The sequence below is a fragment of the Solanum verrucosum genome, unplaced genomic scaffold, assembly GCF_900185275.1.
Source record: "Solanum verrucosum unplaced genomic scaffold, falcon-dt-bn FXZP01000280.1, whole genome shotgun sequence".
NCBI lineage: Eukaryota > Viridiplantae > Streptophyta > Magnoliopsida > Solanales > Solanaceae > Solanum > Solanum verrucosum.
Window position 1 is genome coordinate 2,281,217 of NW_026019982.1, and position 72,089 is coordinate 2,353,305.

The following is a 72,089-nucleotide window of genomic DNA, read 5'->3' on the forward strand; positions in this document are numbered from 1 at the left end:
TGGAAGAAATCAGAGAGTTGATCCTCAGACACAATATTCAGATCAATCACTGTTATAGGGAAGCCAACAGAGTGGCTGACAAACTTGTTTCTTATAGTCATCTAACCAACACTACCATAGTTATTACCGACACATCCAGTCTGCCAGCACATGTTAAAGGACTCCTCAATTTAGATAAATGGCAATTTCCATCCTTTAGGATTAAAAAAAGGAAGCCTTCCTTGATTTACTATGACCCTCCTTGAGAAGTCTTTTGCTAGTTGTCACCTTTGTGCAACTTTTTTTACCCAGTGCTACTGTAATCTTCAAGAAGGCAAGGTCTTGACCTCCTTCTCAAATTGTAATTGTTTCTCAGTGACAATGATAGATATAAAATTTCAATAAAAAAAAAAAAAAAACTTTACTTAAAATGGTTGGCCAATTAAAAAAGGGAAAAAGAACAAATATACTCTCGAACTATTGTAAATGGTATGCAGATACACTCCGTCATATTTTTAGGACATTGATGCCTCTGTCGTCCAAAAACTAGAGCATATATACCCTTTATACTAACGGACATACACATATCATAATCTTATCCACCGATCCGACATTTATTAAATACCAGATCGACAGATAAAATTGTGTCACGTGTCCCTAGTCCCTATTTAGTCTTCCATTAGAGTGAAGAGCATATATACTCTGATTTTTGGACGGCAGGGACACCAATGTCCCAAAAATATAACAGAGGGTATCTGCATACCATTTACGATAGTTCGAAGGTATATTGTCCTTTATCCCATTAAAAAAACACGATTAAAATCTCATTAAGATTAGGACATCTGAATCTGAAATTCACCTCGTTATTAACTTAACTCCAATAATAAAGTCCGAAACTACCTAACTTGGTGAGTTAAAAAAGTGTTCAAATAGTGAGCAAACAAAAGTAAGCATATTTCCCACACCTTTTCTTACTCCTTTTATGTCGCGCCCACAACCTTAAACTGCTTCTTTAAACAAAAAAAAACTTCTCTGCGAAATCCTCTGTAAGTAAACAATGAAGAAAAAATTCTGTCTTTGTTATTGTCCTTCTGTTGTTGAAACAGAGGATTCTACTGATCTTCTTCTTTCAACAAACAACAATAGTACTGTTTCTTCGTCTATGAATATCTTCGTAAAAGATTCAGACGAAAAAATAACGAATCCATCGTTTAATAAAAGTATCCACAAACTTCCTACCCGGAAAATCTTTTCATACAAGAATTTCCCTCGACTTTGTAAAGCCATATTGTTTCAAGATCCTCTGGTTAGTATTATCTCTTTATATTTTTCGAACTTTACTGTCTCATTTTATGTGAAGGTGTTACTGTTTGGAGCGTTTAATAACTTTTTTTTACTATAATTTTTCTTTAATATTGAATTTTTTTTGGTTGTGTTGGGTTGTAGTAATTTTCTTCTACTTTTTTTAAAATCAGAGTTGATTTCTCGAATAATGCTCAACTTATAGTTATTATTTTGAAAAATTACTATCTTTTGAATCGAAAAGAGATGTGATTTTCTAAGATAATAACTATTAATTGTGTGACTTCTGAAAAATCAATCCATCGAATTTATGTATTTTGACCCTTGTACTCTGAATCTTTTGGATAAATTGGGAGTTGGGACACAGACGGAGTATAGAATACTCATAATTTATAGTACTTGTTAATTCCTAATAGATTTTGGTCCATTAACACTATATTAAAAATAATCTTTAACCAGAAATAATTAACAGTAATAGTTATATATTTTTTAGTGATAGTTAGCATTTTTTACAAATGTCCCTATTAGTAATGTCGATAAAAAATTTAACATTTTTACTATTGTGTATATTTATTGTCGCTAAAAATTATTTTTATTTTAGGGTAAGATCATTTCAATTTTCAAGTCTTGAATATAATATTTTGAAAAGCCCACAATTCTTCACTCCCTTGTTATACTTTCTGATTTATGACAAAAAAAAAAATTGTGGCTATTTTTGATGTACAGAGAAATATTCAGCAACTTGAGATTGAATTGAAAAGTAAAGTGAATTGGAATAAAGATGAAAAGTGCTTCAAGAAATTGGAAAATCATGAATCAAGAAAACCAGAAATGGAAGTTGAAGAAGTTAATAAAATCTCACAAGAAAAAGACAGTTCAGGTTCACATGAATCTCAAAAGTTGTCATCATCAAATTGGACAAATCCAAAAACTTCTAGTACTACTTCAACATCATCATGTGACAAGAAGAAAAAGGACTATTGTTCCTTGTTGTATTTAATTGTCATTGCTCTATTCATGACAATTTTTCTAGGTAAATCTTGGGCCATAGTGTTAACATTATCATGGCTTTATTCTATCCCTTATTATCAGACTCGACAACAATAATATATTCAGTGAAATTCTGTAAAGTGGGGTCTAAAGCTTTGATATCGAAGTCGATTAATCGAAAGTGAGAAATTTCAATTGTTGACATGAAAAAGGAAGTTAAGTGTTTTTACTTGAACAATACTTAAAGACTTGTAGCTTTTGTGATTCTTTTGGAATGGTATATCACTTTAGTACGTGCAATAAATTATTGTAGAAGCGATTAATTTAATTTAATTGGTGTACTATACATACAAGTACATTAACTATGTAGATTGTAGAGAGAAAAAATTGCTCACACTCGTTATTTTACACCAAATTATATTTAGGATCCATTTGGATAGATTTGAAATAAGGTTAACTTGAAATTGATATTTAGTTTGAATATGCATTTTGAATTTTTTAAATTATAGTATATATTTTCCTTAGATACTGCAAAAGACAACTCACATGTTTTATTTTTTTCAATAGTAATGCCAATTTTTTTTATAAAAAAATCATAAAATTAGGACAAGAGAGTACGGAACTATATATGAGGATAATTTAAAACTTGATTCTTTATGTTATGAATATGCCAACATTTAGCTATTCGAGTATTTTGTTCATCTTGATTTCACCCATCTCAATATTTTATTACTTGATTAAATTTGTCTTATTTGATTAGAAATTACTATTCAAATAATTTTTCGTCCGTATAGATTGGAACGATTTTAAAATTTATAGATCTTCCAAGTTCTTGAAATATATGTTGTAACACACTCTCTTTTTTTTTCCTACCTAGTGTCCGAAACCCACATTAGAGTTCCGATTAAATTCGGATCACGCACTGCAGGGCCCATTCGGGGGTAGTGCTCCCAACATGATTTTCTCCATACCCAAGGCTCGAATCCGATACTTCTGGTTAAGGGTGAAGCACTCCCACCAGTGCACCACAACCCATGTTGGTGTAACACACTCTTTTCGATCCTTTATGAGTTAGGTAACATATATTTTGCACATTTCTTAAGAAACTATAAATAGAAGAGTAATTTTATTATATCACCCTTTGAATATAATAAATATAATATCTTGAAAAATGTAATAGAGAAATGACTATAATTAATAATAAGGGTAAATTAGGAACTGTGTAAAATTATCCAGTGATTTCATAAAGTGGACAAGTATTGTTGGACATCTCAAAATAATATAGTGGACAACAATTGTTGGACGGCGGGAAGGGAGTACACACTCTTTTTCGTTCATTTTTACTCATTCATAATAAACTTTGCACACATGCACGTCTTAAAGAATAATAAATGAATTACATATTTATATTAATTGATGTATAATCTTTAATGGACTTGAGAAATGATTTCGAATGAATAGTTAATAACTTAATATTAAGAATAAAACCAGAAAGAAGGAAAAAAAAAAATCGATACCACCAACTTTGATATGATGGAGATTTGGACTTATTAACAGCAATTACTCATATGAACGTCAATTGCCTTTTAGATGAAAGGCAATGCTTAGGTTAAGTAATTAAAAGAATTACTAATATTTACGATTAATACTACAAGTCTACAATCCCAAAATAGAGGTGCTACAGACTATTTCTTTTTAACAATAAAAAATGATAAAATTAATTATTAAATGAATCCAAACTTCTTTTCTTTCTTTTTCTAATTGGTAAGATTTCTTTATATTGCTATTTTGTTAAAAATCTTTTCAATTTTGGGTAAATAATACTTGTGGGTACTCCCTCCTTCTTATGTTATGTACAACTTATTTGTTGCCATTTGTTAGGACACGAAATATAAGAACTATTTCAATTACGTGATACATATAATAAAAATTAGAATGATCACATTTTAAAAAAGTGTATTCAAGATTAAAATAGTCTAATCACATTGTTTGAAGACCATCGCTATAACAAAAATATTTTTTTGCGATAATAAATATGCATATTAATAAAGAGTGTTAAAATATTTACAAACATTACTTAATTATTATTAGATCTAATATTATTATAGGCTTTAAAAATATTTACAAAGAATATTAATTATCACTACAAATACATACTTAACAACAGTTAAATTGTTGTCATTAATTAATTACTACTACAGATATTTTTGATGCAGTGCATTTTGATCATTGGATCTAGTAAACTAAATGCTAAATAAGCCAGCCAAATTGCCACATGACAAACAAAAAATATTTCTTGATTTCAACTACTACTGCCCCTAACTTTATAATATAAATTGAGTCTCTTCATTTGATTTTAAAGTTGAGAAACAAATAAATGAAGAACAAACTTTTCCTTTGCTTTAAACCCATTGACGTGCATCACAAACAAGATCCAACTGTAAGTCCCTTTCTTTTTACTATGTCATACAAATTTTATAGTTGAAACAATAAAATTTACCGTTAATCTTATTAAAAAAAGATAAACGACATATTATCAAAAAAAAAAAAAATTAGCTATAGACTGATTCAGAATTTAAATTTTATGCGTTGAATGACCTTTGACTATGGTACCTTCACTTTAATTTTGCAGTTGATCAAAACAAAAAATAAGAGGAGAAACAAAAAAGACAAGTTATTAAGAAAAGCAAGCTATGAATTTTCTTATTCAACTTCATCATGTTGTTGTTCTATAGAAGATGAATTATCAAGATCAAACTCATATGATCATAAAAAAGATGCAAAAAATGTTACAGCAGAATGTGACAAAGTCATGGATTTTTCATTTTGTTGTGTATGTTTGGTTATTTTTATTTTATTTGTGCTTATATATATTGGTAAGGTCTATGCAATTATTGTAACATCTTTAGGGGTTTTGATTTTCACCTTAGTTGGAAAATCCTATGTAGTTGCCCCAACTGAAATATGAAAAAACAGACTTCTATTTACTATGGTAAATTACTCTCTCTCCTTTCGGTTTTATTTGTTCAATATTTTAAAAATAGATTTTCATTTTTATTTGTCATTTTTAACGTATTAAAAAAGATAATTATTTTTTTCATGTTATACATGTAGTATTAATTACATATTTTTCAAATTATTTTTCAACACTTAATATTATTAAACATCAATTAATAAAAATAGTGTAATAAAATAATTATGTACATCACTATTTTCTTAACAGATATGTCAAATTCAAATATAAATATAACATGTAAAAATGAACGGAGTAACATTTAACTTCTGAGTTTTTTTTTTTTTAAAGAAAAACATAATATATTTTTCAGTTTAACTACATACTATATAGATTTTTTATTTTCTAAAATTAACTAGCTGAATCATTAATAAAGAATGATATGAATGTGCACTTTGATCATTATGACATGATAATAACATAAATGTGTCCAATATTAACGCATAGTGTAAGTTAATCATTTTTAAAAGTTCAATAGCATATTTGTATTATTTATTATTTTCAGGAAAAACTTATTTGTATCGGGTGTTTACATTAAATTAATGCAATTTCCATTATTACGTGATTTAATGAAGTAAAATACATGTTAATTAACTAAAATTAAGTAAAATAAACTGTAAATTAAAACACATGATGTGTGTGTATTGAATTAGTGTAAACATCCGATGCGGATAAATTTTACCCATTATTTTGCATAAAAGCAAAAAAGTTGAGCTTATCATAACTCATAAAAAATGAAGGGAGGAGCTTATAAAATAGTTATTGCCTCGTGAAACAATTGATAGTCATTATCCCTTCAATTTTTTTATTTTTATTTTTGGAGTTGGATGGAAATAATTAAATGCATACTCATCCTTTTCATGATCTAACTTTGTGCCACGAGCATCACTCAAAGTATCCAAACTTTTCTCCATGGAATATTTATATAAAAAAAATGTATCAAACTTTGCTTAATACTGAAGTTTACGTTTTATAAAGAAAAAAAAAGTATAGGATGAGATTTCACTTAGTTTCTTTCACCTTTAATTTATTTTATCGCCAACTTCGTTTTCGTTGGCTTTTTGTAAAATCAAATCATTAAAGGGATATCTAATACATATTGACATACCCTATAAAAAAATAGATACTTTTTCATCATAATTAATAAAAACTGTGTTATAAATATAATTGTTTAATCAAATCAATTTATTAAGAAAACACAATAGATATAAATTTCATTGAAATACTGAAAGACTTCTTAATTTTTCATGTAAAAATATAATTATTTTTTTGTTTTATTGATTCAATCGATATATCAATGAAAATAACCATCGGACATTTTTCAGCGAAAAAAATTAATAAAAATAATGTTTCTTTTAGTATAATGTATATGAATAAAACATAATTTCAATTTGAGGGAGAGAAAAATGGTGTGGAGATCAGAGGGGTGCTTCTGCTTTTGCTATAAAAGTTTTAGTAGCAAAAGTGTGCTAAGGTCCTTTACAATATCTTAGTTTTCAACAAAGATTTAACTCCCACTTGAGTATTTAGTTGATTGCTATAAAGTGTTTTTTTTTTGTTGTGTTATATGATATTTTATCTACAATTATATAAATATATAGATTCTGGTGTTGCTTAAACCTAACTTCATTCATATGTAAATATAATAATATAATACACATACATAAAAAATGATTTTTAAAGGTAATTAATTAAGGATAATAGTTTAATTATCGTTAAATATGTATTTTCAGCAACAATTAACACTCTTTATAAATATCTCTAAAGCCTATAACCAGCATTGAATCTAATAAAAATTAACTAATATTAGTAAAGATTTTACTAGCATTCTTTTATTAATATGTGTATACATTGCTGCTAAAAGCTGTTTTTCTGCCGTGATATTTTTCTTTCTACTTTATCGGAAGAATATCCTCTCCTCTTTTGGTACCGTCTTAGATTAGGTGCTTGCGAAGAAAGAGGAAAAATAAACTTTGATCACACAATGACACGTATATAGTAGGAAAATTTTATAACCAAAAATATAATAATTAAATATTAATAAAGCGGGTTGAAAAGCATATACATGATATATAGCCCCTTAACTAGTTGTCTAATAAAAAATATAATGATTAAATATTAATAAAGTGGATTGAGAAGCATATACATGATATATAGCCCCCCTTAACTAGTTGTCTAGTATACATATATACCAAAAATATATTTTGGGTTAAACATTGATCACCATTTACGATTTGAATAAAAGAAAATGATTTAGCTTTTTATGTGTAAGAACTAAAAAACTCATAATAATGATACATCTAGAGTAAAATTTGTGAGCGTAATTTTAGAAGGCAAAAGTTTAGAGCGACATAAATTGTGTAGTATTTAAGTTGTAAAGTTTATTATATTAGAGAACTTTTGTCTTGATAAAAGTTTAGAGAAAAAGACATAATTTTGTGACTTTTGAAACAGAATTATATCTTGTATAACTTGTGTCTTGCCAGTTTTGGATTGTGAATTGTCTTGCAATTTTTTTAATCTTGCAAGGCATAATTTAGCAGTTGTAAGATTCTTACGGCAGAATATTTTGAAACCAAACTTATTTCTCATAATGCATAAATTGTGCCTTATAAACTTTTGCCTTGCAAACTTTGATTTGTCTTCTTTGATATCAAAGATTCTTTTTACTATTTTTATTTTTATTTAAAATGCTACTCTAAAAGATTAAAATCAAAGATCACCCCAAAATAGGAATATCCGTGCAATGACTCATAAATTGAACTATAGAATATAAATTGGGCTCAAAAGTTATATATTATGAACAAGTTGGGCATCTTGTTGGAGCCTTGGAGATCTTTGACTTCGACCCAGATGGTCCATTTAGACTTAAAGTTTTTATTAAAAGGGCCTCTAAGTTATTATGGGTCATGAATTTGTGAAAGTATGGAAGAAAAGGGCTATCACCTAGATGTACGATGAAACTAAATGGTAGAGGTGTACATTCAATTTTTCGATTTGATCTTATAATTTTCAATTTTTGGTTCTGAAAAGGTACAATACAATCCAAACTAGAGCAAATTTGGTTTGGTTTGCTTATGATTTTTTCAATTTTGATTATTCAGTTGTGTCACGTAGGATAATTAATATAAGCAAATAGTTAGATTTGAATGGAAATGAGAAAATATAATGTCAAATGTCTTAAATATATTTTTCTATTATAAGTCATAGATAAAACATTAAAATACATGCCCTGCTATAAAGATTGAGAATGATGCATTTTATATCTATAAATTAATACAAAGAAGCGAGTAAGTAAGAAAATGGTAAAACACTCAAAACTTTAAAGTCCCTTAAATGACGACTATATGTTAAGTAAATAAAATATTAAATAATTCGGTTTTTGCTGGGTTTTTTTTCTTTTCTAAATCCGCAAAAACAAAATTTTCAATTTTCAATCCGAAACTAAACCAAAGAACCCCTCACTTCCAACTCGAAATTGTGAATTTGACTCACACGGAGGGGTGAAAAAAAAAAACAAAGAACCAAGTTCCTTAAAATATTGGTGACTATTTCTTGTTGCTAATATTGCTTCCAATAATTCTCACATGCTTCGGGTTTGACTTTTTTTTTTAGCGTCTGCTAGGGGATGTTCAACTGGAGATTCTTAGGGTTAGAAAATATTCTCTAATTTTTCATGTTTGATTTGTCAAAAATTTTGAAAAACATTTTTCTCTGACTTATGAAGGGAGGGTTTGGCTGATTACCAGCATCTTAATTTCAATCCAAACTTTCTGGCCACAAATTTTTGTGTTACAAAAAAAGACTATTCAACTAGTAATTGTAGAGCAAATGGACAAAATGACAAAGCACAAGTCTACACATTGGCATTGGTCCAAGAAAGGAACCAGAAAATATTTCAAGGAAAAGGGAGGAGCTGAAGTTCTGGTAAAAATAACAGTCCAAGTCATCCAACAAGCAAAACGAGTTCTTATTCATGGATAACTAAGCTTTGACAAGGGAGAGGGGGGCCCTTCTCATATCCGCCCTTACAGGAGCCTAAAGGAGAAAAGTATTTGCCCAATAGGAGAAGACTGCAGCTAAAGGATGTCCGTCTATAGATGGCTAGCTTGTAGATGCAAATATTGGACCTAGGTTTGTAGATGGATCTAGTCTTGTCGAATAGGTCCGATTTCAAGGTTCAAACACAAAAGCCCACTAGCCATACTGAACTGGTTAGTGATGGAAGCAATTCCTACGAACTGAATTCAAAATTGTTCATGGTAGAGGCAATTGTATCACAAATTTAGCTGGGGAGTTCAGAAAGATGAACTATTATCCCTAGGACACTCGAGCAAAGCCATTCCATCATTTGATTTTCTCCATTTCTTTTCTCTCTTCAAAAGAGGCCATAGCTATACGGACATCGCAACTGTCATTTCCAATGTTAATAGTTGATATTTATTGACAATAATCACCACAAAATTACCAAAAGTATGAAATAATATAGACTTAGTGAACCCGGCAAACTCAACAGATAATGCTAGGGCTAAACATTAAATGATTTTACAGAGCTAAGCATAGATAATTCAAATTAGTTACTAATGATATATATTACAAGTAGAAGTTGAAAGCCATCTTCAAGACCTGGAATTCGTAGACTCTGTGATGCTTTTAGATTGAGATGTTGTACTTGAAGTCTTGCTCTGAGCTTGTGAACTAGTCTGGCTCGAGGATGACTCGGTGAAGAAAACGATGTGCTCCTCATTATCTGCATAAACTTGAAGAGAGCGTGGGAGAGGAGGCAAATTCACATCCAAAACTCCTTCAAGAATCTGAACAACCTGACCCATTGAGGGTCTTTGGAATTCATCATCTTGGATGCACCAATATGCAACTTTACATATTTTTGACACCTCCTCAGCATCAGCAGCTCTGTCCAGCCTATTGTCCAATAGGCTAAGGATATCGCCTTCATCAACTACTACACGTGCAGCCCAACTAGGAAAGAATTTCACTTTCCCATCGTGAGAGTATTCGGAGTTTCGCCTCCCTGATACAATTTCCAAAAGCATCATGCCGTAGCTATAAACATCGGCTTTGGCTGTAATGGCCACCCCTGATATCCATTCTGGTGCAAGATAACCTCTTGTTCCTCTCATAGTAGTAAGGACTCTGCTAAAATCGCGCCCAACAAGCTTTGCCAGGCCAAAATCTGCTACTTTGGGGCATAATTGTGCATCAAGAAGGATGTTTTCAGGCTTTATATCACAATGTATGATGCAGTCCCTGCACTTCTCATGGAGATAAGTCAAGCCTCTAGCTGTCCCTAGTGCCACCTGGTACCTCGTTTTCCAATCCATAACATCTGACTGCTTTTCGGTAAAAATATGTGAATCCAAGGATCCATTTTCCATGTAATCATAAACCAGCAGTTTCTTGTTACCTTCAGAGCAAAATCCACGAAGGCGTACAAGATTAACATGTTGGATTGTCCCGATTGTGCTGACTTCTGATCGAAATTGCTTCTCTCCCTGGCTGATGCTATCGAGCCTTTTAACAGCAATAACAGATGAATCAGATAGTTTCCCTTTGAAAACAGAACCAAAGCCTCCACCCCCTAACTTCTCTGAGAAATTTTTAGTCGCATGTTGCAAGTCTTTGTAATCAAATGCAACCAATGAACCCTCCACTATTTTCCCACTTCCAATATGCCTACGCCTTCTCCAGAATACAACAAAAAGAATGCCCAGAAGGATCAGTACGGCAGCAGCAGACCCCACAGAAACACCAATTGGAACTCCCTTTTTACTCTTTGATTTTGGGATGTCAGATGCAGCTACCCTGACATAGATCAACTCGCCCCTGCCATCATTTTGTGGGAGTTGCTGCATATTCAAGAGTTCACCATTCCATATTGAGCATGAACTTCCATAAGCATAAGCAGTGCAATTGCAATTATTCAAACAGGTAGATCTGCATTCTTTAGCACTTCCAGCAAAAATATTTTGAGCATTTTCAGGTACTTTCATCTGGGGATGCATCCAAAAGTCATCTTTCTCCCCATTACCATTGCCACATTGCGACTTCGTTTGCCTCTCACATCCTCCAGAAAAATCATTTTGATTCCAATCAGTCTCTGAACTATGCTTGAAACCATCCAAACAATTACAGAAGGGATTGTTTTCCTGACAGGTAGCAAATGGCCCGCAAAATGCATAAACTTCACATTGTTGTCTTGGTTGAGACCAGAACAGATTCCACTTATTTGTATTATCCAACCATGTGAGTTGCTTAATCTGTCCAGAGCCATCCATAATGAATCTTGAGATAATAGAATCATTATAAAGGGAATATGTAAAATAGCTTTCATTCTGATTGTCCACATAGCTAAAATTGTAAATATAGTTAACACTCATCTCAGGCACATCTCTGAAAATTATATTATTCCATGGTCCAGTATCCCAATATTGCTCACTTCTATTGAACCTTATAATATACTGCTTCTCAATTGGGTCTAGTTCAAGCGAATACAGCCCAGGTGCAGGATCATCTGCACTCTTCCATGAAGTAAGAAGCTGCGTTGTATTGGTAACTTTGTTGTAAGAAAGTTTAGAATCAGGCAACCAAGTATTGCTAGGGTTATTAAAACTTTGCCAAAGTGGTGGTGTTGAATTAGACCCATCTGTCAAGATCAAATTACCATCATCTTGGAGGACTGCTACAACAGAACTCGAGTTGCTGGAACTGATATTTGTGGACCAAATTAGAGTTTGAGATTCATCCACCAGTACTAAATTACCATCTAAGATCTTTAACTCTGCAGAATTCTTATCAAGAACTGGTTTTTCCCTGTTTGCAACCCAAACAGCAGTTTGTTCAACCACTTTATCATACCACATGCCTATGTAGTGGTTGGAAGAATTACCTGGTTGGAAGAAACCAAGCTTAAATTTTCCACCTGAAGAGATAATTGTTTGGTCTCCAGAAAGGGATTGATTTGCAGAAATGGTGTCAGCAGCTTCAATGGAGAGATGGGTTTTGAGAGAGAAACATAGGTACATCAAAGAAAAGAGGAGAAAATAATTGTTTTTGATCTCCATAGCTGCTCAGAGTTTGTTCAGAGGACAGAGAGATTTATATCACTTTTTGGGAGAAGCCATTCATGGGATTATCTTGAAGAATGGGTCAGTTTGAAAATGGACAAATAAACTTTCATATGACTGCTGGTGTCACGTCAACAGGACAATCTTAAATTGACTTTTCACCCATAATCCCTCTGTCCAAAATACAAAATTATTAAATAAAGAAGTGATTAGAGAAACAATAATTGAATTAAAAAATACTAGAAAACAGTTGTTTTAAAAAAGAACATGGACTTACTTTTTTGATCAATAAATGAGGAAAATGAACTTTTAACTAGCAATAGTACCATGTTTACATAAAGACTCTAAACAAATTTTGTTATATGGTTTAATATTCAAAACTGACCAGATTTACGTAGACAAATTCCAACAAGCAAAATATTTGTTTCAAGCTGTTCATATCTTCTATGTGGGAACAGTAGATTAGCGAGAATTCTTGGTGCATCATAATTTGGTAGGCATAAGTTCGACTGCGAGGGGCAGAAGTTAAAAATAAATTCATTTGAAGAGTAAACTATCTGATTAAATTTCATAATTTACCAAACATATAGTCTATACCAGACATGAAATATTCTGTTGTCGATGGTGACGAATTGATAGCATTATAGACAAATATTTAAATTTGTCATACATCATAAAACTTCATTTATGACATAGCTGAACAGAACAAATATTTCATATAGAGAATGTGTCAACCATTAAAATATGAATATGTTATTGATGCACAATAGCATGAGGTATGACAGTTTTTTCAACCATCAGCAAGTCCTTGAATTTCATTCCAGAACAAATATATTTTCTTTGGTTTTTAGTTTGAATTCTGAACCATGAATAATCCAGGGGCATGATAGTAATTCTATGAACTAATGGAAAACACAGCTGGAAGAGAGTTCCCCAACTTGCTATACACGAGGAAGAAAAGTCAAGGCTAAAGATTTTTCACTCACCCATTGTAGCACCTAATATATCAATGGAGATTATTAAAAGTTGCAATTGTAGAAATATTTTCATATTTGGTTAGCTTAATGTTTTGAAAAATATTTTCTAGAAAGTAACTTTTAAAAAAAATATGAAAAATGACTTTCAATATTAAGGAAGAATAAATCTCACAAATACTCTAGCATTTCAAAATACCAAAAAGTGAGGCCTAATGGTCAATCAAGTGGATTGACATGAGAACTCAAGTTCAATTCCCGACAAAACACTAAGTGATTTCTTCTTATCTATTCAAATCTTAGTAGATAAAATTACCTTATATCTATGACATTTCAAGTTTATTGTCTTCTCTCCACCCGTCCAATGTCCCTGACCCCTTGACCAACTTACCCCCACCACCCTTGAACCCTAACTCCCTGTCTCATCTACTCCTATAGTCTTTTGCTAGATTACATATTTATTTATCAAATACTAAAAAATTAGTAAAAGAAACCCACATGTTTTTTCGAGAAAACATTACCAAACACACCCCTAGATTAGCTAAATCCGATAATTCCATTAGCATTAATCATGATTTGATAAGTCACTATCAAATTGAATAAGTCTCAGCTACCCACATTAACTCTTAGTGGAGAAAAATAAATGCTTAGCCAACCGCCACTAAACCAGTAGGTTTCTCTTACCAAATATACACCAATCTTTTTCTTCTAAGATAACGAGCAATAAATCGAATACTTAATATATATTGACATGATTGATTTATATTAATAATAATAATTTGTGCAAGAAAGCTACTGATTGGCAATATACTACTACAATTCATTGGCCAACCATTCACGTCCTTTTTCACATTTCGTGTGAATTGGGCGCAGATAGAAGTGGACTAATAGGAAATACTCTATAATATATTTTATCCACCGTTAGTTAAGATTCAACCATTTAGGTGAGAATCATTTTACCATTTACTTTTGATGACTTTGTACATAGAATAACTATAGCCAACTTAAAAAGTACTCCATTTGATTAAAAATAAGTATCATCTTAAAAATTCAAGACAAAAAATTGTGTATGGTTTTTCAACTATACTCTTACTCTCTATTTAATTCTCAAGAAACATTTATTAAATAAGGATAGTTTAGTAAACTACACATTGTATTTATTAATTTCCTAAGATGAACGAAAGGAGTACATAATTTCAATTTTCCCCACACAGTCCTAAAATATATATTTTTCAGATGAAAGATGGTCAACTTGATCACCCTTCCATCTATGTAGCTATACCACTGCAGCAAGTCCCCAAAGAAGTTGTGGAGTACTATTTGATAGGTTTATATTTATTCTGCACTTACTAATTGATCAAGTAATCTACAATTTGTGTTCCATAGGAAATAAGGTAGCACAGAAATGTGCAAATGGATCAGATGGTATTTTAAGTTAGATTTATAAATTTATCATTTTAATCTTAAAACTAATGAAGCGATTTCCTACAAGGAACAGCTGTTTAAGAGAGATAATAAGGTTAAAGCTAGGATGCTAATCCACTTATGGGGTTACGAGAGGGTGGTGTGTACAGAGTCCTATTCCTACCTTGTGAAGGTAGAAAAATATTTCTGATAAACCCTTGGACTCAAAAAAGAAACTGAGCAACAAATAAAATATTTTATTTAATACTGCTGAATGATAGTCTTATTAATCAGAAAGCAACAGATGTTGACTACCATAACCTTTTTTTTCAACAACTACGCTGTAAATTCCTCGCCAGTCATGTCAATTCAGTAAGGATGAAAACAAACGCACCTTTGAAGTTGGAACCTTAAAATACTCTGATTATGAAGGACTATAAGCCACAATCTCCCTGCATAACCTACAAGTTGGAATATTATAACTTTGAATCCATCCACACGCCAAAGACTCAGTCAGACATCAAATAGCTGCATCATTTTCTTTTTCCCTTTTCTTTCTTTCTCATCCAAATTTGATATTTGCAGGTTGCAAAGTACAAAAAGAACATTTATGTGTCTTAAGGCTATGTAACCTTTTTTATCATGAAGAAACATTTGTCACCAACCATGTCTTAAAAGTAAATTATGCATGTTATTATATTGTCAAACAAAGTTTAGCTTACAGAGAGATCTTGAACTAGATAGTTAAGTACATAAAATGTATGCATTTTCCTCAGCTAAAATGTGTACACTTCAATCCAACTTAATTTAAGTATTTAACTCAACTAAAGAAAGAACTGCAACTGAACTCCCTTCAAACCAACACGATTAAATGCCTGCTACAAAAGTTCACAAAGACGAAACAGGTATAAAATGTTTTGTTATGTGAGAATTCTATACCAGACTTTCCAGTGGAGCCTCCTGTCTGGAACCATACTTGGTGGCCACTGGATACACCATTAACTGGGATGATTGGCTAGCATTTCCTGGAGATTGGAACTTCACTGCAAGAGAGTCAGAAACATCCAGCATCAAACAATTCACACACACACAAAAGAAAAGAGAGAGAAAGATGCTGCTTTTTATCATCCAGCAAATATATAGAAGTTTTTCTAGCAATCTAGCTTACATATCATATATATGACTACGGACTCAATTGTGGATCATATTGATCTCTCTAGAAAAGAGGACCATTGCCAATGTCACCAGTCAAGAACCAATGGAGCTATTTCCTCAACAGAGAAACATCGGCAAACATTTAATCTTTTTATTCCTTCACTGCAGAAGAAGGAACTGCTGAATATATGCACAAACTATCAAAAAGAAACAGAAACTCACATTCAGGTGTGTGAATTATCTTTCAGCAATCTATCAAAAGAATTATCTGAAGAAGTAAATCACAAGATATTTGAAGTAGCAACACCTTTGGTGGATGCAAACGCTCTTCCACGGAAATTCTGGACAACAATAGCATATTACGCAAGCTGATCTTGTATACCAAACTAAATCTTTGTAACAAATATAACAGGTCAAAGAGTATATTTTTCTATTAGATCTTCTAAGGAGGTTGCATTTGTACAAAATGGAGTATAATTCCTGTTAGAGTGTATTAAAATATTGAGATATTCACTTGTCCACAATCCGTGAAAAAAGTTTAACAAAGTAATATGAACCATGTGGAAACCAAGTAGGAAACCGAACTCTTGACCTCTTCAAATTTGATAGATGATCTCGAGACATACAAGTTAAAATCTAAACTAGATTTCCTTTGCTGCTTCTACTGACAGCAAGTTCAACATCGTTACACACAATGGAATGACTTCAGAACCTGTGTATTTAAAAATTGCTAGGGAAGGACATCTAGTAGTTTAACCAGGATCGGTATCCACAATCTTTACTCCTTGTCTCTCTCTTCTCAACAACCTCACCCTACTAACATGAATAGCTGCTCTAGAAATTTGTCTCTTTCTCTTTTTCCTCCCTAATTGCATCGTACTGGTGCATCCAAAGGAAGACTTCATGTCAATGACTCCAACTTTTTCAGATCTTTTAATTCTGAGCCTCTGGCATAAGAGCTCTGATGCTTGTTGGATTCGACAAATGCTTCCAAAGTGGTAAAAGGGGTCAACATTACAAGCAGATGAAGATACGATGCCTTTGATATTAATTGGTTTGACAAACTCAACAAATTTTTGTAACTCGGGAAAGCATGAGTGATCAGAATATGGAACTGTATATATGTAATGATCATGTCTCCCTGAACTTAATGAACCTTCATTTGTCTTGCTTGAGGTACTAGAGGTTGTAACACCTGTGTGCCACCTGTTATGAAGGAGCAACGGAGGAGATTCCAAGGAAAGTTTTTCCATTCCTCTGAAAGCTTTTGGGGCCCAAGGGAGACCAGATGGCATGATCCCTATGGTCGGACGCATTGTATTTAGTCCCTCCAGAGTCTCAATGTTAAAACTATAACGAGGAACAGCACGAATCCTTGTTACTGAAGTTTTTGTCGTAAAGATGTCATGGAACCCAAGAAGATGCATAGTTTGTAAGCGTTCTGGCCACACCCAAATCTGCAGGACAGTTGAAGAGCAGTTGAAGCACAAATACTTGACAATGGGTCAGCAGTGTCCAAGAGCACATAATAGAAGGAATACCATTTTTAGTTTCAAACACAAGTATACGAATAATTTTCAGAAGGAAACAATCTGAAAATTTACTTACTAGGTGTAACTTGAAATTGAAATTTTTAGAGCAAGAAGCAAATATTTAACAACAGAGAGAGAGATGATATCTACTGGTATCCTACGTTAGTATTACTACCTCCAAACAATAGAACATAGAAACTTATTGCCAGGATAACCGCATTTCTACTGACCATTAAGATAAACTTGTAAGTTCTGGTAACCTTTGGATCTCATAATATTGACTCACCAAAGAAATTGTAGTGTTGATTATGTTGTAAAGGTATATCGTAAAGGTAGGAAAGTACCTTTGTTTTCAGGACACGTGATATGTACAGCAGAAGATTTTCTTTCCCTAGTGTGTCAACAGCAATGACAACATCATGATTAGGATGAGAGGATATGATGCTTAAAACCTGGAATCATTTATCAGAAATTAAGCCAATTTGTCAATATTATATACTGTAACTTCATCAAACATGTTTCATACGGAAAAGAAGCAAAATCATTAAACAGCTTCTACAAGTTGGAACTTCACAGCTTGAGATTGAAAAGGGAACTAAAATTTATAACATGGCATAAGACACAGGATGGTTGATGATTTTTACAAAATACCAGCAATAAAAGCATATGTTGTACAGTACAATAAGTGAACTACTGGATAAATCCATAGAAAAAAGCCACACATCTAAGCAAAAGACTTTTTAAAATTGTACTGATCAGAATAAACTTTTGATGTAAGAAGATTATGCTAAAGTAAAGTTCAACAGAGCTTCAGGGATACAAGGAAATGATATTCGTAAACAAACCATATTCATTGAATTAAACACTCAATCAACTGGTCGCAGTACACCAACAATGTCTTTACACAAAAAAAATTGCTGCCAAAAAAGATAGAAATATGAAAAGGGCATTCACCTGTCTAGCAGCAACTTCGCGTGAAGGAAAACAATATGTTGGGTTACAATAAGTATTATCCAAGTAAAGCATGTCGAGCTGTACATCCTTCATAGCTTTAAGCAGCATGGTCCTTCCAGTTTGCGCTCTCTCACTTGTGCTCTCCCAACGGAAATCCCCAGTATAGAGTGTGCAGCCAAATTCACCACGAAACAGATACATTACTGCTCCTGTATCAGTGCTTATACTTTAGAAGAAATGGGACAACCTCTAGCAATTTAAGCATGATAAGATGTAAGGTTCTGTGATGACAGGAATGAGATTCCAAGAAAGTATAAAGGCCAAACTTCTGAAGACCTAAACACTACAAATACAGTTTTAAAATACTACAGAGAGATACAAAAATCATGTCACCTCTTCTTTAACTTTACAACAGCATATAAACCACCCCCAACACACAACAGCACCACCAAAACCCCTCTTTTGCCCCATAACAATAAGGAGAAAAATGAACAACAAAAAGGTTCTGAATATTAATACTCCAAGAAATATATACTCACCATTAGAAAAGGAATCACTACCACTTCATTATACCCATAGTTTCAAACGAAAATGGGTCAATTTATATACTTCAATCATTAATATAACAGTACTAAAGACTAATTGTCAGGTCAGCAAAAAGAATCGCCTTTTAGAACTAATTTTGTCTGCGAATACCTATTCAAGTGTAAATTGCAACTACCCATTAATCTTATTCCAACAGTAAACTGCAGAGATTGAATTACATGAAAACTTGCATCACATGAGAAATTAATCAAACACTTAGTGTGCAAAAACAAAACAAAATTGCGCCTATTACAGCTATATACCAGGGCAATGATGTGCATCAATAGCCATGAAAGAGACAGCAGTAGAAGAACCCGAGGAAGGAGATAGTAGAGAAACAGAGTGCCATTGACCAATTTCAACAATGTGAAGAAGAGAAAGGTCGAATCCTGGGAATTTAATGGGAAAGAGCTTAGCAGTAATGCGGGAGCAGTAAAGGGGTCCCCTCGACCATTTCGAAGTGAGTCCACTCAAATGATCGGCATGAAGGTGAGTTAGAAAGTAGACTTGGCTTCCAGCAGTCCAACGATCCACTGATACCATTCCACTCTCCATAGATCCCTCCCTGCTTCAATGAATATCAACTATTCTGCATAATTGCGAGTTACGGGCAAAGAATTTCTTGATTTTGAGCGTGTACGCTTACACGGGGATAATCCAGATGGGAGATTGGGGGTAATTTGAAGAGAATTTTGGTTGGCGGGGAATTGTGATTTGAAACTTCAATGGTGGCGTTATTTTTTGTTTGTGGGGAAAATTCGGGAATGAGGATTGAACCCAACTTTATATGAACCAAGATCTATGTAGTGCAACGGCCTAACTAGTCAATCTTAAGTAAAAATTAGGCAAATCACATAGTATAAGAAAGAAATTACTTCTTATCCATACTTTTTCATTAATTACCAAAAATTCCTTTTTTAGTGTCTTTCGGATACATAATATAGCAGCGCGGATACTTTAATTAATAAAGGGCGGATACTTAAATTATTAAGTTGTTGGCACGGATACTTTAATTAATAACGGGCGGATGCATAATATAGCAACGCAGATACTTTAATTAATAACGGGCGGATACTTAAACTAATAAAGTATCCGGTTAAGTTGAATTGGGGGAAAATAAGGGATTTTTGTATTTTAGTAAAAGAGTAGGAAATATTGAGAATAGGTAAAGTAATGTTGTGTACTTAAGTAATTTTATATTAGATTTTAAGTGAAATATACATATATGTATTTTTGGCTATTAGTACATTGAAATAGGAAGAGAGGTAAGTGAAATAGGAGGGAGTAGAGTGAGATAGTATATGTATTTCAAATATATATGAATCATATTAGAAATATGTATCTAAAATATTAGATATATTTTGAAATACAGATACATAGAAAGAAAACCGAGTAAGCGAGGAAGAGAAGCGAGTGAGATTGGAGAGAGGTGAGTGAGAGAATCAAATATATGTGAATCAACTGAAATATAATGTATCTAGAATAAACTACACTTAACTTTGATATAATGTATCCAAGATACATGTATCTAGAGTCTAGACACGACAGATACATGTATCCGAAGTTCAAATTCTGATAAAATTCATAATATTGAAAACTCGCCTGAAGGAAAGTAATTTGATCCTAAACTTATGAAATTTGTGTTATTTGCCTCAATTTATATGATGTAATTTGATTGGACCTGTAATTTTAAGAAAGAGATTTTTTAGAAAAACTTGTGGTCTAAATCATGTGGCTATAAATCTATCTTATCAGGTATAAAATTTGTATTTATTTTAAAATTAAATTATTACTAAATATATTTTTTTTTAAACAAACCAAAAAAAAAAGTGTGTTAAATTGAGATAAAGAAGTAGTCAAAACCCGCGAATCCCGAAATTATGGAGATATTGAAGATCTTGACTTTCGGACAAAAATTGTAGTCTATTCGGGTGATACAGAAATTGTAATTCTACTATATGTCTATATTAGTCTTATATAACCACTTAATTATACAAATATTCCTATTATAAATAGAATCAACTCTATAGTTTGAAAATAATTACATATTTAACTAATTAATAATTTTTACCAGATTTTAAATCAAACACAACACTTCTTCAGATTCCAAATCAAATATATATTTGATACGTGTATTTTTAATACCAATGCAAATATGTAGGGAGAGATGTGAGAGAGAGAGTCAATGCATCCAAAATACAAGCAAATCACTGTTAAATAAAGTGTAATTGAAATAAATTATACTTAATTTACCCATATATATACGAGATACATGTCAAATATTTACATTTGGTGAAGTAAATGTGACACTGAAGATAATTTCAAAAACTAAAATGAAGATACACAATTAAACGTTAAACTAGTAGGGTTTACATTATTTACTCTACATAATCACTTAAAGCTAGCTCATAAAAAATTTATCCGAATCTCTTTTAAATTTTTTTAATAAAAAATTCTAATTTTACCATCGCGGTGGATGATCCCACCCCCAATCTAGTCTCTCAACCTCGTAAATATGCAGGTCGCTCATGTCCATTTCATGTTAGGAGACAAGAATTGGATAAATCTCACAATGTAAAGTCCTTTTCTAGTACTCTTACTTCAGCTAAAGCTAACAAGTGTGTGTTCATATATATTTTGCATCATATAATATTCCAAAAATTACACATTACGTCCAAAGATATTCTCAAAAATATTGACTTTCACAACTAAATTTTAAAACTTTGCTTTTAGTATACTGTAGTAAAAATGTTATTCGTACCAAAAGAAAATATCTAATTTGAGTTAAATGCATAATAATTTTAGCGTCGAGAATATCAAAAGCTCTTCATTATTTTGTCCTTCATATATTGTTAAAAATTGACACTGATTTATTGTGTTTTCTCCAGATATGTTTAATCGTGCCCTCTTCATTGATAAGCTTGACAATCATTAAGCAATATGTTTCCACTTATATTGCGTCATAATATATTTGGTTTTGTGACATTTAATTACTTTTTGCTTGATGATCAATACTTCTAAATTAAGGTTTGAAACATATTTCATCTTACATATATATATTACAACAATCACTTTTAAATGATCATCCCTAAAGATTAATTTTAAAAAACAATATTTTCAAATCACATTGTAACAGTTATCAATGTTTAATTTTATCTCTTGGGGGGAGACCAAGTAATTAATTAGTTTATCTCGTATAGAAATATAAATTTGATTAGAAAATATTTCAACAATTTCTCAAAATTGTATGACTCATGATATTACATCAAATAGTAACACAAAATAGGACAAATAAATAATAAATCACCGCAACTTCAATCTTGAATATTGATTCATTGTTCACCTTATGTTTAAATGACCATGAGGATCGATCAGTAGCTCAAAATATCAATCGTTACCTGTTTTTTAACTGGTAGATCGTTGAAGATCATATTAATATATTGAAGGTAAGAAAAGAAGAAATGAAAAGGCCGATTATAAGATAAAAGAATACTCTCTCCATTTCATATTAATCGAATTGTTGAGACATTTTTCATTTTTCAAATTAACTTAATTGTTCAATTTTCAAGATTACTTTTAAAATGTTTTTCTAATTTTACCCTTCATTAGTTAGTATTGGAATTAGTTATTAATTAATGTTTAGTTATTTTAATCATAATTTTGATAATAATTAATAAGGATAAAAATAGAAAACTAAGCCTAATTTATGTCTTAATTTTCTTTTTTTAAAGGGTGTGAAACACCTTAACAATTCAATTAATATGAAATGGAGCTTTGTCAATAAAAATGAAAGTTTTGATAATCAATCATTAAATTGATAGGTCAGAAACAAAATTCTTAATGAGTATTAATAGTTCAAAAGTGAATGGACACGTGGACGATCTAAATTGGAGCCCTAAGCTTATACGTCTTTGCCGCTACGTTACTGGCATTTATTATAGGAAAAAAAAACGTTCTGTATATGATGAAAAAAATATTAAATGTTTTTCTTAATTGTGCATGCAAAAACACGAGATTTTTGCAAAAATGTTTTTGTATGGTCACTTATAAATTTAATTAAAAGAAAATGTTTTTTTAGATTATTTACGTATAAATATTTCATACAAAAAAAATTTAAAACATATAAAACTCAAATATATTTATTTCTTTTAAGTTTGTTTATTAAAGAAAATGACATATATAAATTTGTTACTTTCCTTTTTTTAATATATAATTTTACGCTTATAAAGATACTTCCTCCATTTATGTTTATTTATTCATAGTAGACTCGATTTATTCTTTAAGAATTAATGAATTAAATGACACTTTTATTGTATTACTCTTAATTATTATTCTCTCAATTCAATAACAGTTGTTCACTATACTATTTTGGGATGTCCAACAATGCTTGTCCACTTTATCAAAATCAATGGATAATTTTACACTTAGTTTCTAATTTATCATTATCATTAATTATATAGTCATTTATGTATTACATTTTTCAAGACATTATATTTATTATATTCAAATAGTGATAAATAATCTTTTGTTTGTAGGTTCTTAAGAAGCGTACAAAGTAAATAATAGACATGTATTGTTGGACAGAGGAAGTATAAAAGGGTGTTTGGATTGACTAAAAGTTAGTCAAACCTATTATTAAGTCAATTTTTTTATTTTTGAAAGTGTTTGACAAATATAAAAAATAACTTAAAATAAGTTAGAAAGTGTTTGACGATGTCAAAAATGGTTGAAAGTAAGTTTAAAACCAAAAGTAGGTCCCCCTACTTTTATTTTTTGACTTAAAAGTCATTTCAATTTGATTTTTTATTTATGACTTAAAAGTTACTCCCTTCGTTCCATTTTATATGTCATACATTTCTATAACTAGTTGGTTTATAATACTTGTCATTTCATGAAATCAATGCATAAATTACCATATTGTTCCTTTGTTACCATTGTGAGTTATTAGCCTTGAAAATATACATTTGACTAACTTAGAAAAACTAAGTAAATGATTAATGTTCATTGGTTAAATTAATTAATCAAAATAAATTAATTCATATTCATTGATTGAAAACTTGAGTTCCAAAAAAATTAAATAAGGATAGAAGGGTAAAGTTACATTATTTCTTAATGCAAGTGCAAAGTAAAAATGTGACATATAAAATGGGACGGAGGAAGTACATTTTAAGTCAATCCAAACGGACTCTAAGTCATCTAAATATTAAGAACAAAATTAGATTATTAATTAAGTACTAATTAATAATAAGAATAAATTAGGGTATTTATCTCTTGATTTTTCAAATTAGGCAAGTATTCTCTCTATTATTTTTATTTGTCTAATATTTGACTAGACAGACTCTTAAGGAGTAACTAATAAAATTATAATTTTACCATGTCACATTTTGAATATAATAAATTCAATCCATTGAGAAATAACTATAACTAATAATAGTTAATTAGGAACTAAGTGTTATATTATTTCTTGATTTTTTAAACTGGACACTATTTTTGATATAATGGATAAATAAAAATGAAGAAGAAAGTAAGAGATATTTATTTTTAGAGTCGGTTTGAATTGACTTTTAGCTTATAAGTTAAAAGATATAAGCTAAGATTTCTAACTTATGACTTATTTTTATAACTTTGACTTAAAATCAAGTATATTATGGATAAGTAAAAGTGAACAAAGAGAGGCGAAGGTTTCTTTTATATCAATAGTGTGTCGGGGAGGTTAGAGAAGATGAATTGGATCAAGAGGCGATACTTATGCCTCTTCTTTCTCGATAGAATTTCCATCATTTTCCAGTCTACGACGAAGAAGACTTAGGCACCAAACATGTTCTACCCTTGGCCGCCATCGGTCATTAATAATCTTAATTGACTTGTCAATACTATCTAATTTATTTATTTTTATTTTCCATATGATGTCATTACCCACAGCCAAAACAACGTCATGCATGCATAATATACTTTGGTAGTTATAGAAGTACATTTTTAAATCAATATGGATTGTCGTACACTGGTGGGAGTGTTTCACCCTTAATCAGAGGTCTCGGATTTGAGCCCTGGGTATGGAGAAAATCATATTGGGAGCACCACCCCCGAATGAGCTCTGCAATGCGCGATCCAAATTTAGTCGGAGCTTCAATGTGGACTCGAAACACCGGATGGGAAACCAAAAAAAAAGTACATTTTAAAAACATGATTTAAAAAAAAAAAAATCTTTTTTCCGTTATAGACTTTAATTATTGTAAACCACCTTGAGAAGAAGGTAACTTAATAGTAGTATTTTTTAATAAATAAAGTACTAAATAAATTTAGAACTCATTGTCTCTCTTCAATTGCTGTGATAGCTTAACCAAAAAAAAAAACTCATCATCCTCCATGACTCAACCACCTCTAAAACTAACCAATTCCCTTCTCATTTCCCCCAATTTTTCACTCTCCGCCGCGCACCGTCGCGTCGCCATTGCCGTCGATCTCAGCGACGAGAGTGCCTACGCCGTTAAATGGGCCGTCCAAAACTACCTCCGTCCAGGAGACGCCGTCATCCTCCTCCACGTCCGACCAACTTCCGTGCTCTACGGTGCAGATTGGGGAAGCACCTCCACCTCCCCTGCTCATAAAATCGAACGAGATTATGAAATTTTCACCAACAATAAAGCGACTGAATTAGCTTTACCTTTAGTAGAAGCGAATGTTCCGTTCAAAATTCACATAGTGAAAGATCGGGATATGAAAGAAAGGCTGTGTTTAGAAGTGGAGAGGTTGAGATTGAGTGCGATGATTATGGGAAGCAGAGGATTTGGGGCTAATGATATCAGGGGAATTATTAGTAAAGGGAAACTTGGGAGTGTTAGTGATTACTGCGTGAAAAACTGTATTTGTCCTGTTGTGGTTGTTAGATACCCACAAGAAGATGAATATGGCGACGGAGCAGTGGAGAAGAAGGCGGCGGTTGAGGCTGAACTGCCACCGGTACCGGAGGAGGAGCACGAGTATCATGATGCTGATGATGAGCTAAAAGGTATATGTTTTAATTTGTTTGACTTGATTCAGAATACAATAGTTAAACTAACTAATGTTCAATTTGAATTTGATACAATTTTTTTAGTGTATTATAAATTACAATATTTAATAATACAAATTAAAATAGAGAAATTACAATTTTTATTAGAATTTACATTTATTTCTTTGTGAGTTTTAAGTTATGAGGACTCGCAACAAAAAGGAAATGTTCATAGCGATAGAGGTGACTTAACAATCTAAATTCGACTTTTAAGGTTTTTAACATTAAATTCATTACAACTTTAAAATAGGTAGGTGATGTGAAATTTGCTGCAAATAAAGTGGATTTTCACACATGAAATTTATGCACCGCATTAAAAACAAAAGTACTAAGTTTAGATGAATCATATCTTATATGATGACAAACAGAGGTAGTGTGGAGGGGGAGTGTCTGTATTAAATATTTGATACAACAACAGAACACTCCAGTGGAGTATGGAGAGGGCGATATGAGATGTTTTCGATAGATTTTTGGCAAAATCATTAATATTTGATATAATAATAATAACCTACCTAATGTAGTCTCACAAGTAAAGTAAAGGGAAAATAGTGTGCACGTAGACTTTACTCCTATTTTATAAAGATAAAGAGGTTGTTTCCGATAAATTATTAGCATAGCATAGCAAGTCAATTAAGTACTAAACGTTCTTCTCCTTTTTTTTGCAGGTGAATGATCTAATGCTGTGAAGTAGATGGATATCTTGATGTCTAGATTTTTTTAATGCAGGATGTATTTATATTTTATATATCAATTGCTTAAATTACAAATTAAAAATAAAAAAAATAAATTATGTTGGGTTTTAAGTATGGCGTGTGAATAGGAAAGGGAATGAAATTAAATTTTGAACAAAGTTCTTTTTGAATGAAACTTTGTCCCTCATAAAAGTAAGACTTATTGTAATATGGAAAAGGCATAATACATAAATTGGACCTTTAACTTGGCTTCAAATTATAACTTTGACCTTTAACTTTGTGAGTGACAAATAGGCACTTTAACTATCCAAAACTTAAACAAAAAAACACTCGGATCCTACATGGCAAAATGCGTGAAATACACTCAAATTAGGCACGTTAGATGTAAAAATCGAGGGGGCCAATAGTAAAAAAGACATTGAAAGGACAATTAAACCCTCTTTCTATTTTTTTCAACAATTTTCTCCTCTTTTTTGCATTATTTGTTGTTCACTGCAAAAAGCAAGTGACATTTAATTAATTTTTTGTTATTGCAAAAAAAAAGTTTTTTTTTTGGCAAGATGGGTGAGTATACACTTTAACTATCCAACCTTTTAATAAAGGGAAAAAGGACAAATATACCCCCCGAATTATCATAAATGGTATCTAAATACCCTCTGTTATACTTTTAGGACACTAATGCCCTTACTGTCTAATTTTTGGTATGTATATATCCTTTTGACTAACGGAGGGACACGTGTCTCAATCTTAAAGACCTACCCGAATTTTATTTGATTTTACCCATAATTAAAATACCCACCCAAATAACTTGAAACCCACACTCAAATTATAATCCAAAAATATCCCCAATAATCTTCACTTTTGTTACCCATTCAATTTTCCAAATTAGACCTTATATGAAATTTCAAGAGAAATTTTAGTCTGAACGAAATTGCACGGAAAGGGCAAAAAAAAAATTTCGCTGTCGGCAACGGTAAAAGAGAAGAACCCAATCTGGGTATTGTAGGAAAACCCATTTTCTTGATTTAAAATGATTTTTGTTGTTGTTGAGTGAAGAGTTTTGCTTCAACTGCCATGGAAATAGACCTAGGCAAAGATTAAAGCGTTCAAGTTGACTGAGATTTCCGACAAAATTTGAATCTGCTCATCAATCTAGACCTCAAAGTGCTCAATTTAATTTTTTATGAAGCATTTCGATCTTGGAATTCGTCTTCTAATGTAGTGATAGGTTTTAGATTTGACCTTTCTGATAAAATTTTGATATTTTCATCAATTTAGTCTTCAAAGTATTCCATTACTTCTTTAAGCATAATAGGACTTATAATTTATTGATTGAAGTAGAGAGAGTTCTTACCCCAAGATTGATTTTTTTTCCTTTGGAATTTGAAAGTTTATTTATGTTAATTTTCTGATTTGATTCTTTGATATGCTTCAGTGTGTTGCTTTTCATTTGAGATGTATGTTGTGGCATGTGGTATCAAGATTTGAGTTCTTTTAGGAATGGAAATTATTTTTATTTTTGAAATGGGCATATGAAGATTTCGGGTTATAATTTGGGTTGGGTCTTAGTTATTTGGGTGGATTATTTAATTATGGGTAAAAAAGAGCTATAACCCTTGTATATTAATTAAAAATAATTTTAATTTTTTTTTTAGTTCTAAAATGGACCTGTAAAGTATTTAATTAGTTGGCAGCCACTGATTGGCTCACTAATACACGTGGGAGCATTTGCATTTCAAGCTCTTTGCCTCCAAAAATCGCGTGTTTATTTATTAAAAGGTTGGATAGTTAAAGTGCCTGTTTGTGCACTATGAAAGTTGGAGGTCAAAGTTGAAATTTGAAGCCAAGTTTAGGGTCCAATATATGTATTATGCCTATGGAAAAACACTTCTAGCTCTTAAAGAGCTGTCTGTTGAGAATGGCAAATAAATTGAGTGATAAATTTTTTGGATCAAATATTTTCTTTTATTTTAATTTTGTGAATTTTTCTCAAGTTTTTCGTCAAAAACTTACCTAAATATACAACTTATTTTTACTATATTTTTTAAAATTTCATACCATTTGAAAAAATTACAAAAATTCCTACTTTACGCGATGTATTGATCGGATACATTTGCGCCGATATATTGGTTGAATACATTCCTTTATGATGTATTGGGACATACTTGATGTATCAATATGTTACTTTACGCGATGTATCAGGACATTGAGGGATGTATCCGAAACTGAGACGTGATGAATCTGGTTTCCACCAAGTTTAAGAGATTTTGTAATTTGAAAAAGAACAAAAATAAAATGTAATTAGCTCTTAATACTGTGAGATCTGTGTAAAATCTACTATAATATAATTCCTACACGCATATATACACAAATAATGTGATTTAATCTATACTAGAGATGAGAAGAATCAGATGAAAACTTCATAGTTGATAAAAAGCTTGGAGCACAAGAATATCAATATATAGCCTTGATATTGCCAAAAGCCAGCCCTTTATAAGTGAATAAGAACTACTTAGTGTGTTTGGTACGAATGAAAATGTTTATGAAAACAAGTAGGTTACTTTTTTTTTTTTTTAATTCGGGTAAATAAAGAAAAAAATATTATTCCAAAAATATTTATACGTAATCTAGCTAGTCAAGGGGTGGGGTCATTATGTGGGTGACTGAACTTGAAATGTCACTTGTACAAAAAAAAATAAAAAATCATCCGAAAATAATTGAAGATTTCAAGAGAACAAAAAATCATTATTGAAGGACATTAGTTCCCCAATTCAGTAGGCATAGGCATAGGTAGATTGAGCTCGAAAGATAAAGCAAGTATAAATAGCAGAGAAAAGAATATAGATGAAGTTGCAAATAATAATAAGAGGAATTACTTCCCATATTACGTCGTATCAATTTATCATAATTAAATATTTTAATAAATTATCTATACAAATATATATGTGAACACCACAAATTTAGGTGTGAAAAAAAAAATTCCTTCTTTGGTTTAAACTTTAACATCAACAAGACCAGACACTTTTTTTAATCTAATTATGAATAACAAATTAAAGATTACGTCGACATATCACATCAAATATTGTGGTCAACTTTTGAGTTACGCATGATCACTCAATATCTTAAAATAAAAATAAAAAACAAAAGGCCTACAAGATAATTAGCACGCCTGTCACTACACATGTCGTTAAAGCATTAAGGTTAAACAAAAGATTAAAATAATATAATCCTATTCTTAACAACATAACATAAGACGACCAAACAGCAAAACACGACACCCTTAACATTAAAATGCCTAATTGTACCAAAATATCCTTAATCTTTGTAATCTTAAAGAACTGTCAAATTGAGAAAAACACAAACTTTTTTGAAATGTAAGGAAGTCTACTACCGAGGGGGTAAAAATGTATGCAAACCTTAACCTATAACTTCGGAGGATTAAAAGAAACTATTTCAAATAGACTCTGACCCTCAAGAAGAAAACATGAGAGCAAAATGGAGCAACAGATGGCAAGAAAACAATGAAAAAAAAGACATAAAAACAAGACATGCAGCATTATTTACGGAGTCTGCTATGTACGATGCTCAAAATCTTGTATATCTGTTATGCTTTTTGAAACATTTTTGCCTTGTACAAATCTAAGCTAACATCTAAAGAAATAATGATACAGAATGTACATCCCATTAGAATATCTATACACAAATCCTGTCAACGATTTTCGAGACCTCCACAGGCTTCTCTAAAAAGGCCATTACGAGGCTGTTTTTCCTCCGATTTCAACAAGGGGAAAAATTGGCCATTTCAACCTGAATTTTCTGAAACACCAAAAAAACACTCGTCGTCTAACCTAGGAAAATCAGCCCAACAGCTTCTTTAGACTTAGCAATCTTAGCTGCTTCAGCTATTTTAAGTGCCATCATTGCTTTGTAAGTTGCTAGATCAGCGTTCTCCATCAGCTGCTGCGCCTTCTGTCTCATCCTAACTGCCAAATCCTCCGACTTGTTTGCAGCAGCTTTTGCTTCTTTCACCTTCAGTACTGCATTTTGTTGCTGTACAGCATCTTTCTCTGCAACAACAGCTGTTTTATAATAATTTCATATTAGTCTTCAATCGAGTAGAAAACATCAACATACAAATAGCAAATGCTGTATACCGACTGTTCAGCAAATATAACATTGTTCAACAGTCGTAGGTCCAGCACAAGAAACCTTTGTTTATACACACATACATAGCAAAGACTACTAACATATCTTTGTTTATAGTGAACACAAATTGGGAAAACTTGAGGAAAGAGCTTTTACAGGTTAATATTTTTTTTTTCAGAAAAGTAGGCAGAACTTGAAGACATAGCCTCAGAACTTACAAAAAAATTAAACAAGCAGCCATACTAGCCTAGTTAAGCCCAAGCATTAACATGGGCAAGGTTAAAACATGGCATTGGCTATTGCACAGCATCTAACCACTCTAATGTAGAATCTCTCTTAAATTGCTCGCAAGTAATTTCAACTTCCATTAACAGCTACTTGCAAGAGTCTAGGAGTAAACATGCAGTACAGATCTCAGTTAGGACAACAAGAATTCTGATATAAATAAAATTGAATACACACCTGGTAGAAAAGGCCGATGTTTGCCTCTACCAGCTTTGCTTCCTTGCCGTTTGAAAGACCTCTTCTTCCGGAAAATAGATTTTGGGATCACTTGAGTTCTCCTTGGCTGGTAACACTGTCAGGAAAAATCATTGTGACCTTCAGATAGCCATAATATGATGTAGATAACCATGGACCGACAATTGTATCAGAATAATGAAAAGGATAATTTATAAAAAGAAAATAACAGATTTTTTTATGCTTTGCTTAAAGAAGAGGAAATGTCAGTGCTAAGTTCAAATCTTTTCTTTTCTTTTTTTAATGAAAAATAAATTTTGTATTCCCCTACAATTATTGTCACAATGTTGCAGCTGAAAACTTCTTTTATAAAATTCTGACTTGATTAGAGTTGTAACAGCAATCAATAAAGCATCTTTTATATTCTTTTGCTTGCTCATAAACCAGTCACGTCCAGTAAACACCACTTGGTGAAAATGTTGCCTTTTTTATACAGTTAACCCATTCACACCCCCACCCATGAGCCCACTAGTAGCCCTTTTCAGTTTGCTCCTCGGTGACTCAAACCCCACCTCCAGGGTTGGCAGTGGAAGGTCCTTACCACTAAGCTATTGCTACCCTGTCAGATTGGAGACCAATTCTTCGTTACAACCCATCACATCCTCAACAGAGAATGTGGATGCAAATCTCAAGTCACTTATCACATTTATTCTATAATTATAATACCAAAGGGACATATTAATTCATCCTGATTGGTAGTGCAGTTCTGTCATTCATAAAAAAGAGAAGAACAATTGGTCATCTAGATAACACAAACACATTATGGAACAAAAGAAGCTTTTGTCACTTCTCCGCAAATTGCTTTACCTAGGAGAGATGAGGATGTATATCAACTTCTTTCAGGAGAATTAAACAGAAACTATACTCCATGCAGAAAAAACTTGATAGTAGTCAGAAGACAAGTGTATAAACAATTTTACTTCAATTCAAGATCTAGAATACAATTGCTTCCAATATTATCATTAAGAAAAATGTTTCTATTGAATCATATCACTTTTACCTGGAAAATTTTTATCAGGGAAGACCGGTTTTGCTTCCTCTTTTTCGACCAGTAATTATACACAGCCTCTACAATCTCTTTCTTTTCCTTATACGGGCAACTACTAACAGCAGCTTTCTCATCAGAGTAATCATCTGGATTACAATAGAAGCCTTTCTCAAAATTATCAATCAGTAACTCAAAGCTGTCAGCTGAAAGGTGATCATTTTCCAGACTAGGCTGATCATTAAAGTTTATCAGCCATTCTTCATCATCACCATCCATGTCATAGTTAGCTGTACTCCTTGCTAATGCCCTTGCTAGTTCATCATCGTTAACAGTGATGTATGAAACTGGCCGGGCAAACTCGGGAGGATTGCTCTCTGCATAGCCTGATACTTCACGTACACCAGGAACAGGAATGATGCTCACCGCAGGGGGCTGTACATTGCGATCAGAACATCCTTTGTAAAGTTCCTTGAAAATCAACCAGTCTTGCCTAATTGGAAACTCTAACTTCCAACCATTATCCCCAACCCATATTATGTCATGAGTTACACGGTTGGAACTACATGGCCTCATCACTTTTTCAGTAGTAAGATTAAATCTCCTCACACCACCTATCTTCACTGCTAGAATCCATTGTTTTGCAGCAGAAAGTTCCATACCAATGACGGCGCCTTCTTCTCTGTAACACTTCTCTGGTTCAATAACCAATACGTTTGCCGAACAACTCGTTGACTCTATATTCTGTGTCAATCCCACCAAAGCAGATTTTAGTTCTTTGACGCTTGGCGTGGAAGTTTTCTGTCGTGAACTTCTAAGCTCATAATGAGGTGTCCGAGAGGAAAATCGGAGGCCATCACGTCTGAACCTTAACCTGTCAGAAGTCAAAACACCAGTGGCATTCTGTGTGCCAAAGGAAGAATGTCTGCCTCTCATTGACCTCAATGAGCTTCTCCTCTTCTGGATATTACGACTGTTCCTTGGCTGCAAGTGCCGGGCAGCTAATTTAGGAAGACCAACAGTTGGGTTAACCACTTCAATCTTTTTAGAATCATATGCTCCAGGTGCGACTACATCCAATCCAGACTGAGTATTCACATCCAATTCAGACTGAGTTACTGGGGTGAGGCAAGATACAAGCTCCTTGTCATTAGTCACCGTAACTTCATCAATGGCAACTGTAGGTTGCATGACTAATGCATATGACATGGGAACAAATCTGAGAAGCAAGCTTGAGTGCAGGTATAAAAAGAAACACGGGACTGTAGAAAAGTCCAGAGTAAAAACAGGAACTGAACACCTGACGCCAGAGATAACACAAGCTCCAGTTTTGATTTTCCTGGGAGTCTGATCCTGAGTTCCAGAAACAGGAAAAACAACAATATCAGCCACAAACTCCCTAAGATTAAGACATCAAAGAAACAAAAGAGAATGGGAAAAATAAAGGATGAGGGCCAATAGTAACAAAAGATGACTGATTTACCTTGAAGAGGAGGATTCCTTGGAATGAATAAACGTTCCTCAGGGGTTTTGAGTTGATGAATCCAAAGATTTGCTGCAAACTAACAGTCGACCTCCTCAAATACATTAAAATGCAATTCAAAAGGCAGGAAACCCAATTACCGCTTCCATATGATGTATTTACAATAACAATGCCACTTGAAACTTGGCCATCTTCAGATTTACCCGAATCCTTAGCATAAGCTGATCTAACTTTTTTCTTCCTTACAAATTGCTTGCCATACCTCCTAACATCTGTTAACACTTCCCCTTTCACAGAATCATGCCTTTTCAAGTCCACCCTTTTCCTCTTCCTCGTATATACAAGTCCCCACATCCGATCTATATTGCTATTCGGACTAATGGTCTCCACCACAGGTGCCTCTGGTGACTCCAGTTCATCCATAGACTTACTATCTACATCAATATCCATTTCATCAGCTTCAAGGTTCAGAGCAACTTCCTTCTTAAGCCACCCGTTTTTCTTGCACCTAGTGGCATCAGCAGCACCACCACCACCTACATTGTCAAGAAGCCCAATCCACTCATCCCTATGCTTTGCCCGCTTAGCCTCACCTGGAGTTGACAACCTCCGCCCTGACCTCAAAACCCTTGTCCCAAAAATCCTTGTAGTTCTTCTCATCCCACCAACCGAAGGCATAAGTGCACGCACCTCAAAAGGCAGTACCCCTGCCCTCGAACCAATTTCCCTCACTATTTCACTGCTTTTCCCACCCCAACAAAATAAGGTTGGTACTAAAGTTTTTTTTTTTTCTGTTTCACTGCTATTTCGACCAAAACTTACAGTATCATAGAGACCCTTAACCGCAAATTCTCACACATGCAAGCCGAAAGTTGTTTTCATTAAAATTAATCTGCTCTTAAATCCCATGTTCAGCAAATACCCAGAATATTCCTCCTTACTGGAAACCCAATTTAAAGTCCAACTCGACCAATTTTCAATTTTTACATCAACTCCTGTTCTTTTCCCAAATAACCTCAAAAATTGCGAAGTAACCGACGCAACTCCTTCTTAACCGGTAAAGAACCCAAAATTGAAAATCCACTTCGGTTCTAATTAGATTCAAATGTCTTCACTTCCAACGGCACCGTAAACTGGTCAAACTGCACCGAGTAGCGATGAACAAACAAAAAATCATCAAAAAAAAATAATTAAAAAACAAAAACCCATATCAGATAAACGAAAAGGGTACCCGTTTCCACTTTCTTCAACCAAAAAAAATTGATCTTCAAGATTTCCAAGAAAAAAGATTAAAAATACCTGTAACGGCGGAGAAAACCGATCGTCTTCGTGAAAGTTCCAGTGAAGAAGAAAGACTTAGAAAGAGAGTTTAGAGAGAGAAACATAAAGTCTAGAGAGATAAAAGGCGGTGAGTGATCGACGATTAGAGTGAGCAAAAAAGGGGTAGTTTAGGCGTCGGCGTTCAAATACAGAGAACAGAGAAGAGTTGAGTTCACGATTAAAAATTAGGGTTCTCTCTGTTACAATTTTGTCCCTTCTCAACTTGAACCCCGTAATGTTTTCAAAATTTCAGTTTTACCCCCTATTTTGATGTTTTAAATATTACAACGTGCCCCTCAAATGTTTTTATAAATTGCAGTTTTAGTACCTGTAAGATATTTTATTATTTTTTGCTGGAACCCACACGAAGACACTCAGACTGACACACCATACATAGTAGCAGTAGAAGAGTCCTTTTCCTTTTTGTTTTTGTTTTTTTCCAATTTTACCCTTTTTGTTTTCCCTCTTCTTTTTTTCTCCACCTTAATTTTTTGGCGGGTTCAAGGAATATGTCTCACTTAAATTTTATTTAATTAAGGAAAAACTATCTATAATTAGAGTTATTCAGAGATACATAGAATTTCCTCCGTCCCATTTTATATGTCATAATTTTACCCTTCTACTTTATTTAATTCTTTTGAAACTTAAGTTTTCAATCAATGAATATGAATTAATTAATTTTGATTAATTAATTAACCAATGAACATGAATCATTAACTTAACTTTTCTAAGTTGGTCAAATGTATATTTTCAAGGTTAATAATTCACAAGGGTAAAAAAGGAACAATATGGTAATTTATACATTAATTTTATGAAATGACAAGTATTATAGACTAACTATTTATAAAAAAAGATGGCATATAAAATGAGACGAAGGGAATACTTTATTACCATATACTAATATATTGTTTTTATCTGTATTTTCAAATAAATACATATCTTATCATTAATTAAGATTTTTTAATCATATATTAAGAAAGATATGTCTCCCCAAAAGTATGGTAAAGAACATAATATTGCAAACTAACATGAAAGTAACTAGCTATTAATATTGTGAAATTTGTGTAAGTTACTCTTTAATTAATACCCATTTTATATTTTATACAAATATTTAGTTTTGGTCAAAAATGCTTTATTGTTTTGCTTTTTTCTTTTATGAATTCAGACTCATATAACTAAAATTTTAATATATGTTCTATCATATATGACTGAAACTAAGTATACACGATTTTTAAAAAAATATATAAAATGATTTTGTTAGATTTGTTAGTGTTTTAGCAAATTGATTATTAGAATTTGTTCTTTATAACATATGAAATTTATGTTACAAACCTGAGCTTATTTAGAATAAATGTGAGTGTTGGATTATTGAAATTTTGAAAAACAAAAAGTTGGCAAAACAAATTTAGACACACATGATTGAAATTTAAGACAATTTCTACATACATTTTACTATTTTAGTCATATGATTGAAATCAAACGCAAAATTTTAATCTCAATCGTATATAGGGGTGTGCACTATTCGAATTAAACCGAATAATCAAATCAAATTTTTATTTGGATTGGTTTTTTAGTTTTTTGGTTTTTCGGATTGGTTTTGGATTAATAAATTACTTTGTTTGGTTTTTTGGTTTGGTTTTGGATTTTAAAAGATAAAAACCGAAAAAAACCGAATTTTATATATATATATATACTGCGTGGAGTCGCGTGGTGTGCCACATAAGTTAAAAGGTGTACAAAATTACAAAAAAAATGAGTTCAAGGGGGTAATAGGACCTTAATTTAGTTAAGGTGTGTCTCTGTGATTTCGGTCATAGTCTAGGGGGTACTTGTGTCTTCTCCCTTTTATGTTTGAATTACATCTATAATAGGTATACTTATAAGTATTGTGTTTTAAGTTTTACTTATGATTTATATTAGAAAGTATATTTAAGGGATTAAATATTATTACTTTGGTTATATATGTTATTAATTATTGACATAACCGAATAACCAAACCAAAGAAAGTCAAATCGAATAGAGGAAAACCAAACCAAACCAAATTTATTTTGGATCGGATTGGGTTACACTTTTACAAAACCAAAAACCGAAAATCCAAACCAAATAGTGTAAAACCAAATCAAAAAACCGAATGCACACCCCTAATCGTATATATAAGGATGTTCCCAAAAAATTATTAACTTGTAAAAACTAAATTACAAAGCAAACACAAGTTAAATGAAGACTCCAAAATGGATATTTATGCACTTATCACTGGATGGAAGTCATAAATAATTATTTTTACGTTTATACCAAAAACAAAATTACTTCCTTCATTTTGATTTATGTGATGATACTTGATTGGACATTAAAAAAAATTGAAACTACTAATCTAAGAACATAAATACTTATGCACTTGAGCTGAAGTCTTTTGGAAACACTCTCTCCCTCGACGAGACAATGATAAAATCTACGTTCATTCTAACCTTTTCAAACCTCATTCAATGAAATTTTACCTAATATATTGTTATTGTTATAATCTAAAATAAGTCAATAGATAAATTTACGAGTTATGTCAATTTATTATAACTAGTGGGTTTCATTTTCTTAAAACGATCAGACCAGCAGGTATTTGTCACAACTCACATAATGTTTTTCCGTTTCTCAACTAATAGTCAACATACCAATGAAGGTCAAAGTCTCTATTCCTGGATTTGTTTTTTTTACCTACTCCTTACACAAGTGTGTGCCAGGAGTAACGTACCTAAATTTTTTCATAAAAATGATGTCAACTTTTGAGTAGTTTTTTGTCGCTTCCCTTTATTTCAGAATGGTTTTAAAAAAGTCTCTTTGACCAAAAGATTCAACATTTCACTAGGAAAGTGGATCTGAAGAGGGTAGTGAATACGAAACTTTACCCTACCTTGTGAAGGCAAAGATAATGTTTCCAATAGACCCCTCGGCTCAAGATAAAACAACCACACCTCAACATCCAATTTCGGAAACAATGAACTTCTTATTGTATCCAGAAAGATGATTCAAGAAATATGAAACTGTTATGGTACGTCGCTTGCACATATGAGGCTAGCAAATACTACCACACAACTATATTGTCCTTAAAACATAGTAATTCAATAACAGCTAAAGCATAGAACTGAAATCTGGATACCGACAGGCACAGGTCGACTGAAGTTTGCAAGTGCAGGCTGCCTTGCTGATCTTCCTGGGAAACTAAAACTAGAGGGGTAGGGGGAAGGGACGAATTTCCCTAATTAAAATACTTGTTCAAACACTGAAACAGGAGGACCACGTTAAAGTATCTTAAGTTAAATACTGTGATCCTCAAATCACACCAAGTGTTCCCTCACTCCGGGTCCTGCGCATAGACAGGTCAGGTCTGAAGCTAAGAAGTTTGCTGCTGAAGTCATAGACCTGCTGTCGTGTGGTAGTTTTAGTTCCAATAGGGGGCAGGCGGGCAGTGGGTCTACTTTTGGATGGTTTTGTTGAGGTCATTTTTTTACTTTTACGACCATGGGTTGATGAAGATGATGCTTTGTGTGTGACAACACCATGGCTTGCCTTCCGCATAGCCTTGACCGGCTTGAGACCTCGATCAAGTTGATGAGCACCAACAGCTAATCTAGCAGATCTGTCTGCTGTGTCCTTTACCTTGACGGGTTTTCTGTTGAAGTAAATGAGATTCGGAAGAAGGCCTTGAAGATTCTTTTTCAGTTGTTCATCACCAACATTCTTCTGGGCAGGGTTCCCTTCCAGGCTGATTGCTTGTAAAGAACCATAATTAGCTGCAAGTTGGCCCAAACATTTGGCTGTAGATATTTTGTTGAATCTCAAATCCAGGACATTCAATTTTAGGAGGCGGTGAAGACCCTCAACCTCACTGATTTTATTCCCAGCTAGGTACAGCTCTTTCAAGGAAGAACATGAAGCAAGACCTACAGGCCAAATTGTCCATAGTAGAAGTAATTTAGCTCAATTATAATCTATTAACTTATAAGGATGAAGAACATAAAGGGAAAAATCTGGATAAACGAAAGAAAGGTAACTTAAAGCTAACATATGGAGAAATTATATCGCCTCTCAGCGCCGACTTTGAATGGGTATATATGACTCAACACACTTGATAAGAAGAGAGATGAATGATACATTGTTATTTGTACTTAGGTAATAATGTACCACACAGATGAGGCCATAAATTAGAGAATCTTCACCAACTTGAAAGGAAATTGAACTGTTCATTCTGAACTAGGTGATAATGAGTTCTGAGGGTTTTATAATTAAAAAAGAGGGTTAATGATAGTCACTTACTTACTTTTTGAGTGTATTGATATAAAAATGAGGAGCAGAAAACAGTATATAGAAGTACATAACTGATCCTATGGCATATCTGGCTTGTTCTGTTGTATAACATGTACTGTTCTGTTCACTAGCAAAGTGGCCAGTACTTTAGATGACCTGAAAAGGGTTGGTTTGCAACTAATTTGAGATGGAAGCAGTATATAGCTAGCTAGTAAGATATTAATTTAGTTTTATTAAGTTGAATTGCCAACTTTGATTACTGAGAGAATAAAGAAGATTTTAGTAAATGGATCAAAGCATCACCTCTAAGTTCTTTCTTTCACAGAAGTGTATATTAATTGCAAGAACACTCAAAAGAAAAATAAAAGTCAAGTCTTAAGAAAATCCACAAACAAAGATGATTTAGCAAAGAACCAATTAAGTCACGCTATAAATGTGGCTAAACTTGCAAGGCATTTTCAGTTTATTTTAACATTCATATAGAGTTGTTACTGCACCAGATCTGGGAGGTTATGCATACATTCAACTAACAAGACTTGTCAAGTTCATATGGGGTACAGATTTCTCCACTCATCATGATAAAAGAATTATTCCTTGAAGTTCCTCAAACTGCAAAAGCATCCTTTGAAGTGGAAAATTTCTAAAAAGTTGCATGATCATTCACTTAGATGAATAAAGAACTTCCTCTATAAACTTAATGACCAGTTATTAGGACTTCAAGAGATAATGGTGTCTACATCAAGGAATTCTACCAACAATGTCGTAGTGCATCTTGAAAAAAATCATACCATGTCCAATCCTCACTAGTCGATTGTAGCTCAGGTCAAGAACACGAAGTCGTGTAAGTTCACGCAATCCTTCAATAACTGAGATACTGTTCCTGGACAAATTCAGAATATGAAGCCCTCGAGGGAGAGCACCAGCAGTTATCCTCACTGGGAAAAAAATAGAAGCGAGAAAATAAACTGTCAGTTCTAATTTTATGAAGACTTGGAGGAGGAAAAAGTGAACTCAAGCCAGCGGAATAGAATGTATGAGATACAAACCTATGGAATTCCCTGATAAGTTAAGTGCTCTCAAACTCACAAAAGCACTGAGAAATGGAATCACAACCAACCCATGATTTATCATCTGAGCTGATGTGGCATTGGCACTCAATGAAGAGATATATTTCTTTATACTTTCTGCACCAGGTATGACCTTACCATCCAACTTTGCAACAGGAGAAGCATCCAAGACAGCTTTACCTTTTTGCACTTCAGGACCATTCTCAGGAACAGAAAAGTCATCTGTTTCTTCAAATCTGCCGCAATGCTGAAGGTCTGTAACCCACTCCTCAATACGTTTTGTCTTAAAATCATTGCCTGTCAGTTCATTCCACCGGCAAAATGTAGATTCTCCATTAACATGCCTCTTCACGTTAACCTCATCCATCCCAGGTAGTATCCAGTCTTTGGCTGAGCCAACATAGTTATATGTATCAAAATTCTCATCCGGTGGGGTTTCATCATTACCATTTCCATTATTATGTAAACTATCTTCCTTTTCATGTTTCATCACCTTGTTTGCTACCTCATCCACAAAATGTTCTTTCCGTCTTGCATCTAAAATGTTCAAGTCCTCAGCAGATCTGGAGTGATGGCAGTTGCGGCTAAATTGTCGACCTGGGGAATGAATGTTAGGCAATGAACTTGATTTTACAATACAAGGAGAAGTACGAGGTGAACAGTCACCAGACTCATTTGCACTAGACAACTGAACCTCATAGTTCTCCTGTCCCTCTTTTTCTGACTCTTTTGCATCTCCAATTTGAACGGAATCAGAGGGTCCAGCTTTGTGAAATAAACCAAGCAAGCTGATATTAAATTCCTTCCCATCATCTGCAGTTGCTGATCCGCATTGATCATCTGATTCATAACAAGAATATCTACCACTCTCATGCTCTGAGTTATTGCCACTGGCAACTCTTCCTTCCAAATGTATACTACTACCCAAAGATAAACTTTTCCTCATCTGTGCACTGTTATGTATGACTCCACGTTCAGTATTAGATTTGCTCTTTAATTCGTCAGATTTATAATCATGCTCTAAGCGAGAAGAATCTGAAGCATGATCCGCATAGTTCTCGAGAGCATCTCCATCCGCCGCACATGATGCACTAGTTGTGGACAAGTAAGCAAAATCCTTCATGGTGTGATTCTGTGAACAATCTTCAAATCTTTTATGCATTGCTTCAGCAGATAGTTGAACTGTTTTCTGATTATAGTGGAACATAGAATCAGCAACATTTTAAAATTATGCAAGCAAGGAAAAGTAATATGTGCATAAACATCCAAAATATTTATTTTCTAACCTTTTGCCTGTGGGAATGGATGTGAGCTGGGAAGCATGAAAACTTAAACATCTTTAAAAAGAAAAAGAAATTGGGTTCACATGAGATTTAATCACTTTCGAGATATTGAAGAGCTCTAATATTCTAATATTTTTCTAAACTGGTAATCTGTAGAATTTCAGCAAAATAAGGTCACATGACTGAGGGACTTAGCACAGGGCAATCTTAGCCATAATCAAGTGTGAGCCCTGCTGAGACACGGCACAATCTCCAGATATGTGATGATCTTGATCTCCTCAAAACACATAGCAAAATCACCCTCTCGTTCTTGCCCCACACCCACTTAGAGGTGCAAGAGAAGCAGGAAGTTTTTATAGCGGCCAGACTGGAAGAAGATAGTCAAAATCTAAAAGAACCCAATGATTGCTACGCCTCAAAGATACCAACCTGTTAAAAAGGAAAAAATAAACAAACCGAAACTGTGATGAACAAAGGATTAAAATCAATAAATGAGTAATATACCATGTCAGAAAGTTCAAAATCTATATGGTCTAATGAAATACGATATTTGATTATGTATGCTACTTACAGATCCCTATTCCCTTTTCCTTTAGTTCTCTAAATTCATGTAATAGACACCAGGTACCCTCAATCATTTTCATCACAACAACATACCCGATGTAATTTCACAACAGTGATTCTACATGTATTTTTTTCCAATAAAAAATTAAATAACAGTACAAGGCATGGCCGCATTTAGCGCACCATGAAATCAAACAACAACCACTTCCTATAAATTCTTCTAACATCTCCAATTCAAGTAATAGCAAAAGTTTAATTGTATACCATGATTATCCAGATTAAATTACTAGACAACAACATCAAAGCCCAAGAAACATATCAATACTACATCAACAACTTCTACTACCACACCTAACTCCCAAACTAGCTGGGGTCCCTATATGAATCCTCAAAATCTTTTCTACTCCATTTTGACCAAGTTCAATCCATTCAACATCTATATCAATATAAACAATTCTTCTAACATCTCCAATTCAAGTAATAGCAAAAGTTTGAATTGTATACCATGGTTTTCCCAATTAAATTACTAGACAACAACATCAAAGCCCAGAAAACATATCAATAAACCATCAACAGCTACTACTATTGGTTGTCCGGACACCACGGTCATCACAAAAAAAAAAAACTACTACTACTACGCCTAAACCCCAAACAAGTTGGGATCCACTATATGTTATCCTCAAAACCTATTCTACCCAATTTCTATCCAGTTAACATCTATTACAAAATCCACACCTTCAAACTCATAAATTCTTCTAACATCTTCAATTCTAGTAATTGCAAAAGTTTGAATTGTATACCATGGTTTTCCAGATTAAATTACTAGACAACATCATCAAAGCTCAAGAACCATATCAATACAACATCATCCACAACAACTACTATTACTACTATGCCTAAATCCCAAACAAGTTGGAGATCCGCTATATGAATCCTCAAAATCTATTCTACACGGTTTTGACCAATTTCAACCCAGTTAACATCTATATCAAACTCATAAATTCTTCTAACATCTTCAATTCAATTAATAGCAAATGTTTGAATTGTATACCATGGTCTTCCAATTATATTCGTTGACAACATCATCAAAGCCCAGAAAACATATCAATACACCATCAACAATTACTATTACTACTACGCCTAAATCCCAAACAAGCTGGAATCCGTACATGAATCCTCAAAATCTATTCTACCCAATTTCGACTCATTTCAATCCATTCCACATCTATATCAAAATACACACCTTCAAAACCATAAAAACAAACAAACCCCAATTCACAACTTCCATTAATCAAACTTCTCATACAACAACACATTCATCCCACCAAAAGAAAAACAAAAAAAACCAACAGAAGGAAAACAAGATTCAAAGATCTAACCTTCTACTAGCCAGTTTTACTTTTACGTATCTGAACTGAAAATTAACAAAGAAGGAACAATTTTTTTTTTTAATTTTTTTTGTGGCTTTGAACCGAGTAACAAGAAGAACAACAATAATGGCAGCAGCAACAACAACCCTACAACTAAATTGTGAAAAATGTGTTTGGCTAAGAATTTATAGCTCCATTGAACGGGACCTGATTTTTTTCAACTAACTTTATTATTATTTTTGTTGATTTAACAAATAAGCTTGGAATATATTACGTGGTATATTATTATTATTATTATGTATAATACATAAATATATCTTTTTACTTAATCTTATTTTATATTTATAAATTTTAGTTTTAATGTGCATAAGTTGACATTTAAATTTGTATAAAATTAAACAAATAAACATATCCTACATGATGGCAAATTAAATGACATATTTATTTATTATGATTATACATTATTCATAAGTAAGAAAAAAGAAAAGAAAAAACTATTTTTTTAAATTTTATTGGTGACCACTAAAAATAGAATTTTGAGATCGGATTTTATGACCACTTATAAAAAGGGAAGGAGTATTCCTCTAATTGTACGGGCTGTGATTTTATATAAATGTGACAGTTTAATAATAACCGTTCGATTTGTTTGAATCGGCGTTTAAGTTGGTGATTCATACCGACTTTTGACCTAATTAAAAGAACGCTTTGAAGCTAATTAAAGCCAAATTAATTATTACTGTCCCTTGCATAATACGTGTCAACTATCTTCTTATTTTTTCAAGTTTAATTTAATTAATTTTTTGAGTTAATTTAATATTTAAAAATTATATGAAAAGTATCATAAATTATGATATTTTTCATTGAAAAATATATCTTAAATTATTAATCAAAATTTATGTATTTTGATTTTTGAAAAATAAAATGTGTCAAAGTATTTCGGGAGGAAAGGAGTATTATGCTTGTGAGTTATGATTACATATTTTGATAATTTGATCTTATTGTGTCATATAAATTACTTCTTTGTCTTATTTTGCTCCATGCTATTTAACCAATATTTGATTACTAGTATTAATTTGACACCGAAAAACATTAAATTAAATATTTGAATCATTTATCCCACATCTAATGTGAGATAAGTAATACTAGGATTAGTTAAACATATTCAAGTTGATTGATATCTAAAGTTTGGGACAATGTGGGGTATGGCTGTTTATTCAATGAATTGAAAGGATAATTATGTTTAATGATTTGAATTATCTGATATTGATTTTTAAATATATTAATTTGTTAGCTAATTATTAAGATATTTGTTGGTTTGGTATCGGGTAGGTAATTATCAACGGTTGATGAACGGTGTATTAGTTCAATCATCTCACGTTCTTTTTTTACAGTTTTACTTACCATTATATTGATCTCCCATCAAATAAAATGATTTTTCTATCTCTACTTTAACTGATAGTTATGTAGTCGTAAATCACAATGATAAATACATGAAAACTTAAAATTTGAGTATGCATAAACATAAACATTTATTTAACAAATATTCTTCCGCACACCAACTAATATTTCAAGACTAAAATATATTTCAAATATACAATTTTTATAAATAAGAAGTGAAAGTTCTTACATTATGATCAGATAAGCTTGCTAGTAGACCAATAAGAAATCTAACTCACAAATAAGGAGCGGAAAAAAAATAGTAAATGTGATTTTAGATTTAATAATATGTACTTTATATATCAAGGGGTAAAAATATAAGTAGATAATTCTTAATGGGTTAACGGTTTATCCAATAAAGAAATTGAGTAATCGGACCGCACACCAATAAATCGTTAAGTATAAAATTTTAATTCGTTCACCAATAATTAATCTAATAACTCAATACCAATAAGTCAATTTCACAATTGACTTATCTATTACAATTCATTTTGAACAATCCTAACTGCTAGGCAAAACTTCCGACCAAAAGAACTAGGATATCTAAAATTAACTTTAGCAAGTCAAAATTCAAATGTGAATGCCTAGAGTTAATAAAACTTCATGTTTTTGAAGTTGATTTTAAAGTGATTAAAATTTAATCATAATAATTGCAAACTAAACTAGGTCTAGATTCTGAAATTACATATATGTGCACTATCCAGTTCCTTCCAACCTTTCACACTTTTGTATTGGGGCATATGTGTATCTTCTTTTTCATATTAATTTTCTAACCATCTTTGTTTCACTTTTTTCATTTTTTCCTCTACCAAAATTACTCTTACTTTGTTGTAGATATTTTAATTTCTAATCATGTCTTTTCTAATGTTGTCACACATAATATTTTCATTTCCACAACTTTCAGCTTCTAGACATGAGAATTCTTAAGTAACCAACACTTCGCCCCATGTAGCATTGGATATCAATTTTAATATTTATTAATTTGCTAGCCAATTATTAAGATATGTGTTGATTTGGTATCGGGTAGGTAATTATCGGGCGATTGATGAACGGTGTATTAGCTCAATCCTTTCATGTTCTCTTTTTTCATTTTTACTCACAATTATATTGATCTTCCATCAAACAAAATAATTTTTCTATCTCTACTTTAACTGATAGTTATGTAGTCATAAATCACAATGATAAATATATGAAAAACTAAAATTTGAGTGTGCATGAACATAAACATTTATTTAAGTATTTAACAAATATTCACTTGTACAACAATCAATATTTCAAGACTAAAATACATTTCAAATATACAATTTTTATAAATAAAAAGTGAAAATTCGTAATCAAACTAGCTAGCTAGTGGTAAAAAATTTAACTCACAAATATGTATAGAGTCGCATAAGGAGCGGACAAATACTATAGGAAAAATTACGCGGTTAAGCAAACGTATAATACTTAATTACTCATCATAGCTCTAGTTTGCTATAATTACCACTCGCGACTAACATTATACATTAATTACGTGGGCTGACTTGAGTTTGTATAATTAGCCACGTTTGTATATGTATAATTCGCCACAATTGTATAATTCGCAGCTAACAATTCTTTGTTTGATTTGTATTTGTATACAATTGTTTGTATTTGTATATGACGATAATTTCCTTTGGTTTTTCAGTTTTGTCATCATATACATTCAATCTTTTTGTGTATAACTTTTTAAAATTTGTATAAACGTGTAGTTTTTGGATTTTTGTATAATATAATTTATATAATGTAATTTGTATAATATATTTTGTAAAATTGTTTAAAGATCATATGTTTATGTTTGTATCAATTCGTTATTTTGAGTTTTATTATATTTGTATAATTCCAAACTTTATATTACTCAATTATATAAAAATACATGAATTATACAAACGTACCTGCGAATTATACAAACGAGATGTGAATTATACGATTATTGTCCTCTCGCGCTCGCCTCTCTCCTCCCTCTCCCAATCTCGCTCGCCTCTCTCCTCCCTTTCCCAATCTCTCTCACCAAAATATACAAATACATATGTATAAAATACGATTATCTAACCGCTATACATATACAATTCACCTCTCTCTCACTCTCTGCCCTCTCCCAGTCTCGCTCGCCACTCTCCTCCCTATAACATGTAGCTACGAATTGTAATTACAAAAATATAGTCATCGAGCATAATTAGGCTATTTTTGAGTGGCTATATGCGAAAGTTCCTCAATATTAAATGGGCTTTTAGATTTAATAATATGTACTTTATATATCAAGGGGTAAAAATGTAAGTAGATAATTCTTAATGGGTTAATGATTTATCCAATAAAGAAATAGATTAATCTGCGCACACACCAATAAATCGTTAAGTATAAAATTTTAATTCATTCACCAATCATTAATCTAATAACTCAATACTAATAAGCCAATTTTGTAATTGACTTATCGATTACGGTTCGATTTTAAATAGTCCTAACTGTGAGTCTAAACTTCCGACCAAACAAACTAAGATATCTAAAATTAACTTTAGAAGTCAAAATTCAAATGTGAATGCCTAAAGTTTATAAAACTTCGAATCGTTTTGAAGTTGATTCTAAAGTGATAAGATTTTAATCATAAAAATTACAAACTAAACTAGGTCTAGATTATGAAAATACATATATGTGCACTTTCCAGTTCCTTATCACATTTCACACCTTTGGGACATATGTGTATCTTCTTTTCATATTAATTTTCAAACCATCTTTGCTTCACTCTTTCCATTGCGTCCTCTACCAAAATTATTCCTACTTTGTCGTATATATTCTTCATTTCTCATCATGTCTTTCCTAATGTTGCCTACGCATAGGCAACAATATTTTTATTTTCACAACTTTCAACTTCTAGACATGAGAGTTCTTAAGTAACCAATACTTTACGCCATATAACATAATTCATCTAACCATTACTATGTAGAACTTGCCTCTTTAAAAAAAATAAGAATAGAACATGCCTTTAAGTTAATGTGACATGCACCTGCTTATCACACAAGTCTCTAGGTGCGAACCTCCATTATATTTCATCCACTCTACAGTAATACAATGCGTGACATCATCGCCGGTCTCACCATTTCCTTGAATATATATAAAATAGACTTAGATACTTGAAACTCTCTCTCTTTTAGATGACCTGTATGTCAAGCCTCACTTCCACGCCCAGCATCATGTGCTACGTTACTAAATTTGCACTCCAAGTATATTGGTCCTGCTCAACCTGAATAATTAGACTCCAAAATTTGTCTTCAAACATTTTAACTCTATCACAAGTCTCATCAATCAAAACTATGTCATCCGTAAATAACACATACCATAAGACCTTTATTTGAATTTACTGCATCAATACATTCACCATAAAAGTAAAAAAAAAAAAAGAGCTAAGAGTTAATCCTTGATACATCTTATCATAATTGAAAACATCTAGAAATTCTTTACTTTCCTGTTCGTTTCCTCTCTGTCTATGTTTGCCGTGATGGGGTAGGGGAAGATTTCCTCTATAGTAAAAGGAAAAGGAAAAAGCAGCAAAAATGTTGTTTTCTGAGATAGATAGATTCAAGAATTTAAATGTTTTTTCTCAAGTTCCATAATATTTTTTTCATGCACATGTGTTTTTAGGCTTGAATATCTTCAACGTCAACGAAAAAATATTCTCATAGAAAATATCGTATCGAATCCATCCATATATAATAGTAAGTGTCAATTAGCTTGTTAGTCAATTGACATTTTTATAGGTGTTAGAAAATTACACCCCTTCTTCAAGAGCCATCTTATAGTCAGGATTCATTCGAAATTTTAGGATAATTTTCAAACAGACAAAGATCATTAATAGGAGTTGTGGTTACTGCATATGTCCTCCGCTAAAGAGAAATTAATAATGAGATCTTCGATTCAAATTCTAACAAAGACTAAATATTAGGTGATTTCTTTTCATCTGTTCTAATTTTGATGGATGAAGTTATTTGATATATATTGTTGGTAAGAGTTGGGAGGTGACATTTGTCGAGCTGCGCACAAGCTAAGTCAAACACCACGACTTCAAAAAATTAAATTTAAATTGATCATAAATCTCATACACTAATATTTTCAATACTATATTTTCTAAGACCTTATACGACATGAATCTAAATTAATTACGATTTCAAAAATAGATATCAATCCGAAACACTTTATCAAAAGCAAGAAACCTACAAGTGAATTATAGAAATTTGATTAAGATAGGTCTCTATACGACACCGTTTGGCCGGTCCACGAACCCGACAGGTGACATATAAGTCATGGTTTCACGTCTTGACAATAATAACAATTAAAAAAGGAAACTTCCTAACAATTTTTAAGTAAATAAAATATGACATTACATTGTTCTCTTCTTATCCTTTAGTCATTGTTTTCTTTTTCTTATCTTTAAGTTATATTAGTAATTTATTCATTTTTCACAATTAACACCTGAGGTGATCAATATGCTGATTAGAGCAAGGTGCAAAGGCCTTTTTAAAATTTTGTTCGAAAATAAAATCAATCAAACAAATTAAAATAGAAAAAATACAAACTTATTTCCAAATGCTTGTGTGGGGTCCCTTTCTGCATCAAATTAATTAGTAGTACTTATAACTTAGTAAAGTTGACATGACATGTGGAACAAGCTGTGGTATGTGTTAATAATAAAATTTTATTACGTAAATATCATTTAACTTTTAAAATTTATCATATAAAGTTTATTTTTCCATTTTATATCATTAAAAGTTGTCAAGTTTTAAATCTACAAGAAGTGATTTTTTGTGTCTTTTTTACATAAAGTCATTCAATATTGCTAAAGTCAACTAAAATATAATTTTTACTTTATTTTTTATATTTATACTGAAATATGGCATGACATTTCAAAATGGATTCTAATAATTTTACATTAACATTTATTAATATTTTCTTTTAAAAATGTATAAATAAAATAACTCGAAAAAATATTAAATATTTGGTAGTGTACGGAATTATGTTTACCTCGATCTAGTTAGTGTTTTCAATGCATGCTTTAGCCTAGTTTTGTCACTTGTCTTTTGACCCAATTACGCTTTGATTATTCATGGTGTATCTAAATTTTCTTTACATCATTTGACTATGACTTGTACTATATAATATTTTATAATCTATACTAATTATTAAGCATATGGCGGCTTATTGTTTTACTAAATAATGTTGTCCGTGCTATGCACGGGCCCAATAATATAAATGGTATGTTTTGGGGCTAATAATTGAGTTTTTAAAGCGATTGTTTGCGTGAATAAAAGAATAAGTTTTTTTTATCACAAACTTGTACTTTCTTTGACGTTATTTAAGGCATAATAAGACTACTCACATACAACATTTTTGAAATATTTTATGTTGTCAATTATCATGATTTATAATATTTTTACGATAGATTCACTTCAAGAATCAGTGGAATATTTTGTATTTTTTTCAAAACATATTTTATATTGTCAATTATCATGATTTATAGTATTTTTACTCAATTTATAAATATAAAAATAAAATAAAAAATAAGACAAATAAATTAAAATGGACCCAATGTATGTTATTTTTGTTGTCTCAATTTATGTGACACAAATGAAATTTGGAGAGTCATCCAAATTTGCATATTTTTAAAAAAAAAATGATTTAAGTTATTAATTATTGTGATTTATAATATTTTTATGTAACTTTCAAATAACGTACATTACTGGTCACTTTGTCCTAATTTATGTGATATGGAAAAAATTACAAAATTAACCCTTTTAAAATGTCTTTCGGATATTTTAAGTTGTTAATTATTATTATTTATAATACTTTTTTGGTAATTTTAAAATGATATGTATTATTTTTTCTGTCCCAATATATGTGAGCCTGATAGAATTCTAAGAGTCAACGTATTTTATTATATAGCTTTTAAATATTTTAAATTGGTAATTATTGTAATTTTTAATGCTTTTTAAGTCATTTGTAAATGATAGATGTTGCTTCCTTGATTGAGACTTTTTCATTTGTGACACATATATATAGATATTTGGTGCCCGTGCCAGCACGAGCCCAATAAATATTAATTTTTTTTGTTTTAATTTATGTGATATAAATGGAATTTGAAGATCAGTCGATTTTTTATATGTTTTCTTAAAAATATATTTGAAGTTATTAAATTGTTGTGATTTATAGTATTTTTGCGTTAGTTTTGAATAATATAGGCTACTCGTGTTTCAATTCACGTGAATAATCATAATTATTTTAAGTTGTTAATTTATTGTGAATTCTAGAAATTTTGATGTTATTTTCAAATAGTATATGTTACTTATTCTATTCCAATTAGTCAACCAAATTTCTTATATGATTTAAAAATATTTTTAATTGCTAATTATTCTGATTTATAGCATTTTTTATGTAACTTTTAATAATATATAATTTGTTATAATCCATATGACAATGATAAGATTTCAAGAGCCAACGCAATAAAAATTTAATTTTTTAAAAAGTTGTACCTCTAATATATTTTGTAGCTAAAATATACTCTCTCCGTCCACTTGTATTTGTCATGTTATGCTTTTTGAAAGTCCATTTGACTAATTTTCAATGTTAAATCAGATTGTATTAATTCGATACTTTTTAAAAAAAAATTAATATGCAAAATTTATACAAAAAGTACTATAAATTGTAATTTTTGGCCTATGAATATGATGAAAAAACACATTGTAAAATATTAGTTAAAATTCTTATAGTTTGACTCTAAAAAGGAAATCATAACAATTAAAAGTGCATAGAGAGAGTAATAAATAGGTAATTAAATTTCAAGAAGTTTAAAATAAAAGGTTGAAAAAAAGAATTAGATAGACAACATATATTGAAAATTGAAAACATATAAATAATAAATGGACCCAAATGAGGTCAAACTTTTTGGCTAATAAAGTAGTAGGTAATTAATGGTGTTAAATTGGCCAATAATATAAAATTTAAAGGTACAACCATAAAAGAAGAATGTACAACACTATCAAGCACATATCATCCAACACTTGTTATGTGTTAAGTAATAATTATTCCCTCTTATTATATATAGTAATAGTAATACATACAATAAATAATATTAAGCCTTGATGGTTGAATCAAGATATGTATTCTATGCAATATTTATGAAAATCTTCCATATCATTTTTGTATTTAATCTATTTTATAATTTATTCTTATCCAAAAAAAATATTTTATATGAAATAAATAAAAAAGGGAATTATGTATACGTCTCTCCCTTTAAAATGATGTCCTACATATTCCTTAAGTTAGAGTACAAATAAAAAGCCGTCTGGCATTTGTTACTTCAATTATATTCTAGAAAATTAAATGGACAAAATAAATTACGCTTGAATGAGTAAAAATTTAATTCAATTTTAAATTATCTTGAGTCAAATTCATAATTGCGTGGATATTTATTTTTAAGCTCATTGACAATCAACTATTCAACCCTACCTACCTGACAAGACCAATAGCAACCATGTACTTCACTACACATAGTTTCCCATTTTCAACTTTGTTCTTGTGCCTAAGTCCTAACTAGAACAAAGTTGAAAATGGGAAACTACGTGTAGTGAAGTACATGGTTGCCATTGGTCTTGTCAGGTAGGTAGGGTTGAATAGTTGATTGTCAATGAGCTTAAAAATAAATATCCACGCAATTATGAATTTGACTCAAGATAATTTAAAATTGAATTAAATTTTTACTCATTCAAGCGTAATTCATTTTAAAATAATTGTTAGCTTAGTCTAATGTAATTGTGAAATTCAACTCACTTTTCATCGTCGCTAAATCATAGGTTTCACCCAAATATTTTCGTCATACTTAATAGGATAGAGGCTCGAATCAAGGTTAGGATTCGAGTCTCAAATCCCGAATTGGGATTGAGTCTCGAATCAGGGTTGACTCTTAGGTTGGGGTCAGGTCGTCCTTGGTCTCATGTTCTCGGGTCAAGGTGTCTCGAGTCTCAGGGGTCTTAGGTTAGGATCGGGTCTTGAATCCCCGAATCAAGATCAAGTCTCGATTGAAATTTTACATTTTACATATTATTTTACGTATGATATTACAAAATTAGAAAAAATATAATAACAATATTTTTGTAAGGTTAGAGAAAAGAGAAAAAAAAATAACAATTAAGGATTTCAACCCTCCCAAAAAAGGTATAATATTGATTGAAAATTTAAATAAGTACATTTTTATTTAATAAAAATAAAAGTTTAATTAACTTTTTTTATAATATATATTTAAAATAGTTCTTCTTTATAAAATAATTTTAATATTAAAAATACATTAATAGTTGTCCTTTTCGTAATTTAACTTTCAAAAGCATTTTTTAAAAAAGGATTTGTCAAAAGCAATTTGCTTATTAAAAGAACTTTTCAAATGAATTAGCCAAACACAAATTGTTTTTTTTCTTTTTCGAAAGCACTTTTCTATTTTTTTTTTTAAAAAAGTGCTTCTAAAAAAAACCATTTTTAGGAGCAATATCAAACCGATATAGTCAATATGTATGTTATTGTAACGACCCGTTCCCATCGTTATAGAAAAGCCAATGGAGAAAGAATTGGAGCCAGAAAACTTTTGAGTAGTAACTTTGGATTTCCCAACCTAGTTCAAATTTGGACGAAATCAGAGTTGTTAAGGTGTAGGGAAATTTGGTAACAATCAGGTGACTTATTTATGATTTTGATTACATGAGTGGTTAGATAAGTCGTTAAGGAATCTATACGACCTTACAAAATTGAATTCGGGTGAGTAGAACTCCCGAAATCGATCTTAGCACGGTATTTTTTGAGTATTTTGGTTAAAGGTGTGTTGTGAAATGGGGGTCTTTGAATTCTTAAAATAGCTCACTGGATCCGTGCAAGTCGCTATGGCGGATCCGACGCGACTTAAGGTCGTAAATAAACCCCAAAACATCTTTATTCTGCATTTTTCGACTTTGAGAGCTAAGGAACGACCCCAGACAAGTTCTTGACCGTTTTTCACCATTCTTGAGGCTAAAGGTAAGGTTTTAACTCCCCAAATCCATTTTTTGATCTGTAGAACGTAGTTTCTTGGGTAATTATCATTGGGGGAAGGTTTTGATTTGAAGTTAATGGTGGAAAAAGCCCTAATCTGGGTCTGGGGATCAAGGTTTGACCTAGGGTTGATACTATTGATTATGATTTGGGTAATTAGGCCTCGTTTATTGATCATTGCGTAAATTGTATGTTTTTAGACCACGAACAAGTGAGAATAATTAGAAAAGGGAAGATTCAAGTGCCTTAGGGGATTCAAGTTTGAATTCGAGGTAGGTGATGGTTGTGATTTCATGCTGGTGTGATATATGTTTGTAATTGCTCATTATAATGCATATGTGATTGATGCATTATTGATCACCCTAATCGTGAATGAGAATAATTGAATAATTGTATGCCATGAATCACCTCTTGTTGTATGATTGTGAGAATATATATTGTGATTGTGATTGTGGTTTGTTGAATGGATCGGGTGTTGCGTTCCGACACACTAACTTGGATCGGTTGCCACGTTCCGACATAAACATGGGATCGATTGCCACGTTTCGGCATAAATATGGGATCGATTGCCACGTTTCGGTATAAATATTGGATCGGGTACAACAAACTGGTACACTAACAGTTTGAGTTTGGATTCCATGAGAGGACCATTGAATTGGGTTCCGTGAGAGGACCATTGTATTGTGTTGTGTATCTACTTGTGTTGATTATGTTCATATCTAGGTGATTGAGGTTGAAAGATTGTTGTTGCTCTAAAATGATAACCAATGTGTATTATTGAGAACGTGGAATGCTACATTGATCTTGAAAAGATGACTAATATTGTATATGTTCAGTATATGCCTGTTTATAATGTTGTTGTTACTTGCATGCGTTTCACTTATTGGGATAACAATGTGATCCTACCAGTACACTGTAGTTGTGTACTAATATTGCACTTGCTTGTTCTTTGTTGTGTATAGGGCATCTTCAGACGGCTATTAATAGCCTCAGCTAGGTGACTATTGAGCGTGCCCAAATTCAAGGGTGACCCAGTTCTTTCAGGCTGCTATGGATCTTTCTTGTTTAAGTCCACTCTTTTCGGACTCAAACTATTTATTTAAGGTGTTGTTTAGTTTCGAGGTTGTACCCCTTGTTCTTAGACTTGTCGTTAGTAGAGTTTTGGTACAATGACTTTCAGGTTCTAGGGGTTGAATTTCCGCATTAGTTTGGTTAGTTAATTGTTTAAACCTTTGGAGTTTATGAGAACTCCATTTTTATTGTCATTTAACATGCTTTCGTATTTTTAAATGCCTTAATTTTCATAAAATTTGTTTGTTTGGGTTGTAGTAATGGTTCTCCCACCGGAGGATTTGTGTGGGTGCCAATCACGATAATTTGGGTCGTGATAATTATATTATACTTGCATGTATTTTTTATAATCTCTGCATATATTATTTATAAATTGTCTCTTTAATTAAATATTTTTAACATGTAACATGAAAAGCAGGAGGGTGTATTTTTTTTTAATTTTTGGGGGTGGGAGAGAAGATATATTTTCTTTCCTTGAAAATTCTTGTGTGATAATTGAAGCCTTTGGGAGATAGAAAATCAAAATAAAAAGCTCCATATTTCTCGCAAACCTGGCATAGGCTGCGGGTCATACAAGTCCGCTAGCATTTGAAATTCAATCATACAATACAAAATAAAGATATTTATTTTAATATTATAATATTAAAATATCTTACATACAGTAGCATATTCTGACTGCTTATATAATAATTATAATTTATGATATTAAGTACTAACAAACCGCTCCATCGACCATCCCTATACTTTTCCTTCACGATGATATTTCAATTGCATTACGATATTTTTATTTATTAAAAAAAAAATTGTCACCACTTACCTATCTGCTGTTGTGGCATTTCATCAGCCAGAGGCGGTCAGGCCAGGATGATCATTTTGACCTTACTATAAATTCAATGAACACTTCGTTTTGTTCTCCCTTTCTTTTTTCTTTTGTAAAATATTTTTCAATTTTACATTTGACCTTATTTTAGTTAAATACTACTAAATCAAATTAAATTTTGTTTGTTTGATTTTTCAATTTCCATCTTCCCTTCCCCACGACAAAAGAAAAGACATGACATTTCATCATTTAATAAAATTAAAGAAAGCTACATGAGTTGTAGCGGGATGATTGAGATTATTTCAGTTTAATTAAAAAAATAAACAAATTAGGAGTGCTAATCGGATTAGTTCATTGTACCAAACCAATTAATGGGAATAGTTAATTCACATTACCCAATCATGACACGTGAAATTTATGAAATCCAGTGTCTCAAATTTTAAAAAAATTAAATTAGTATAAAAAAGTGTAAGCTCAATCACTCCGCACTCCACCATAAGCACCGCGTTTCGTGTCTCCTTCGGTCCTACATTTGACGGACGGCGTTTACCACTCATTTCTCTCTTTTTTCCTTCCCCTTTCCCTTTTTCCTCTATCCAATCTTCCCGGCAAAAACCCTATAATACCCAATTTCTGCAATTTTCTCCGATTTCCGCCGCTGCTATAATACTAATACATGGATCGAGCTGAATCCGGCAATGCATCGATTGCCAGGATTCTTTGCTCACAAGAAGCGCGTCGATTCTAAGCATAAACGCGCCGAATCCTCTGTCAAGCCGCAGCCGAAGCTACAGCGGCTGAACGCTAGGAAGAATATCGACTACGAACCTTCTATGCTTGAGTTCAGCGGGGAGAAGAGCTTTCGAATCGAAGGAAAAAATGGTGAGTTTATTGAATTTTTTGAAAAGTTGGGATTTTCTGGTCCTGATGATTTCGCTATCCCTACGGATGAATGGGATGCTATGATTGTGCGCTCCTCTTTGGATAATCATGTGATTGATGTTAATAGTAACGGCAGTTGTTGTGGAGGGGGAGGTAGTCAGTGTTCGGGTTCTGGAAGGGTGATTGATGTAGGTAGTAAGTTAATTAAGGAGGATATTTGTCGATATTCGGATAGTTCTAAAGCTAGTCATGTAATTCAGCAGCAAGTTCAGTCAGTCGAGTTAAATTATGACAGAGGTGGAGTTGTTTGTGCTGCTAGAGTGATTAGTGATGTGTCTAGAGCGGATACTAGATTAGATGATGGTGTTACAGTGAACGGAGTTGTTTCGAATGGAAATGAACCTGTAAGTTTACTTGGAGGTGGTGGTGGAGGAGGGATTAGGGGTTTAAGGCCACCTCTTCTCTCTCCTCCACCGGTCATGTCACTGCCAATTGTTGATGATGCATGCTCTACTTGGGATATTTTTAGGGCCTTTGGCCCTGAAGATCATAGGGAATCAGGAATCGCGGGTCATGGGATTTGTAGATCTGAGGTTGTCAATGGAGATGAAGAATATATGAAGGATGAGGAGGATGAGGAGAACAGTAATAGGAGGATATTAGGAGGGAGTAGCTTACTATCTCAGTCCAGTTCTTTCACCAATACTTCAAATGATGACGATTCTTCCAGCTGCACGACAGAGCGTATGTCAATCATCTCACCGAATGGGAGATTCACACGCTTCATTACAGGATGGGACAAGGGAGAACTCCTAGGACGTGGATCATTTGGATCCGTCTATGAAGGAATTTCACAGTAAGCCCAATGCTATGACTCATCTTCATTTTTTTTTTTGCTTTCCAATTTTTAGCATGATTTTCTAGAAACAAACACCCCTTCATTATGGGGTTCTTTATATAGTGGATCAAATTCTTCGTTTACAGCTACTTTTCTTGGTTGTGCTTTTGATGCAAAATCTCATTACCTCGAAATTAATAGACCAGGAAACAGATTTCTCATTGCCTCGGTTTATATTGAAGGCAAGCACATCTGTCTGTTCGAAAGTGGAACTACTAAATAGAGCTTCAAGGAATGAAGGCTTATGAAGTATTTGATGTATCAAGATAATACAAGATGTTATTTGTGATTCTTAATCTTAAGGAAGTAATATATTTCTGAGGATTTGGTAATGGAAGCTGTTATCTAATTATCATTAATCAATTTAAGGTATAAGAAACTTTATATTTCAAAAAGATATTCCATTGTTAAGAAAATAGCTACTTGACATTCAGTGCTGAATATGTATTGTATGAATATACAGTGTAATTTAAGGTTGGCTACAGTTACCCTTCGGGGTGGCCCAGTGGTTTAGGCTTGGGGCTTCCTTGTTGGAGGTCTCAAGTTCGAAACCCCTTGCCAGCGAAAGCAAGGGGTTTGCCTTCTGGGTCTAGCTAGTCGCACCGGGCTTGCCTAGTGTGGGTTACCTCTCCTATGTGGTTTGCGAGCTATTGCATAGGAGCGGGAGTTTTACCCTATGATCACCCAAAGGGTAGCGGCTGCGGGTTTCCCTTGTCATAAAAAAAAGAAGAAGAAGATTGGCTACAGTTAGGAGAGCACACTGTTAGATAAAGGGAAGTATATTTGTGAATTTTTACTATCTTGATGAGATTCAAGAGACATAATAATTTGGTTAATCTGACCATAGCAGAGAACTTAATGGTTAATAGGAAAAATTGTCTTTTTCTCTTCTACAATAATGATTTATTGATGAGTCCAACCTGTTGGATTTTCTTGATAGATTAGTGTAAGCTTTTATTGATGGGAAGGTAGCCCTACCAAAGTGCTACAGAAGCATTACAGATTGTGCAAAGCACTGAGCTTGTCTGAATGATAATGTTTACATCATTTACAAAAGTCAGGCTGAGTGAAGAGGATATTGGTTTGATCGCCTAGAACACAAAGGAAACAAAAGATTGATATGTACTTCATAAAATTATAGTTTTTCTGGCTTAAATCTCAGCAAAGACAAAAACACTAGGTGGTTTCTTCCCGTCTGTCCCAGTGGACAAAGGTATTACCTGGTACCCCTTGCCGGTGGAAGGTGACATGTATCCGGTGGAACTAGTCAAGGTGCACGTAAGCTGGCCCGGACACCACAATTATCAATTTTTTTAATAAAAATTATAGTTTTCTGGCATACTCAGTTTGAACCTTCTCTCTTATTTCCACCAATTTAAAGGTCTTTCTAATGTGTATATATTTTAGAATTTTATGGCTTGTTTAACGTTTCCTGCTTTCACAGTTTCTATTGGGAAGTAACCTTCTGTGTTCACATTGCTGCAGTGATGGTTTCTTTTTTGCCGTGAAGGAAGTGTCATTACTTGATCAAGGTGATGGGGGAAGACAGAGTCTATACCAACTTGAGCAGGTTTGTACAATATTTTTGATGGTGCTGGAGTTTATCCAAAACTACTTATTTTTGCTGGAATTTGGAGACACACCTCCAGTAAAAAGTTAATAGAAGTGGAACAAAGAAGAGGTATTTGGACTAGAAATGGACCATCCTTTTATAAGATCTATGAAATAAGTTTGAATGATGAAGGAAGCTACTATTATGAGCATATGAAATTGTCATTATATTTCTAGATTCTCATGCTTTCTCCTTTGTGCTTCTTGGTGGCCTATGTTCTACCTTAGTGGCATATTCACTGATTTGCGTTTGTTTCTTTTTAATTTGGCCTTTTAGGAGATTGAACTTCTAAGACAGTTCGAACACGAGAACATAGTCCAATATTATGGAACTGACAAGGTAATGCCTTCTCAATTTTGTGCTTCTGCATGCTTCCTTAAATGGCTCCCCTCTGAAGAACTGTTCTAATTATTTCCCTGTGAATGATTACTTTTTTATATAAAAGCCTTTAGTCTGAAGAGTGCACATTTTATCGGTACATGTTGATCCTATATGCAGAAATGCTTACCTTGCTAAATTTCTTTGATCTGTATGTCTCATCCTCCACTTTTGGCAGTTTAAATGTGAAATACTGTCTTAGGTTTCAGTTTGTTGTTTATTTTCTGTCTTGCGTCTTTCCTTTCAAAATTCACTTCGGTTGTCACGTTTTTCAGTACCATGACTAAATTGGATAAGCTGTCTTAACACTTCGATCTCCTTTGCATTGTCTAGCAATCTTCTCTCTTTAGTTGATCTTTTTCTTCACTCCTGGTTAAATTTTTTGCAGAATGATTCGAAATTGTACATCTTTCTTGAGCTGGTTACACAAGGATCTCTGTTGAAACTTTACCAGAAATATCACCTTCGAGATTCGCAAGTATCTGCCTACACAAGACAGATTTTACATGGTTTGAAGTATTTGCATGACCGAAATGTGGTTCACAGGTGACAAATCAGAGCAACAAATGTTTGCTCTCTATACTGCCCCTTCTTTTTATCTGTATTAGATCTCTTTTACCAATTTTAATTATTTTTTCCAATGTCTTATGTCTATTATTGTGATACACTGGATACTGAACGAACTTAGGAGTTAAGCCTACTGTCTCTTTTGAAGAAGGGTATAAGTTGTTTGCGGATGGTTGCAAGTTAATGACATTTAAGTGAATCTTTTGAATTCAGTATGCCTATTTATTTAATTGACCGTGGTCGATCACTTTTCTCATCTGCTTTCAAAGACTCTAGAATATCTTTATGAACTGTTTTTTTTTAATTGTGGTACTGTATATCTTTATGAACTGTTTTCTCATCTGGTTTGTTGTCAAAGTTTAGGAAGATGAGAAATTGTAAGGTTAAATGATCTAGAAACTTGAGCATACTCATGCTAGCATGTGATTAATTTGTACTTGTAAAGAAAAGGCTCCTGAATTGTGATTTGTGAAGGATTGTTGAGAAGGTGGCCCTTTAAATAATTTTTACCAGTCAATTATCTATATGAAAAATTATTTATTAATAGAAGGATTTACTTGAAAATTGTTTTCCTTTAGTTTTTATGTTTTTTTGTATCTTGTTTGCAGTTGAAAGTGGTGGGTCCCAAATCTTTGAAAATGCCTGCAGAATAACATAGGATATTGATATTCTTTATTTTATTTTCTTGTAGAGATATTAAATGCGCTAATATATTGGTGCATGCTAATGGATCAGTCAAGCTTGCTGATTTTGGCCTTGCAAAGGTTGTCATTTCATTGCACTCTTGTCCTTTATTTTTTCTTTCTCATTTCGATGCTTTTATTGTCTTCCAAACTTCCAGGAGTTTTAATCTTTTTTGTATGTCACAATTTCTGATAAGCGGATTCATTCGACATGCATGCAGGCTACTAAGTTGAATGATGTCAAGTCTTTCAAGGGTACTGCACTCTGGATGGCTCCTGAGGTAAGCTTTGATTTGTCTTTTGATGATTAAAAGGAAATCGGCAAATCTAAATATATATGTAATATTGCAAATCTTTATAGGGGCCTGCTTTGGTGTGATAAAGAACATCAGTGTTGGTGCATTTTGCAACGTAATATAACAGAAATCAAATTTTAAGTGTGTTAAATTTAGCTTCCGAGTGCATTAATGAGTTTGGGGTTCTTTCATTCCTGTTTCTTAGCAATCATCAATTAGCATCAAGAAATGGATATAATACTCTTTTGGGAGAACATGTACTTGCCGCACGCAACAGGAGTCTCGTGTTCTCATGCTTGCTTCTTAGCAATTACCATTCAGCTTTTAGAAACAGGATTTAGTAATCTTTGAAAGAACCCGCATTTGGCACGCACACTAAGAGTCTTGTGGTCTTAGCTTATAGTGTTAATATTTTCACATGGTGAACTGTTTAAATATGAATGAGTTGTTACTCTAGTTATAATTATCCTTTTGAGTGAACTAGTGCTTGTAGGCAGATATTGAAAATAGCTACTCGACAGGGTTTCTCAGTCACCCAATGTGTAATGATTTGTGTGTCAAGCTGCTAGCCAGAGAAACTTGTTTGGTTTGTTTCTTGCAGTTTCAAATGCTCAAAACCAAGTTATTGATAGCAGCTTCTAGCGTATGCCTCATGGGTGATGGGCCACACTTATGATTTCATATCTAGTGTGAGGAAAATTGTCTCCTCCTTTGTTAAAGATTGAGCCTATATGTCAAGCTCAATCTGAAAATAGGTGATGCAGATTTTTAGTGGTGTGTGGATGTGTGATAGAGGTGGTTCACATTGCATATGTAGATCTTAGGTTTGCATGACTGTTAATTTTCTGTCAGCTTGCTTATTTTACCTTCTTATCAATGTATTGGCCTATATCTAAATATTAGATGTGACATTTCATTGGTCTTCTCCTCCTGAATCCCAAAATTTAAACCCAAATAGTTTTGTAGTAGCTCGAGTTCTCTATTCTTTACAACTTCTACAAGCAAATCTAAATAACTTGTCTATTTATTCTGAGTTTGAGGTTGCAGAATGAATTCTTCAGTGTTCTTTTTGGGTTCATGTGTATCCAAATAGGAAGTCATAGGAGTATTTCTAGACGAAGCAATGCACTTATATCACTAATTAGTAATACCTATGGTAGAAAATTTAATATCTATAGATAGTTTTGCAAGTTTGTATGAGTGAACCACTGCAAAATTTTGTTTACCATGTAGTTTTATTGTGGGTTGTTAACACATCCACATATTTATTTCATTTTTTAAATTTGAATCCCATCTTCTATGTAGGTTGTGAACAGGAAGAACCCAGGTTATGGACTTGCAGCTGATATATGGAGCCTTGGCTGCACTGTCCTAGAGATGCTTACTCGCCAGTTTCCTTACTCCCACTTAGATAATGTACGTTACCACAAACTTCATATTCTTTTTCCTTCCTTGAATATTGATTGGTCAGACATGCTCATCAATGGCTTTGAACTCATAACCTCCTAATCCTCCTGAAATAGCTTATTGTGGTACTTGTTATTGGTAAAATCTAGACAACTGTTATTGCTGAAATGGTATTCATTTTGCCACATGAGGCTGAGGGTCTAATACACTATCCCTTAATCTGGTGAGCTAATTCATGCTAAATATTACTAATTGCTTATTATTTTTGAAATTTGATACCTGGTTATTCACTTTGATTGGACGATGTGCACAAGGCCTATTCCAGAAACGATGATTGGAATGCTCTGTTGTTGAAACATATAGAGTATAATTCAATACTTAATTAAGCTGTCTAAACCAAATTGTATTTGTACCTAAATGAAATGGCTATTGAATTGTGGAATTATCCATGCCTTTGACCTATTATTTACTTTGGTCTTCTCTTTTTCCAGTTATTGTAAGGAGGATAATTTTTTGGAGGTGTGCACCATTAGCTGTAGATGTTTGGGATCTATATTCACACATGAAATGTGTTTGTTTATGTTACTGTGCTATGTTAAGTGATCTTTAGCTAGTTATATTTGATTAATGGAAGACCACTGTTTAAGGTGTGTGTGGATTTTCGGACGAGGAATAAGAGTCTGTAAGTTGGAAGTTACCTCATAATACAAGAGCAATAACTGTTCTCCTGTCAAATGCTATATTAGTTTATGAGGTTTCCTTTCGTTATATTTCTTATTATGGTCAACTTAGAAAATGTTATTCTTGTGCAACTGTCTTTAACTTGTTTATATAAAAATGAAAAAAGAGGAAGTTGGGTGGGGGGATAAGATTTCTTTGATTCACCTTCTTTGTGGAGATTCTGATGTGTGCAAATTCACTATTTTTTGAAGAGTGACCATGTATATTTTGTAGAACAGCCAATGCAGGTACTGTTTCAGATTGGGAAGGGGGAACCTCCAGCTGTGCCTAATACCCTTTCGGAAGATGCATGCAATTTCATTAATCACTGTCTGCAAGTGGATCCAAGTGCCCGTCCAACTGCTACTCAGCTCTTGGAGCATCCGTTTGTGAAACAAACACTTCCCTTTTCCTCGGGCTCAGCTTCACCTCTCAATCTAGGCAGGAGGCTTTGAAATCTTGTTGTAAGTTCCAATGGTTACTTTGTCATCTATTTTTACTTGTGATAGTCACTTGATCAACTGTAGTGTTAGAATTTCAAAATGCTACCATGTGCACCTTGATTCCTGCCATTGTTTCAGTTGAGTTATCAAAAAATTCTGCCATCTAATTATTGATATCTGTTTTAGTTATAAATTCACACAATCATTTAAAGAGAATTTACTTATGTTTTGTGTCACTTGAACAATTACAACAACAACTATGCCTCAATCCCAAATAAGTTGGGATCTTGGTCAAATCTGTCACTATCTTTAGGATAGCCTTTCCTTCATCACTCCTAGTGCCATAAACATATCCCCCTTGTTCTATTGGTTAAAACCATCACTATTTTTACCCACATGACCATTTATTTCTCTCCCAATGAAGATGTGTTGGTCACTTGAATCATTAGTGTATCAAAAAGTGAATGGCAATGTAAAAGAAGCAAAATGTTCCATTAATATCCATCTGTGTCCGAATATGTAGTTTCTTCGTTGTTTGCAAGGATAAAATCAACTAGTCTTCAGATTTTAGATATTATTAGAACCTATAGAATTGAGAAGTATTCAAGCAAAACTGAACTACTAATTCAAAGTGGCTATTTAAATGCTTAAATTTGTTTGAGAGAATCACAGTATACTCTATATAAGGTTGAAACATTTGACTTTTTAGGGAGAAGGTTTTTTTATTTTTTATTTTTTATAGAAGTAATTTTGTATTCACATAAGAAAACTCATCAGCTAAAGATTGATGAGGTGGGATTTACTGCCCGCAGGGGCTAATTTCAAATGCCAAAAACTGGGCAAAAACTTTACAATTTTTTGGGAGAAGCTAAAAGGTACCTCATTAATAATACATTTACTTGTAATAAAAGGTACATCATTAATGAATATGCTGCTTTGATGAAGAAAAGAAAAGTCTAAAATTATTGATATTATCAGAATCCCCGGTGATTTAGCACCCCTTGTTATGAGGGCCTGATCCTGGTGGGTGCATTAATTGATAGACCATTGGGCGAATCCAGATGGTAGGGCTTTGCTTGGTAGATTCTGGTTCTCCCTGTGCAAGCATTGAGTTGGGCCATGTGACCTGTGTGCAATAGGGGACCGGTTTCCTGGACTTCAGGGAGGAGGGTAATGTGTCAATCAGGTTTTTCAGTCCTCTTTGAAATTTTAGTCCCTTTATTGGAAAGACCTTTGATATTTAGTCTTTCATTGCGCCCCTCCTTCATTCTGAGTACATGCCTTTCCTAGCCCATTCTGCAAAGACGTTTTGTGGTTTAGCTTGTTGCTTTCTCAAGTACGTTGACTCACTTGAAAGGGCACTTCCACCGACAAACATGATAATAGTCCAACGGTATGGTCTTGTGTAGGGTGCAAACTTTGGAAACCAGGGTCTAACTCCAACAAAAGTGACTTAGTAGTTTCTCTCCAAGTGTCCCGAGTCTTGGTGGGGCTGAATTACCTGGCACAATGTATCATGTATTTAGTGGAATACTGGAGGGACATGTAAGCTGGCCCGAGCAAGACCAATATTAAAAAAAAATGAAAAAGAAAAACTGACGAACATGATAACAATGCTCTGTTCTGAAAGTATATAGGACTCCTTTCCCTCTTGCTTACCAGGGCCACGATCTTGTCGTAGTCATTTATCACCGTTCTCTTTCTACTATGTGCCTTTGGATGGACTTTGATGTTTTATTACAATCTACTGGTCTCACTAGACTTTATTAGTTAATCTAAGATATATTTATGTAATTTTTCCTGCAGCTCTGTTCTTCCTTATTGGATCCTCAAAATTTTGAAGGGGGGTTTAAATGGATGCGTGTCCTAGAATCTGTATTCGAACACTGAGTTCAGACATTTGATGTTTTTGAAACCACATAGAGAGCTGTTCGCAATCGTGGTCAATGCCTTTGCTGCAGTGTAATTTTGAGCCCCCAACCCCCTCGGTTCTTTCCTCTTCCCGACGCCTCTCTCCCACTCCACCATGGAAGGAAAGAAGAGGTCGGGGTATTGTGTTGTATATGTAGTTTAATTCATAGTTGAGTGCTTGAGCCGGTATGGGATGTAAAGATAGAGAACCCATTTGAAATGTATATATCACTAGAAGAGGCCCATTTGTTGCTTCCTACCCCTCTTGTTTATTTTCTTTTTTACTTATTTGGTCCTTTGTGTTGTAAAATCTAATGTGTACTGCATTTCAATTTTCTCGGAACAAGCTGTGGGCTAGCAGTAAAAGAAGCTGCTAGTGTCTTATAATTATGTGGAAGATGGTACGAATCTGTGAGGGAAGTGCGTACTTTGTCTAACTCAATCTCAAAAGCTAGTTGATAGAAGTGAACACATAACTATTGTGGAACAACAACAATCTTGCATGTCTAGAGTTGGATATCTAGAGCGTGACCATAAAACACGGGGGACCAAGATTTGGCAAGTTAGATGTGAGGTTACGCTTGGTTTTGATATGAATAAGATTTATGAAGGAGCATGAACAATAATATGGAGAATAAACCAAGAATGGAGAAGAGTCTGGTCATGATACCATGTGAACAAGATCAGGGGGCGTTTAACTCTGAAAAACACGTTTGACTATAAAATTTTTGAAAATTCAGAATTTTGGATTTTTCAGGTTTTTTTATAAACATCAAAAAATTGTTTTCACTCCAAAGTTGCAACAATTTTAAAAAAGGCTCCAATTTGTATGACAAATAACAGATTTCTTCAACTAGTATGGGTATGTTGTATAGATGTTTGGAGAAAGAATATAACAGGTTTTAAGAAATGAATTAGTTCTGAATCACTTTACCAGTTAAAAGAAAGACGTCCAAAAGTATTACAGGTAAAGAAGCATCAAATGCCTATAAGCTTTTAGGAGAATTTGTTCGTTTTTCTGGGATAATGGACTTACAAAAGTAAGTTTATTAGATAATACGCGAGCTTTGAAAATTTGAAAGAGAATTGTATTGGTATACTATACTTGCTTCTTTATCAATCATATCTGGAGAGAGACAAACTAATGTGTCAATTTTCCTACAAACGAAGGGTATAAACATGTTGAAGATCTAATAATTTGGGAAATGCGCTCAAGAATATAGAGTTCATTGTCCAAACAGATTTAAGATGCGTTGCTTTTTGAAAGATTGTAACTTCTTTTTAAAAAAAAAACAATAATTTTAGTTCTACTATTGTTATTTAGATAGAATGGAAATGATTCATTATTATTTTAGGTTTATCAAGTATACACTATTTAAAAAATAATATTACTATTGAAGCATTATAAACTACTAAAATTTGAACTAGTTAATAGTGATATTGGGTTTGAATGGTAAGTGCTATCAGGTCAAAATGTGAAATTTTAACAATATGAAACTGACAATAATATAAAATCATCTTTTAGTAAATATACTTTGATTAAATTACTATAATTTCCAAATTATTGATTAATATAATAGAGGTATACATTTCTAGGTGAAAAAGTCACCAGGATGAAATAATGGCGTCACAATATGACTCCACCATGTTGATGTTGCATTTACATCCAAGAAAATCCCTAAATAGAGGAAATAACAAAAATAATTCTTTACATTTAATGACAGATTTAAAATAGTTTTTCGAATATGCACCAACTAATTTGATCCTTCAAGTTAAATTTATCAAAAGTTAATATTTTTAATCTCTATCAATATTTACCGAATCCCATGGGTTAAATACTTAGATTTGAAGAAAAAGAAAATTAGGTGAGTCTCACGTTTGGAGCCTTGTAGGTATAATTCTTATAGTTACTATTTTTGTTTTATTTCTAAAGTCTGGTATGGTTTTTTAACTTTTAATCTTATATTAGTGTGTAGTATAATTTTTTTTATGATTGTATATTTTAGAATATAATAGAACTATCTTAGTATTTCAGGTGGACTTTTTTTTTTTCCTTTTATTCTCGTCAAATCCAACATATAAATTCGATAAATATTTAATGTTGATTAAAAAGGAGTAAATTTTAAAACTCATTTATGTATTTTTCTGCCCTAAAACAGGAAGCAACCCGACCTGTAAAATGAAATCACTGTAAATTGCACAGATATAGAGGAGCGAGGAGAGTAAGGCATTCACACTTAGGACCCGTTTGGCCATGTGATATTGAATCATGATATGATATCATGATATGAAATTATCAGATGAAAATGAAGTTTTGTTTGGACATGCGATATGAAATTTTTGTGTTCTATATTTTCTCATAAACATAAAAATCTCATAAGTTGTAAACCTATTAAAATAGCCCAATTGTTTATTCAATCTTACCAAATAAACAAAAAATTATAAAATCGCATAATAAATTATTACAAAACTATTTGTTCTCCACTTAAGTTATTGTTTTTATCTAACTTTAATTTAATAAAAAGAAAATGAACATAAATTGTAGTGTACTAGTTTTTAATATAATCCTCCCACATCAGTACGAACAATTTCCTCACGTTGAACTTGCATTTCTCGATCATGTGACCGAGAGGACGAACCAACATTTACTTTGAGCCATTTGTTGGTCAATATCATCCACAACTATATTTTCATGCTCATTGACCATAAATATTTCATCAGTACTTTGATATTCTCGCAAATTATTATGTAACACTGCACAAGCTATGACAATTTTTACTTGTGTATCAATATCATAATGCTTCATGCCTTGTTTCAGTATTCTAAATCTATTTTTCCAAGCTCCAAAAGTCCGTTCAATCACATTGTAGTGTATTAGTTTTTAATATAATCCTCCCACATCAGTACGGACAATTTCCTCACGTTGAACTTGCATTTCTCGATCATGTGACCGAGAGGACGAACCAACATTTACTTTGAGCCATTTGTTGGTCAATATCATCCACAACTATATTTTCATGCTCATTGACCATAAATATTTCATCAGTACTTTGATATTCTCGCAAATAATTATGTAACACTGCACAAACTATGACAATTTTTACTTGTGTATCAATATCATAATGCTTCATGCCTTGTTTCAGTATTCTAAATCTATTTTTCCAAGCTCCAAAAGTCCGTTCAATCACATTGCACAGAGATGAATGTCTATAATTAAACAGTTCTTTGGAATTTTGAGGCTCTCTTTCACTTCCTCGGTAATCTTGCAAATGATAGCGTAGTCCTTTGTATGGAGCTAAACATCCTTTTGTGTTTCGAAACCAGCATCAACAACATAATATTTATCTACCAACAAACATTTTTTAAGAATTACTAAAAGCATATGTGACGTAAATGAGACAACTTTGTGTAATGGAAATTGTGAAGTTGGTTCAACAAGTGCATTCTCAAGTATTTTACTATCATGTGCGGATATGGAAATTGTGACGTTGACTATAAATTTTATTTACATATGAAATAAATGGTTAGTAGATATAAATGTGAGGTTGTTTTAACAAAATATAAACTTGTGGATCAATTTTTGTTTTTAAATATCTCAAATCATGATATGAAATTCCCATATAATTCCATATCATGGTATCATAATATGGAATCATCGTAAAATCGCATGTCCAAACACTGATTCCATCTCATGATACCATATGGTGATATGATATTGCATGGCCAAACACCTACTTACTCTCTTCTCTATACAATTTTTCTTCTTCTTCTTCCAAGTGCTGATAAACCTAACCTATAATCGATTCGTTACGGTATTCAGGTACATTTGTTCAAGATCTGATCTGTTTTTGTTACTAAGTATCTGTTTTTTCGGATTTCGATTGGTTGATTCCTGCTTTAATTGATTAGTTATGTAAATATTTGTGTTTAAATGGAGCATATTGATTTTTATTTCTTGTTGCTGAGTACATTGTGTATTGATTAAGTTTTGGTAGTGTTTATTGGTTGGGTTGTTTACATTTATATATCATGCATTTATTTAGATAACATATTGTAAAACTCTCTCAAGGCAATTCGAAGTTAGCAAAAAGACTTGTTAGGGAAAACCTTACCTAAGAGTTTCACTTAATAGTTGGATTTGGAAGATGTGTCCATTTTCGTGTTTGGAAGTTTTTTAAAAAGACCTTCTGGCTTGTTTGTCTATGTTTTGCAATGGTTAATTTGTTTGAAAATGTCTTATTAATTCTACTTAACTGAAAAGAGGAGAGATGGATGGTAGTTCAAGGATAGAAGAATTGTATTTCATATCTATAAAATCTCCTGATAATAAAAAGGTATAATAGAGTTAAAAACTATATATTAAAACTCTCAATTTGCTTACAATTTGCATTGACATATGTTCATTAAGATAGGGTAGCAACAATGTTCTCTCACCAATTTTCTGTAAAAAAAGCACCCTTTTACCAGGCACTCAAGGGTCTGGCCTAGTGGTTTATGAAGTGTGTGAAACTCTTAGAGATCATGGTTCAATATTCAACAGAGAACGTAAATTTTATTTGATAGAGTTTCCCGTACTTTGTTGGTGGAAGGTAGCAAGTACTTGGTGGAATAATCAAGGTGTACACAAGCTGGCCTAAACACAATCTTTATAAATAAAATATTTTTTGTCAGTAATTTTGTGCAATTAAACTCTCTTTGACGTTAGCCTATAGACATTCTCTCAATCCTATTTCAATATCATGACATTGGCAGGGTAGTTTATAGAGAGGCAATGCCTATTTAGCACTTGCCAATTTTGTTTTAAAAAACATTTTTTTATCTAGCAACTAATAGTGTGGCCTAGTGATTAATATAAGTGGAGCTCGGGGTTTTATTTCCATCTGCCTAAGCTTTGTTAGACAGAGTTATCCGGTGTCTGTACTAGTGGAAGGTAGCATGTATTTGGTGGAATAATTGAGGTGTACCAAGTTGGCCCAAACACCTTCTTTCTTACTCTTTCTGTCTTAATTTTGTATGACACTATTTTCTTTTTTAGTTAGTCCAAAAAAGAATGACACTTTTCTATATTTAGTAACATTTTAACTTTAAAATGCCCATTTTACCCATAATGAGAGGATTTATAGCCACTCAAATATCTATGGTTTATTTTAGACTTGACAAGTTCCAAAGTCTTTTCTTTCCTTCTCAAATTATGTGCCCAGTCAAGCACCATCACATAAATCGAGTTGGAGGGAGTAAAGATGAACTTTTTCAGTCATGTTAGCCTGCAGTTCTCTCAATCCTATACCAAAATCATGTCATTGACCATTGATTTAGAATACAATGCCTATTATGCTATCTAAATTAGCAAACTACAATTCTTTTCGTTCCTTTTTTCATATCTATTTTCTTTTTCTTTTTGCAAAGTTGGTTAACTTGAATTTATGTTATTGTTCCCATTTTTTTATGAAGTATGTTTTTGGTCCCATTCTTTTCACTTTAAATGTTTTACCTATGATTGAGTGTTATAAGCTATTTTAAATTTATTGATGATATGAATAGAGAGGCTCTAACATTTAGTTCTGGTACCTTCGTGATTTTCAACGAAAAGTCGGCGTGAATTGTTAGCAAATAAACGATTGCACCTATAAAAGACATAAACTTTATGCAGGGGCGGCTCAAACTCGATGGTGGTCTAAGGCCAAACTCAAACTAGAGGCCTTACAAAAATTATAAATATTTTTATTTTAAATTTATTTTTCTATTTTTTTTAGATGCAAAGTTGTTAATAATTTTAGTGTAGTCAATCTCTTCTAGTAATTCTTTTTCAATCGATAATATAGCCAAACCACTTAATCATTCTTGAGATATTGTCGATCTTAAATAAGATTTTATTATTTTTAATTTTTAAAAACTTCTTTCAGTTAAGGCGACTGTTACGGGAATTGTTAACATTATTCGATAAGCAATGTAAGCATTTGGAAAAGAATAAAGTCTTTTTATTTGATTGAGTATCTCAATTAGAGTATTGTCTTCTACTTTTATGATTTTCCTTAACACTTTTAATTCAGAAAATAAGTCTAAACCGTCAATATCGGAGTGAGTATTATGTTTTAAGGAACATTCAAGATTAAGACAATATTTTTTTAAAATTCTCA

General features: G+C 32.5%; 8 protein-coding genes across 8 annotated transcripts in view; 4 read left to right on the plus strand and 4 right to left on the minus strand.

Moving 5' to 3' along the window:
* The first annotated feature begins 999 nt into the window (after nt 1-999).
* On the plus strand, nt 1,000-2,388 carry LOC125817699 (uncharacterized). The gene is made up of 2 exons (XM_049497248.1): nt 1,000-1,285; nt 2,008-2,388. Exons 1-2 carry the CDS (start codon nt 1,037-1,039, stop codon nt 2,386-2,388), a joined length of 630 nt encoding a protein of 209 aa, XP_049353205.1. The 5' UTR covers nt 1,000-1,036.
* Nucleotides 2,389-9,679: 7,291 nt separating this feature from the next.
* On the minus strand, nt 9,680-12,521 carry LOC125817342 (G-type lectin S-receptor-like serine/threonine-protein kinase At2g19130). Its single transcript, XM_049496870.1, has one exon. The coding sequence runs from the start codon at nt 12,364-12,366 to the stop codon at nt 9,904-9,906; it is 2,463 nt and encodes an 820-aa protein (XP_049352827.1). The 5' UTR covers nt 12,367-12,521; the 3' UTR covers nt 9,680-9,903.
* Nucleotides 12,522-16,436: 3,915 nt separating this feature from the next.
* Nucleotides 16,437-19,688, minus strand: LOC125817413 (uncharacterized). Its single transcript, XM_049496944.1, has 4 exons — nt 19,237-19,688; nt 18,389-18,597; nt 17,779-17,886; nt 16,437-17,359 (listed from the first exon to the last, which is right to left on the minus strand). The coding sequence occupies exons 1-4, from the start codon at nt 19,526-19,528 to the stop codon at nt 16,655-16,657; spliced, it is 1,314 nt and encodes a 437-aa protein (XP_049352901.1). The 5' UTR covers nt 19,529-19,688; the 3' UTR covers nt 16,437-16,654.
* A 5,599-nt stretch (nt 19,689-25,287) lies between these two features.
* Nucleotides 25,288-26,773, plus strand: LOC125817386 (universal stress protein PHOS32-like). Its single transcript, XM_049496916.1, has 2 exons — nt 25,288-25,982; nt 26,690-26,773. Exons 1-2 carry the CDS (start codon nt 25,340-25,342, stop codon nt 26,695-26,697), a joined length of 651 nt encoding a protein of 216 aa, XP_049352873.1. The 5' UTR covers nt 25,288-25,339; the 3' UTR covers nt 26,698-26,773.
* A 3,520-nt stretch (nt 26,774-30,293) lies between these two features.
* Nucleotides 30,294-34,636, minus strand: LOC125817353 (uncharacterized). The gene is made up of 4 exons (XM_049496884.1): nt 33,850-34,636; nt 32,382-33,719; nt 31,325-31,439; nt 30,294-30,795 (listed from the first exon to the last, which is right to left on the minus strand). Exons 1-4 carry the CDS (start codon nt 34,525-34,527, stop codon nt 30,560-30,562), a joined length of 2,367 nt encoding a protein of 788 aa, XP_049352841.1. The 5' UTR covers nt 34,528-34,636; the 3' UTR covers nt 30,294-30,559.
* Nucleotides 34,637-38,219: 3,583 nt separating this feature from the next.
* LOC125817636 (uncharacterized) lies at nt 38,220-44,011 on the minus strand. Its single transcript, XM_049497197.1, has 5 exons — nt 43,759-44,011; nt 41,819-42,244; nt 40,512-41,721; nt 40,254-40,400; nt 38,220-39,101 (listed from the first exon to the last, which is right to left on the minus strand). The coding sequence occupies exons 2-5, from the start codon at nt 41,867-41,869 to the stop codon at nt 38,491-38,493; spliced, it is 2,019 nt and encodes a 672-aa protein (XP_049353154.1). The 5' UTR covers nt 41,870-42,244; nt 43,759-44,011; the 3' UTR covers nt 38,220-38,490.
* Nucleotides 44,012-56,792: 12,781 nt separating this feature from the next.
* Nucleotides 56,793-66,208, plus strand: LOC125817637 (mitogen-activated protein kinase kinase kinase 1-like). Its single transcript, XM_049497198.1, has 9 exons — nt 56,793-57,893; nt 59,421-59,505; nt 59,824-59,886; nt 60,314-60,471; nt 61,184-61,256; nt 61,397-61,456; nt 62,777-62,887; nt 63,838-64,062; nt 65,848-66,208. Exons 1-8 carry the CDS (start codon nt 56,854-56,856, stop codon nt 64,051-64,053), a joined length of 1,806 nt encoding a protein of 601 aa, XP_049353155.1. The 5' UTR covers nt 56,793-56,853; the 3' UTR covers nt 64,054-64,062; nt 65,848-66,208.
* Nucleotides 66,209-69,726: 3,518 nt separating this feature from the next.
* LOC125817638 (uncharacterized) overlaps nt 69,727-72,089 on the plus strand; it is a 12,086-nt gene continuing 9,723 nt past the window's right edge. Inside the window, exon 1 of the mRNA XM_049497200.1 lies at nt 69,727-69,772. The gene's annotated coding sequence lies outside the window, so the exon portion shown is untranslated. The remainder of the gene's footprint in view (nt 69,773-72,089) is intronic.

Coding starts and splice junctions, on each gene's coding strand:
- LOC125817342 (XM_049496870.1), bottom strand. CDS start 12,366: ATGGAGATCAAAAACAATTATTTTCTCCTCTTTTCTTTGATGTACCTA.
- LOC125817386 (XM_049496916.1), top strand. CDS start 25,340: ATGACTCAACCACCTCTAAAACTAACCAATTCCCTTCTCATTTCCCCC.
- LOC125817699 (XM_049497248.1), top strand. CDS start 1,037: ATGAAGAAAAAATTCTGTCTTTGTTATTGTCCTTCTGTTGTTGAAACA. Junction 1,286..2,007: donor TATTGTTTCAAGATCCTCTG/GTTAGTATTATC, acceptor TTTGATGTACAG/AGAAATATTCAGCAACTTGA.
- LOC125817637 (XM_049497198.1), top strand. CDS start 56,854: ATGCATCGATTGCCAGGATTCTTTGCTCACAAGAAGCGCGTCGATTCT. Junction 61,257..61,396: donor CTGATTTTGGCCTTGCAAAG/GTTGTCATTTCA, acceptor ACATGCATGCAG/GCTACTAAGTTGAATGATGT. Junction 61,457..62,776: donor CACTCTGGATGGCTCCTGAG/GTAAGCTTTGAT, acceptor TCTTCTATGTAG/GTTGTGAACAGGAAGAACCC.
- LOC125817413 (XM_049496944.1), bottom strand. CDS start 19,528: ATGGAGAGTGGAATGGTATCAGTGGATCGTTGGACTGCTGGAAGCCAA. Junction 17,887..18,388: donor GCGAAGTTGCTGCTAGACAG/GTGAATGCCCTT, acceptor AAATGATTCCAG/GTTTTAAGCATCATATCCTC. Junction 17,360..17,778: donor CACGTGTCCTGAAAACAAAG/GTACTTTCCTAC, acceptor ACTGTCCTGCAG/ATTTGGGTGTGGCCAGAACG.
- LOC125817636 (XM_049497197.1), bottom strand. CDS start 41,869: ATGTTTAAGTTTTCATGCTTCCCAGCTCACATCCATTCCCACAGGCAA. Junction 41,722..41,818: donor TCCATTCCCACAGGCAAAAG/GTTAGAAAATAA, acceptor CACTATAATCAG/AAAACAGTTCAACTATCTGC. Junction 39,102..40,253: donor ACTAGTGAGGATTGGACATG/GTATGATTTTTT, acceptor TTTGGCCTGTAG/GTCTTGCTTCATGTTCTTCC.
- LOC125817353 (XM_049496884.1), bottom strand. CDS start 34,527: ATGCCTTCGGTTGGTGGGATGAGAAGAACTACAAGGATTTTTGGGACA. Junction 33,720..33,849: donor AAGGAATCCTCCTCTTCAAG/GTAAATCAGTCA, acceptor TCTGGAACTCAG/GATCAGACTCCCAGGAAAAT. Junction 30,796..31,324: donor ACATCGGCCTTTTCTACCAG/GTGTGTATTCAA, acceptor ATTATAAAACAG/CTGTTGTTGCAGAGAAAGAT.